The sequence below is a fragment of the Trematomus bernacchii genome, unplaced genomic scaffold, assembly GCF_902827165.1.
Source record: "Trematomus bernacchii unplaced genomic scaffold, fTreBer1.1, whole genome shotgun sequence".
NCBI lineage: Eukaryota > Metazoa > Chordata > Actinopteri > Perciformes > Nototheniidae > Trematomus > Trematomus bernacchii.
The window spans coordinates 385,928-458,016 of NW_022987575.1; the positions used below are offsets into that span (position 1 = coordinate 385,928).

The 72,089-nt window shown below is 40.9% G+C and overlaps 2 protein-coding genes across 3 annotated transcripts; one reads left to right on the top strand and one right to left on the bottom strand.

The window, feature by feature from the left end:
- The first annotated feature begins 9,236 nt into the window (after positions 1-9,236).
- On the top strand, positions 9,237-15,501 carry LOC117479699 (zinc finger protein RFP-like). The gene is made up of 3 exons (XM_034126783.1): positions 9,237-9,370; positions 10,977-11,039; positions 13,705-15,501. Exons 1-3 carry the CDS (start codon positions 9,292-9,294, stop codon positions 15,348-15,350), a joined length of 1,788 nt encoding a protein of 595 aa, XP_033982674.1. The 5' UTR covers positions 9,237-9,291; the 3' UTR covers positions 15,351-15,501.
- Positions 15,502-16,378: 877 nt separating this feature from the next.
- On the bottom strand, positions 16,379-60,256 carry LOC117479740 (neural Wiskott-Aldrich syndrome protein-like). Of its 2 annotated transcripts, XM_034126831.1 has the most exons (11): positions 59,836-60,256; positions 49,847-49,981; positions 46,802-46,888; positions 43,098-43,194; positions 39,960-39,983; positions 28,343-28,532; positions 26,586-26,628; positions 24,277-24,430; positions 21,286-21,947; positions 18,936-19,044; positions 16,379-17,660 (listed from the first exon to the last, which is right to left on the bottom strand). In XM_034126831.1, exons 1-11 carry the CDS (start codon positions 59,938-59,940, stop codon positions 17,599-17,601), a joined length of 1,668 nt encoding a protein of 555 aa, XP_033982722.1. In that variant the 5' UTR covers positions 59,941-60,256; the 3' UTR covers positions 16,379-17,598. The 2 variants fall into 2 exon arrangements, with proteins under 2 accessions (XP_033982722.1, XP_033982723.1); XM_034126832.1 differs by lacking the exon at positions 39,960-39,983.
- Between the last annotated feature and the right edge of the window lie 11,833 nt (positions 60,257-72,089).

Sequence of the window (72,089 nt, forward strand, 5' to 3'; positions counted from 1 at the left end):
TATATAAATAAAACTTGATTTGATTTGATTTGATGGTGAATTTCACAAGCTACCCAGCAGTATATCGCGTAATTTAAATCAGCTCCTCCACTTCAGCTCTCTGAAGCAGAAATAAACTATTTAAAGCATTGTGGCTGGCAACCTAAAAGTACTGCTGCTACCACATTCCATGCATCAGTCATTATAATCAAAGATTATATTAATATACAACATCATAACACCGACAGGCAAATTATGTATCATCATGTTCATCTGTATCTTCTGACTTTTAGTGTAGTATAGCTAATTGTATCCTCATTCTAATGTTGTGTTATCTAATGGCTGTAGTATGAAGGTACGAAATAAAGTTTTGCATTTTCGGTAAAAAGTGGTTTATTATCAAAAGAACTTGACAATGTAAACAATAGTCAAAAATACAATACGAAAACAATTGTATGCAATACAATAAAAAAATGTTTTGGCCACACCACATCTTTACAAATGAATGAACTGTCTGTAAGAGGTTTCAGTTTCCAGGGTATTGTCCGTTAAATACCTAAAGAAACTGTTTTCCACATCATGCAGGAAGTGTGGCAGCACATTACGTGGCAACTGCCGCAGTCTGTGTTCAAACACTTTTGAATGGGCCGCGATGTCGTCATTATGTTCACCCGTGGAAGTAAAATGTTCCAGGGTCCTGCCAATCTTGTGCATCAATATTTCTGACGCCTCACTGGCGGACTCATCCTGCATCTTCCTGCCGCGCTTCACCGGAGGCCTTGGAGTGCTTAATGGCGCGTTTCCACTACACGGCCTCGCTCGGCCCCGCTCGGTATGGCTGGGCCTCGTTAGGACTGGCTCACTTTATGGCGCATTTCCATTACAGTTTAGGAACTGGGGTAGTATCTATAGTAACGCAGTGTAGGCGGAGCCGTGACGTGATCTTCAGAGAACCCCAGAAAAACAACACAGCCGTTAGCTGTTAGCACTCAGAGCTAACAGCTCCTCATATATGTTCAGAAACTAGACAAAAGTTAAACAAGTACAAACCACAGACTGCCTGTGTCATGGTGAATACAGTCGCTGCTTTATCATTTTGAAACGTGTATTACAATTAAATCACGGTCAAATATGTCCATCTTGTTGTAGTTGTAGCCCCCTTGCCAGCGATGCTCTCTCTAGTTTAGCATACTCAGCCCGACTCAGCCTCGTTGTCTCTGGCCCTGGACCCGCGATTTTATGAGGCCAGAAAAACTGTGAATTAGGACCCGCCGGCCGGTACTAGGCCAAGTGGAAACGCAACCAAAGACGGGCCGCTGACGTCACAGCCCTCTTAAACCGTGCTCCGCGCTGTAGTGGAAACGCGCCATAAGTGACTGAGTGGACTTGGCCCCTGTCCGAGCGGTGCCGGTGTGGACTCTGTTCCACAGATGGTGGATTCTGCCAGGGGAGTGCAGGGCCTTGACTCAGCCTCAAAGAGGAAGGGCTCCCCAGGGCTCCTGGTCCAGGTTTCACTGCTGGTGCTATCAGGTGGTTCTGCAGCCACCGGAGGTTCCTTAAACATTACATTACATGTCACTTGTTAGACGCTTTTATCCAAAGCGACTTACATACTCAATACTGTGGACAATCCCCACAGGAGCAATTTGGGGTGAAGTGTCTCAGGGACACAACGACATGCTGACCGCAGTGGGGTTTGAACCTGTGATCCCGATCCCCCTGATCCGATCACCAACGCACTAACCCACGGCGCCACACGCCTTTAAATTAAAAATAAATTAAAAATTAGTTGAATTTAATACCATGGATTCTTAAAACTGTTTACTACGCATTTGTGACTGGATGTCTCCTCCCTCTGTGACGCTGCTTGGCACCATGCCAGCGCACCTGCTATTTAAGTGGAGGTGACAAATCTGCTCCCTCCCCCTCCGCTTCTCCTTTGTGGCTGCAGCCTGCATGGCGTGGCAGCGTATATTGTTTGGCGTGGCAGCTCGCGCATCACACACTCTACCAGACAGGTAAAGCATCTTGCATTCTGTCATTTATTCATGGGCACAAGCAACACCCGGCTTGACACTACTCTGTCTTAGCGCAGCTGACGCCCGGTGCTTTTGAGGAGGATTTGCTCCGCTCCCTGGTCTTGCAGTGTTGCAACTATTGGTGAGTTGCCGTTGTCTGCCGTTTTCTCACCTTCAGCTTGGTTCCTCTGGTGTATTGACTTGTCATTCATGTCACAGTGGGATTTGGCCGTGGGATTGTTGAGTCTCTCTCTCCCTTCCTTGTGGGCTCTGTGGCTGCGACTGGCCACACAGGCTGGTATGTATGAGTTCCCCCATAGATAACTTTTCATTTAATAAACTTAAAGCTCCCATGTCATGCTTTTCCGGTTATTACCCGTCCCCTTGTGTGTTATGAAGGTTTTTATGCATGTAAACGGTGTGCAGAGTCAAAACCCTCAAAGTACACCCTGTAGCGAGTAAAACTCTAACACAGAAAATACCTCCCCAAAACGCCTCGTTGGAGATACGTCACTGCCCATTTGAGTCTTCCATTTAGTTCCGGGTACCGCCTGATGTCATGCGGTACCCGGAACGAAATGGACCAATCCCGAAGAGCTATGGCCACACCAGCAGCGGCGTGTTCCTCCTCCAGAGGTTCGAAGAACCGGCATTTCACAGACGAAAGCTTCCAAAACATTGCCCAGTTTGAGGCCGGATATGCACAGCTTGTTTGGACCGTTTGGAGCAGGGGAAGATCTGGGTATACAACCTGTAAGTTTGCATTGTTATTTGTGTATTTATCAAACAAGACTGTTTAAATGTGTAAACTGTGTTGGACTGCTAAGCCATTGACACAGTGCTAACTGTGCTAACTAAGTTGCTAGAGTTTCCATATATCAACTCTAATATCAGCAGATGGCCTTGCATACATGTATCTCATAGCAGGAGAATGTCTGCATTCACACACAAAATACCTATTGACAGTATACTGCGGGTGATTTGCCGGTCAGTCACGAAACGTAATTACATTATAGCTGGCGTAGCGATCTAACACACGGAGCTTGAGCTAGTTTTGGTCAGAAAAACATTTTTGTGATGCTACGTTGCTAGCGTTTAAATATATCAACTACAATGTCAGCAGATGGCCTTACATGTTTGTCATGGCAGGAGAATGTCTGCAGTCACACACGGAATACTCATACAGTATACTCCGGTTTACCGTACATTGTGACCGTACATATACTGCATGTAGCTAACGAGGCTAGCTGTATGCTAGCGCAAAACAATGTATTCATGCAAGTTACATTGTATGGTAGCAGAATACCCGTATACGATTGCAATTATAAACACGTTATTGCTAGCCTAATATGAACCACTAGCTTTTGTTCATAGTAGTTTTATTACACTGCATTATAGTTGCCTTTCCTCCAAGCTAACGTTCATATCGTGTTAGCTACCAAGGTAAACAAAGCTAGGTTAGCATATTAGCAGGCAAGCTGTTCATTACACAACTACTACTAACGAATCTAAAACAACTAAGTTTCTCTAATATTTTGTGATTTGCATTTGATTTCGTCCAGCCAGATCCTGGCGGACAATCCATGACGGGGAAGGGATTCTACTACTACTGAGGCGTCGTGCTAAAAGGCACCGCACCGCACCGGCTGTGCGCAGGCAAGAGGAGGAGGAATGGATGATATACCGTGTATATATGTATATTTATGTTCATTTTGTACATTTCTAAAAATAAAGTTTAATGGAAATACTTAGTAGGCCTATCCTTTCTTCCCTGAATTCATATATAGCAAACCATGATTTGATTTCTCATCAAACAGTAGTAGTTTATAACGGGTAAAAATAACTTACTCTTTGTTATGAGAGTAGCTCGTAGGCCACAACGGAAAGACAAGGAGACATACACGAGTTTACAAAACCACGGCACATTTATTGTGGTAAATGCAAAGATAGGTGGTTGAGAGGATCGCAGAGTTAGTCTTCCTGCAGCCGCTTTGGAGAGAGACTGGGGCCGTAGTGTCCGGAGGTGTCCGTGATCGCGCTGATTACCCTCTTCAGCTCCACCCCATCGTAAGACAAAGGCCCTGGGGCCGTCACACTCTTCTATAACAACAGTTAAAAATATATATGTATATAAAATATACCGCTGTACCGACGCCATGATAAGACTGATGTTACGCTGAGAGCAGCCGGGAAAAGCACTGACATGGGCGCAGCCTCTCTGGTGGTTGACTAATCAGAACGAGTGGCCGAGCTGACCAATCGGAGCACACTAGGCTCACAGGGAGGGGGGGGCAAGAGCTCCAACGAGTCGTTTAGTGGAGAAAGTGAATACTGCTGAATACACATGCTTGACAGAGATGCTGTATGCGAAACCAATGTGAGTTTGGAAAATTGCACAGTATAAATCTATTTTAGTATACCTCAACAATGTAATTATGATCAGTGGAAATGGCCATGACATGGGCCCTTTAAGTATTCACACGTCATTTTAAACCTCTTTCCAGGGGTGCCGTAAACATTTTCCCTTCCTGGTGGGCTCTGTGGCAGTGCCTAGCTGTAAAAGTTGGGGCGCCGTAACCACTCTCCCCACCTCTGGTCATCATCCCCCCCTCCCCCTTCCTGCTGTTTTGGCTCGGCGAGCTTTCGCACCGAGCTGTGGCGTCATGAAATTGACAGGCCCTGACTACTCCGTGTTGGACTGTCACCAGGGCCGTTTTGAGATCACGGAATAGCAAGGACACTTATTGTTTTAGTTGATTCATTTTGATTATCTGTTTGTTTTGTGCATCTAATGTTTTGAGTACATTTATAGTATTTTGTTAATTGTGTGATTTTCTTTTCTTTTGTTAACGTTTGGTTTAATTAGTTTACTCATGTTTGTTGTTTACGTTTATTTAGATTAGGTTTATTTTTATTTGTTTTCCTTTTGTTTATCTTTCTCCAACCGAGTTTTATAATCTTGCTGATTTTTAACTGTTTCTCTTGTGCCGGACAGGTGCTGTGGGCTTGAGGCGGCAAACCCAATCCCTGGTGGTGGTGTTCTTCACGTGTCCGTTTTGTTTGGTGTGCAGTCAGTGTCACGGGTGATTTTGATTTGACCCCTTCCTCCCCGTTTTGTTAATTGCCGCCTTGGTAAGCCCCAGCACTGTCCTTCTCCCTCCTCCCTGGAGAACCTTTAGGAAATTATATTGTTTATTATTAGAAATGTAATTATGTATAAATAAAATAACCATTGTGGTAATATCCTTTACACTGTCTCTGCCTGTGGTGTTCAAACGAACCTGATTGCCTTTTATTAAATTGGATAACTTTAGTTTTAGTAATTTCCTGGGGGCGAAACTCCCCCAGGTGGCGTTGTCAGCAAACAGAGCATTTTATACGAGCACCACACCGCCACACATTCATCACAAAACAATACCCTGAATGTGTGTGCCATTAGTTCGGGGTGTGGTCAAGTGTGAGAGGCACATTGTAGACAAATTGTGATGGCTCTATTCAGATGCTAAAATCATACTTCTAGACAGATTGTGGAAGATAATGGGAGAACGAGCCACCATCACGTATGAAAGGCTACATGTGAACAGAGGGGCAGAAACCGTCTTGCAAATTTACATTTCAATCTTGAACAATGAACAGCGGTACACAGTAACAAAGTACATTTACTTAAGTAATGTACTGCTCCACTCCCATTCAGTGTACTTTATACTGCGCTACATTTATTTGATAAGTTTAGTAACTTTGAAGATTCAGAACAATACAAAATATAATCAAGACATATTTTATCATGTATCATAGGTTAGGTCAGGATAACAACTTTATATGTTTCATATGGGTGTTTCCATAGATCTAGTCTCTTTATTTCCCCCTCAAAGTGCACCAGATGGATGCATTTAACTCCAAAATAAATAAAAGATCTTACCAGGGGAGCATGCCCCCGGACCCACCTAGAGGATTTGAGGTCCACCCCCAAAATATGTTCACATGGATAGGTTCCCATATGCATTTGCACATTTTTAAAAATAGTAGCCCATGTCCATATGTTTATTATTGGGTAGTAGATTTAAACTATAGGGCTATCACTATGGGCAGCACCGCTGTAAATATTGACAAATAAATCCAACAAAATGGCAGAAAAAACTGGTAGTGGCCTGGCTGGGTGCATAATTCCCGGCCTGACTTTTATTGTCCCAGTCCGGCCCTGCTATCGCCCACTTGTAGATGGACTGAATGCAAATGTGAATGTTTATCGGTATACATTTTAGGCAAGGGTCATGTAATTTACTGTGCTGGATTAGAATTGAGTGCAATTGCCATCCAGAGTGGGGGGTAGTGTTATGATATTAGGGTCATGCAGAGTGAGATGAGATCGCTGTCCCTTTAAGAGAGAGAGGGGTGTGGCGCGTGCATGTGTGTGTGTGTGTGTGTGTGAGTATGGTAGAGCGAGAGTGAGCGAGTGCGATTTGTGCCAAAGAACAGATAACTAAGCTAACTGAGCGGGGGAGAACTGACGTGTCAATGTGCGCCAATGCCTCCATCAATTTTGAATGGGTTGACGTAGAATACAGGCGACGTCACGACGACGTCAGACGTCACGGCGACGTACCATAGGTGTGCTCAAAGTATGCGCTCACTTAGCGGCGGCGTAGCTTAGAAAGCGCTATCTTAGATATGCGTGTTGATAACGTACGTGTGGATATGCGCGTGAATAACGTACGTGTGGATAAGCGCGTGAATAACGTACGTCTCGCCTCCGTTAGCATTGTATAGCATTATCCTATATTATATATTTCTAATGATTCCGCTCCTACAGTAGTTTGGAGAGTGTTCCAGGTACACTTTCTCATCGGCACAGTATTGGTATCAGAAGAGAGGGTAATAATAATTAATAATCATTAGTATGAGAATATTTGCTGGTGTTGTACTCGAGACCGGTCTCCAGACCACTTTTTAACGGTATTGGTCTTGTCTCGGAATCGACTGCATTTGGTTTCGTATTGTCTCTGTATCGGACCTATAGGACTCGAGATTTTATGTCAAGACCGGCTAAGACCATGGCTGTGGTTGGGGATGTGATGAGGGTCGGGAACCGAAATCCGGTTCCGATTTGGAACAAATAACAATTGTCCGGTACGGGGATTAATAAGAGTTGTGTCTAGCAGCTCTCTCTCTCTCTCTCTCTGCTCGGGAACAGCTGATTGCTGCACGGCGATCAGCTGTCCCTCCCTCCCTCAAGGTGTGTGTCTGTGTGTCTCTTTCACTGTCCCTCAGGTTGTGGCATGTTTCGATTGCCAGTTTGTGGCTTGTATGTCTTGTGAACGCAACGCTGGCATAATATGATGTGGCCTGCTGACATGGCCTCTAATAAAAACACAGGACTAAAATAATACGTGTTTAATTCAGCCCAGATGCGGTGACTGCAGGCCAAATCCATTAATGCGGCATATATTGAAGGTGTTCAAAGTTGCACCGGTATGAGGCGCAGTGAGAACCACGCACCTGTCAGACTGGCGAATGTGCACATTTAAATTTCAGGAGAATAATGAAGACGTGATTGGTTGTTCCACTCTCCGTTTCTCACGAGACTAGCGCGCTGCTGTTTACATTAGTGTGGACTGGACCGACTGAAACTGACGACAAGGTTAATTATTGTGGAAGGATGGACCCCCATCCTGCAACAAAAAAAGGCAGCGAAATGTGCTAAAATCAATGATTTATTCAGAACCCCCCGTATGGTATAGAATGACGAAGCAGAAAGTAAGTGAGCGAACATTATGAGCCACATTTCTTTCTATATTGTAGCCTGATGTGCACATCGACTGTCAACAAAACAGTTTCTCAGTCCAATGCTAAGTTAGTGACAGGCCCTGTGTGACTGGAGACTATAAGGCTACACAAAACCCAAACATGTCCTTAATGTTACTCAAGGCAAATATATGTAATACCGTTAGACTGCAGCTAACTGTGGGGCTACAAACCCCTCATACTGTGAGTGAATATCTTGAGATGGTTATGTTGTCTAAAGGGGAGACAATCATTATGGTATTAGGCCATGCAAATACAGGGTCAACTAAGTGATAAAATAAGTGTTGCATAATATATGTTCTTGAAGTACTCAGGTCTTGTACTTGAGTAAAAGTAGAAGTACTCAGATCTTGTACCTTGGAAAATCAGATTAATGATTGTTGATTCTGAACAATGAAAAGTGAACAATTTTGTCACGCTCCACTTCAGATTTCTTGCGAAAACAGTGACACAATCTTCATCGGCCTCGGGTGTGTATTTGTCTTTGATATAGTTCCAGATAGTTGCACTCCAGTGCAGTTTGAAGTACTTTTCTCTGGAAGTCTAACCAGCTATGAGTACAGATATACACAGTAGCCTATGAGCAGTATGAACAGTATTAACAGTGTGTATGAATATGCTAAGATATAGAAAGTATGAAAACGGTAAGCAGTGCAAGTATAGTAAAAAAGATATAGATATTAATTTCATGATAACGTGAAACTATTTTTCTTTTTGTATTACTTTTAATATAGTATATTTTAATATTGTTTTAATATTGTCTGCTTATCTGTATTATTGTGTTGCATTGTTGGAGAAGCCTGTGATCTAAGATTTTCAACGACATAATTACTCTGTAGCTATGTTAGTTTGACAATAAAGAACCTTGAACCTTGAAGTCTATTTTCGACGCGACGCGAGGCATTGCATAGCGCCGGGCAGGAAGTGGACCGGTCAGAGCATCCAGTCAATCCCCAAAATAAACTAATTTGCAGACCCTATCCCTCCGTAGTCTTTCAAGGAGGAGAAATGCCAGCGTTCTCCTCCGGTTTACAGGCACTGTGCAAATTATATATGTAGAATAATTATGATGATGAATGCATTTTTTTACCACTAAAATACAGCAACACATCTTTGATTCATGTCGTTTATAACTGGAATATTACAATTATTATTAACTTTGTCTGCACAAAGTAGCCTGTCCAGGAAATATGCCCAAATCAACAAAAACTGCCGGCACGCAAGATGCTCTGCTTCTGAAACGCTTCTGAAACGCGCACGGTGCGTTATGACGCTGGAGGAGGTCGGACCAAAACCGCGGCGCAACCGTGACGCGGCGCAGACGGACCCAATGGAATCCCGGGGTAAAAGTGATGAAAGTGGGGGATGGTCGCTTATCAGGCACCCACGGACCGCGGCTCACAGCCAAAGTGACGCGGCAGCTCCAGCTGAAAGTGTCGGAGGTCGCAAAGATCGCAACGATCGCAACAACAAGAGGCAAAATAGTATCATTATGAAGAGGTCCAAGCCTTCAGATGCAACGGGAAGGAAACGGAAAAAAGAACAGGAGGAAACGAGAGCCAAATACAGAGGTACGTCGGCTTGTGTAAAAATAAAATCAGTATGTACTGCAGGGGTAGACATTTGATTTGTAGCTAGCTAGTTAAGGAGGTAGCCATGATACAGCTTTGATGCCATGCTAGCCGCGAGCCTGTGATACAGAAAGAATGATAAATACAAATTATTTTAGGTTTTTAGTTATTTGTTATTATTCATATATAATCCAGCAGCTTCTTCTCAACAACACAGCAGAACCTCTGCAAACACTGGTGAGTGCACTACAGAGACACAACGCCTCAGTAAACATGAGACAAAGAACCGGAACAGCAGTTAGCCCAGGCCTGCTAACAGCTAACTAGCCTAGCTCAGATTGTTTGGTCTCTTTTTGTGTCGTCTGTAAGGGCACGACATTTACATTGTACAACTTATTTATCTGTTATACACTTTGGTCAGCAGCCGTTCACTTATAACCCTTTCTTTCTCAACTTCTCTGTAGTTACTGCTGTCTGTCTTTTTAAAGCAGTGTTGTCAAAGTGTCATATAATCATTCATCATCATATATATGTCTTATACTCTGATTGCCTTTTACTCTTTTAAATTGTTTTCTTAGTCTCATACGTGTTTTAAAAGATCTATATATGTATATATATATATGTTTAGCAGTGACGTGCGGTGAGGTTCATGGCTGGTGAGGCACTGACTCTTTCAGAGTCAGATTTACAAATATTATATTTTGACCTTAATCGAAATAATCGGTTATTTTCAAAAGCTTTTTTAGTCTGATGCTTCGATTCATTTTAAACAGACCGTTCAACAAAAGGATACCCAAAATCTAAATATTGGATTGTTCTTTCTTAGTAAGATCCCATGTTCATTACAATTGTGGTCTTACCTACGACGCTGAAGTTGGCTTCCGATTCAGAGCTTCCGATTCGGCAGTTTAAGGGAAATTTAATTTACAGCGCTGAGCGAACAATCCTCCGCGTTTGAACCTCTTAAATCGCTGCATAGCCGATTTATTTGGACTGGATTATCCCAGAGAGGCTAAACATTCTTTATAACACGGTTTCAGATTTGTGAAACCTTAATTCTATTTGTGAAAATACAAAAAAGGGAGATTTCAGTGCTTTTTTCGCATTGTCTTGTCTTCCCTGTGCTCCATGTCTGTTCGTCGTCGTTTCTCGTCTATGATACCTGTTAGTCTCTTTGCTCTTGTCCATGCTACCTGTCACGCTACATGTTTGTTCCTGAGGTTTTTTGTCCTGATCCTTCCTCGTACTCCCCCGGTTTTGGTATGTTAAGTTGTTCCTTGTTTTCTTTTGTCATTCAGCTTTGGGAAATAAAGCTCGCTTTTTGTTACCTGTCCTTTTAGTCCTTTTAGTCCTTTTACTGCATTTGGGTCCTATTTTTCCCCTACCCTGACACGGAGTCTGCTTCAAATTAACTTATTATCCTCACAGGATCATTTTATTAAAGTTCAAGCAAAACGTACTAAAGCATTCTAACTGTTTATGCTTTAACAGCAATTAATAAATGATCCAGCTTTGCTTTTGGCCAACTGTTTTTGTTGTTCTGCTTTATGATTGTAATGCATGACTGTGCCAACATGTGTCTCCTCCTCCCTGCTCTTGTTTGTAGGCTGCACCTGCTTTTCAGGAGACCAGGTCTCGCAATTATGTTCTTTCTGCCAGTGCATCAGCGGTAAGAGTCCATCACAAACTGCAGGGTCTGTCACCCAGCAGGAGCTAGGCTAACATGCTAACAGGCACAGAGCCTTATAACACCACATACTCCAAAAGACAGATGATAGCTCACATCAGGGCACAGAGCTGCTGCAGCCTCACCTGACCCAGCAGCTCGTTGGCTAAAGCTATTGAATGTTGTGTTGGAAGCATCCTGAGGCCACAGTGGCTTCAGAACATGTATATAGTCTATCTTAAAAAACATCTTGAATTTATTTGTAGAAAGTTAGTTTGTTATTTAACAGGTATGGAGACTTTTTTTTGTTTCATACATTTTCAAAAATACATTGTTAGAATTTCTAAAAAGTAGTCTTACTCAAACCACTAAAATAATGTAAATAAAGCAAAAGGCTCCTGAAATCCTTTCACATGTACTCACCAGTGTAACGCTGCCTTGCTGGGGTCCCAGTATATTTAAACTGCATGGGATGACGGCTACTAATGAGCACTGCACATGATATATATATTTGGAATGCTTTATTGATTGAAGTGGGGGCTGCATTTTGAATTCTTAAACAAGTTATGCTTATCAGACTGTGGCATGACCTTTGCAACACAAATATAATAAAGTGAGCATGTTTAGCAAGTTTTGATATTGTTGAATGCTGTTTATACTTTTTTTGACATAGAAAAACTATGATTACTAATGTACATATAGCTTTACACTGGTATGATCTGGAACTGTGACAGGCTCTGAAAGACTCCAATCCACTTCCGTAGTTGCACTTATGAAGGGAAACAATGGCCTTAATGAGTCCAACTGGTCACAAAAACCAAACATTTTTAGATTTTTAGATCAGGACCTGGTCTAATGTGGCCAGGATGCAAAAAAGCACTGAAATCTCTCTTTTTTTGTATTTTCACAAATAGAATTTAAGGTTTCACAAATCTGAAACTGTTATAAAGAATGTTTAGCCTCTCTGGGATAATCCAGTCCAAATAAATCGGCTATGCATCGATTTAAGAGGTTCAAACACGGAGGATTGTTCGCTCAGCGCTGTAATTAACTTTCCCCTTAACTGCCGAATCGGAAGCTCTGAATCGGAAGCCAACTTCAGCGTCGTGTCTTACCTTGACTTGAAGATGAAGTCCATGCTATCCTTCTGGACAACAATCTCCATTACTTTTTTGTAAAAGTCCTCCTTATCTCCCTCTAGTTTCAAAACAAAAGTCTAGTTTGTTGTTTGCGTCTACCGTCTCTGCGTAGAATAACAGTAGCAACAAGAACCTGTGGGCTCACGTGCGCCCCCTTCAGAGGTTATGGCTGCCTCTCCTGGGGCTTTTTTCATTGCCGTTGTATGATGAGACCAGCGGGCCTAAATATCATATATACGTGAAATAAGTTATTTAGAGACTATGGATGGCGAGGATAAATGTAATAAACGGATCTACAAACATTACATTGGTGACATACAGTGAGATGGGAACAGGCATGCGCTTAGTGCCCGCTTTCCAGCCAGTTTCTGTGGGGTGACGCATTCTGAAGTGAGGCAGATGTCATCTGTGCCTCACCTTACCCCACAGTAACTGGCTTGAACGCGCTCACAAAATAAGTGCCCGTCCTACATTAGTGCCCGCGCTCCAGCAAGTTACTGTGGGCTTACGTGAGGCAGAGCTCGTCCCTGCCTCACTCCTCATCGCTCCCATGTAGTTGTAGCGGAGCTCGGCAAATTTGCTGATTTTGACTATAAAAAGCGATTGGAATCATACAGAAATCACACTTACAACACAGATCAGTGGAGACATTTTATTATTATTACTATTTAGTTTTTCTTTAGTTGTTTTTCCGTGACATTGGAGTATGACAGGTGAGGCTCTGCCTCCCCTGACTGCACGTCGCTGATGTTTAGGTTTTACATTTCAGAGGGCAAAAGGTGGATTTGCAAATGGCTAAGGACTGGGAGGTTTTATGGTGTGGTGGTGGGAATGTTTAGATAATGTCTAACAGAATTTATGGGTAGGATTAGACCCTCTTTATCCTCTGAGGATGAAGTTGCTCTGTTCCTGCATTTTAGATCGTATTTTACTTTGTTAAATACAACAAAAGACAAACTTTCTACATGACTCATTTATCAGTTTCTCTGAAGGGAATTAGAATTTCTACCACAAGCAGCAAAGCTGATAATTGACAATGTTTCAACATCAGGTATAAACTCAAAACCTCAGGAATTCCTCTCAGGGAGATTTTTTAAGAAGCGCTATTATTCTTTTAGGGTTTTTCCCTTTCCTGTAGTGTTCTATAGGTTTCTGTGCATGTAAATGGTCTGCAGAGGCTAACATCCATGTGGTCCTTCTCTTTGAATAACTAACAAGCAGCTAATAGCCACATGCTTCAGTCTTTTAAGTGACTGGTAGATCAGAGGGATCAGAGGCTATGATTACATATATTCTGATGGATTAGGCTTTTCAAATAATATAATTGAGTTGTGGTCATGTGTTGTTTATGGGTCACAGAGTTATAGCAGGACATTTAATCACACTGTAAAATGATCTACATGTTTAACACATTAAGGATAGTATTTAACTTTTAAAGCAAGCCGTGAACTTTAGTGTCAGCTTTTTACATCCACTATGCATACCGTATTCTCTACTACATTTAGTTAAAACCTTGTTTGTTCTTACAGACATGTCTGCTGCCAGCTGTCTGCTGACTGAAGATCAGTTTCTGTGCTCCATCTGTCTGGATGTGTTCACTGATCCAGTCAGCACATCATGTGGACACAACTTCTGTAAAGCCTGCATCTCTGAACACTGGGATACTAAAGTCCCGAGTCAGTGTCCCAACTGCAAAGAGGTATTCAACATAAAGCCTGAGCTGCTGGTCAACACTTTCATCTCTGAGATGGCTGCTCAGTTCAGACAGTCAGCTCAACAGAAAGCCAGCAGCAGCCGCTCAGAGCAACACGTTGTCAAACCAGGAGAAGTTCCCTGTGACGTCTGCACTGGAACCAGACTGAAGGCCCTGAAGTCCTGCCTGGTGTGTCTGGAATCCTACTGTGAGACTCACCTGGAGCCTCACCTGACAAGGGCAGGCCTGAAGAAACATCAGCTGATCGACCCTGAGGAGAACCTGGAAGGCAGGATGTGTGTGAAGCACGATAAACTGCTGGAGCTGTTCTGTAAGACCGACCAGGTGTGTGTCTGCATGCTCTGCACTGTTTCAGACCACAAGACACATGATGTTGTTCCTCTGAAAGAAGGATATGAAGGAAAGAAGGCTGAGCTGGGGAAGACAGAGGCTGAAATTCAGCAGATGATCCAGAAGAGACGACTGAAGATTCAGGAGATGAATGGCTCAGTGGAGCTCAGTAAGGAAGGAGCAGACAGAGAGATAGCAGATGGTGTTCAGGTCTTCACCGCTCTGAAGGAGTCTGCTGAGAGAAGCCAGGCCGAGGTCATCGACACGATCAAAGAGAAGCAGAGAGAGAAAGAGGAACAGGCTGAAGGCTTCATCAAAGAGCTGGAACAGGAAATCTCTGAGCTGAAGAAGAGAAGCTCTGAGGTGGAGCAGCTCTCACGCTCTGAAGGTCAGCTCCACCTCCTCCAAAGCTTCACGTCCCTGAACGCTGCTCCACCCACCAAGAACTGGACAGAAGTCAGGGTCCGTCCACCTTCATGTGAGGGGACTGTGGTGAGAGCTGGGACTCAGCTGGAGACGCTCAGTAAACAGATGAAGAAGCTGCTCTCTGAGGTGGAGCTGAAGAGGGTCCAGCAGTATGAGGTGGAGGTGACTCTTGATCCTGATACAGCACATCCCAGACTCATCCTGTCTGATGATGGAAAACAAGTTAAACTTGGTGATGTGAGAAAGAATCTCCCAGACAATCCGGAGAGATTTGATTTGTGTTCTTGTGTCTTAGCAAAGCAGAGTTTCTCTACAGGAAGATTTTATTGCGAGGTTCAGGTTAAAGAGAAGACTCAGTGGTATTTAGGAGTGGCCAGAGAGTCGATCAACAGGAAGGGAAGCATCACACTGTCTCCTCAGAATGGTAACTGGCTGATAGTGTTGAGGAATGGAAATAAGTACCAAGCTTGTGCTGGTCCTGCAGTCCGTCTCTCTCTGAAGTCTCAGCCTCAGAAGGTGGGGGTGTTTGTGGATTATGAGGAGGGTCTGGTCTCCTTTTATGATGTTGATGCTGCAGCTCTGATCTACTCCTTCACTGGCTGCTGCTTCAAAGAGAAACTCTACCCATTATTTAGTACTTGTGCTAACTATGGTGGTAAAAACTCTGCCCCTCTGATCATCTCTCCTGTCAATCACACCGAGTAGAACAACCATTTGATCTTTCACACCGGCTTCGCTATCATTTCATGTGATAAATGTATGTCTTTTGGGGGGATGCCCCCTCTATACATTGTTATACCAGATTTCTTTATAAAAAATACATTCTTTTATTTTCTGTTAATGTTTTTCTTTGATGTGTCACATTGTTTTCTTTTAAGAAATAAAAATACATTCTGATTAAACTTTATTGTATTTATTTGGAATCAAGTAAAAAAAGCAGTTCATGTGTTTATGACATCTGATTTAAAAACCCCATCAGCTATTCTCAGAGAACTCAAATACCCTTTTAAATCTGAGATGGTAGGTAGTGTATGATCATGTCGCTGTGTATAATAACTGGACAGTCTGCTGAAACAGTTTACAGGAACAAAGGAGCACAATGAGATCTCAGTGTAATTAGTGATAGTATCTAGATTGTCTTTAATGCGTTTTTTGCCTGTTTTTTAGTTTCAACCTCATTCTGAAATCACAAACTTCATGGAGACCCTATTATGCTTTTTGGGTTTTGCCTTCCCTGCAGTGTGTTGTATAGGTTTTTGTTGCAAAGGCTACACTCTCCCACAAACTACTATAAACTATCAGAGGATCTGTACCCAGCAAACTACTGAAAAAAAGACATACTCAAGAACGTCTGGTCTACTAGTGATACAGAGCAGACCACAGAATGTTCCAAATTGACCAATCAGCATCGAGTATTCAACTAGACCTGTAGTCATGTTGTGTTAAGCTTCCCTGCAACTACCTACTGTTTCCTCATGGTTTTAAACAGCCGACACTCATTGAAAATAATTAATGCTGACTTTAATGGGGGCCAGTTCTGGGTCGATACCTGTGTAAAATGTCTCTTTACAGAAACATAAAATGAATGTTGATTTTAGCACCAAACTGGATTCAAGGACTCTTCATCCCCTCTGAAGTAGAACCACTTTAACAAATAACAAGACACACATTTCTCTGTAAATATTAACATTTATTTAAGTATACAATTTAGTATTTTCATTGCCCTCCCCCCTCCCAACCCTTTTCACAGGCTCACTGTCAGTATCTCGGCTTTCGATGCAGCTTTCAGCCTCGCTGGAGGACGGTAAAAACTCGAACAGTTAAAACGAGCGTCGGCTATTTCTTTTTTCCGTTTACACACGGAGGATCTCAGGCATCGCCGAACCACAAGCTGCTTGCAAATGCCACATTTGGTTTATTTATTATTTGCTTTTTTTTTTTTTTTTAAATGATTCTCCATGAGGAGGCATGTACAGTCGCATTGCATAAAATGATAGTTTGTTAACTGGAGGGAAGAGGATGAATTATATCCATCTTTTTTTTTCTCTGCATGACGTGATATTTGAAATAGGGACCAGAGCGTTGGAGATGTTTCCTCCTGCAGGAAATAACGGAAAGATGCCACAACAAAAACAACCAACCAGACCATAAGAACAAAACTTCCATCATTTCACAAATGAGTGTGTGTGTGTGTGTGTGTGTGTGTGTGTATAGACATGTTTTTGTATCAAGCCAAAGAAAATGTTTGTAGTCCCATTTAAACACGATATCGCAAAACCTTTTTAAAAAATGTCCATCTTCACTGTAACCTGCTTGAAACTAAATACAAATAAACTCAACAAACACACACTTGAAGAAAAAAAACACAAAACTGAGCTATCATATAAACTGTGTGCAAATAAACGGCTTTGACTTCATAACAAAAAAACACGTGAGGCGACTGAGCCATTTTGGTCAAAAAAGGATTCATGAAAAAAAGAACACGACTAAACTAAACTTCATTAGGAGACGCGACAGAAGAAGCACGGTAAGAAAATAGTGTTATCTCGCATTTTAACACAAAGAGGATCCTGCCTGTTTGCTCGTCTCCTTTTCAGTTTCTCAGAAGAGGAATGGAAACAAGAAAAACAATATTTCCCAAGGAGCGATGAAGCCTCGGTTCAGACTGCTGTCAGGGAGCAGCGGGTTTATAGCGTCGATCATGAAATGTGCTGATGGCGGCGTTTAGTGCTTTCTAAGGAGTCTTTAACGATGGGAATGTGAGACAGATCTAACAGATGAGGTATTGCACAGATTCATTCTTATAATCGTTAAAAAAAGAGCAAAAAAGGCAAAATAATAAATATACAGCCAATTCTTACAACATTTACATTACAGTTTTAGTCTGATGCTGGAAGGGTTTTTTAGAAGATATTTTAGTGTCAGCGGTCGGTGCAGAGGACAGATTTCTTCACTAGTCGTCCCACTCGTCGTCGTCTTCGAAGTCCTCGTCTTCGTCGTCATCCTCGTCTTCGTCTGGGGAAACAAAACGGTGTTAAAGGGCGTGGAAATACAGGCGAATGAAACACTTTGTAATTCGCTTATTAGCTTTCGTGCTGAGAGTTAGACCCCGTTTACACGAGGACGATACAGGTTGTATCCGCATAGTTTCTCTTGCGTATAGCCCTTTTGTTTACACGAGGCCGTAACAAAACGATAGAAACGGACCCCGCAAACGATAACGGGTCCCAAGGTGGATAGACGGCTCCGTGTGTACGCCTCTATACGATCATTTTCTGATAACGAGGAAATAGCCCCTCCTCCCTCTCCTGCTCAGAGATCAGCTGCTGGGCTGTCAGAAGAGGCGGAGGAAAAGAGAGGCTCCGTTTATTATTCTTATATTATTATATAGAGTCGTTATCAATTTGTTTTAAAGCTCAATAAATAACAAAGAAGACCTCTGACCGGCACTTTACAAATTTTGACCGGCGAAAACAAATGTTAACGGAAACTCTGCCGCATGGTCCCCTCGTCCCTTGGAAGAGGCGGAGAGGTGGGTGTTTTTCATCTGCTGGTGGACTACCGGAGAGATTTACAGCAGGAGAACACGCCGTCCACCGTGGAGAATAAACAGAAGGGCAACCATGCTCCGGGGTCTTCTTCGCTGCTTTTGGTGTATTTTGTGGTGGCAGCAGCGCCACTTACAGGCCCGGCATATGTACTACAGCGTTTCCAGCGTTTCCAGCGGTCTCGTGTGAACGGACACGTTAATTGAGCCGAATGCGTGTGAACGGAAGACTTTTTTGAAAACGCATACGGTTCGTAAACGCAAACGCTCCTGTGTAAATGGGGTCTTAGAAGAGACCAGAGGTGGGAGAAGTACTCAGATCTTGTACTTGAGTTAAAGTAGAAGTACCAGAGTGTAGGAAATATTCTGTACAAGTAAAAGTCCTGCATTCAAAATATAGTTAAAGTACCAAAAGTAAAAGTAGTCATTGTGCTGATTGGTCCATTGTTGTTTACACTTAGAATGTTGTTTCTGTATGGATTTGACAAACGTATAAGTTCCTGAATTATCATGTGGTGTATTTTGGGAAAAGGTATACAGCCAAATCAGAACCATGGACTTAGTGATAACATGCTAGAGAAGAGGGAATTTAGTTTTAGATCTGAACAAAAGTGAATGTTCTGAGTTCATAGATTAAACTCAGAATTCTCAGATTTTCAGAAAAAATGTCATTTTTCTTTTCTCAGAATTCTCACAATTAATCCATAGTTCTGACTCAAAAACCTGACAGCTAAAGCTTTTACCTGAGGAATGGATGGCTTTGCTCCTCTTCTGCATCACCTCCATCAGAGCACCCACGATGCCGGCGCTGGGAGCCGCTGACAGAGGGCCGGACTCGGGCTGATCGGGAACCTGCAGACACACAAAGAACCAGAGACGTTTATCACAGGAACAATCTGAGGCTCTTTTGATCACAGGATATCACATCAGAAGCAGAGAACTTTACTTATCCTGGGGGAAACTCCGGATAAGTCAAATAAAAGTACATAATATAAGCATTTCACTGCCAACAGACTTTGACTGAATGAGTCGTAAAAACACTGTAAATGAGCATTTTAATACTCCCTGCCGTCTGGAAGTCAATGGGTTTTTGAAAGTGTTTTTGGTTAGACCCCTGAAATAATGTCTGTAAATTGCATTTGTTTTTCTTGTCAAATAATTTCCACCACCTAGTTTCCATCTACATTAGCATCACTTCTGTCACATGCTTTTATCATATGGCAATTCTTATGTTGTTGTCAGTGGCGAGCCGTAAGGCCTAGAGGGCCCTCTTTCAATATTTGTTTAGTTATATTTTTCATTAGTTTTACCAAAATAACTTGATTTAAAATAACATTTCCAAAGAAATAAATCCTTAAGAATCTGCCTGTTCAGTTTCTGTTGGAATGTGAATGGTTAAATGAAAGAAGCTCCTTGAGCCGACTCTGCGAGTTACTGTGAATAGAGGAGCTGATTGGTGGTCCTGCTGTAAATTCACAGAGGGCCCGCTATAGTAACTCAATGAGAGAGTAATGTCAAAAATGACAGTACAATTGACCAATCATATCTTCCCTCTAAATGGGTGGGCTTTATTTTTGCGGACTTTATGACAAGTTCCGCCCGCTGTGAAGTTTATGCATGTGGTGCAGTGACGCGTCCTAAAACCCGGAAGTAAGTTGCGCTCGGGTTCCCTCGACAAAAAAGCAATGGGATTTCTCCAAAGGGTTTTGGAAAATAGCTCGAAATAAGGTCTGTGGAAAACGAACCTGTTAGATAAATGCACGTTTTGTTCAGCCGGGTAATCTCCACTTGTCTACCCTACTTTTATAATTTTCTAATCATAAATCTAATCGATAGATTTATGATTAGCATAAGTTCGTTCATGATGGCTCATGTCAGTGATAGTGATGACATCGTTGCGAAATTATTAACAGAGTCATTTTCAAATTGAGTTACAATGATAAACTGGAGTGGCAAAGGATCAGCTGCATGACCCCACCATCAAGTACTTCATCAGAGGGCCCAGGTATAAAAGTTTTGATAATTTTTATGCTATGACGTTTGTATTTTGTTTTTCTCTTTGCTTTTGTTTGCTTTTACAGCCCTTTGAAGTCATGTGACCGTGCTGTAGTTCCTTTATAGCCCAACATTAGCCACCTTTAGCTTAGCGGTGGTGACGTGAAGTCATGTGACCGTGCTGTAGTTCCTTTATAGCCCAACATTAGCCACCTTTAGCTTAGCGGTGGTGACGTGAAGTCATGTGACCGTGCTGTAGTTCCTTTATAGCCCAACATTAGCCACCTTTAGCTTAGCGGTGGTGACGTGAAGTCATGTAACCGTGCTGTAGTTCCTTTATAGCCCAACATTAGCCACCTTTAGCTTAGCGGTGGTGACGTGAAGTAGTTCCTTTATAGCCCAACATTAGCCACCTTTAGCTTAGCGGTGGTGACGTGAAGTCATGCGACAGTGCTGTAGTTCCTTTATAGCCCAACATTAGCCACCTTTAGCTTAGCGGTGGTGACGTGAAGTCATGTGACCGTGCTGTAGTTCCTTTATAGGCCAACATTAGCCACCTTTAGCTTAGCGGTGGTGACGTGAAGCCATGTGACCGTGCTGTAGTTCCTTTATAGCCCAACATTAGCCACCTTTAGCTTAGCTGTGGTGACGTGAAGTCATGTGACCGTGCTGTAGTTCCTTTATAGGCCAACATTAGCCACCTTTAGCTTAGCGGTGGTGACGTGAAGCCATGTGACCGTGCTGTAGTTCCTTTATAGCCCAACATTAGCCACCTTTAGCTTAGCTGTGGTGACGTGAAGTCATGTGACCGTGCTGTCGTTCCTTTATAGCCTAATGTTAGCTTTTTACTTCAGAAATCATAAAGTGGTGTTTATATGTGGAGATTATCCTGCTGAACAAAACATGTAAATATCAAAAAAGTTTGTTTGACACAGAGATCATTTTCTTCTATAACCCAAAATCACATGGAGAAATCCTATTGGATTTTTTTGTAGGGAACCAGGGAGATGCTACCACTCTATTAGTTATGTAGGTATGAAAGGATTTTGGAAACACATTGCTTTGTCGTTATATATTAATGAGGGAGGTTAGTCTTACGTTCTTGAGCTTCAACCCCTGTCGGATCTGGTCCAGCAGGGCATCCCTCCCCACTCCCGTTGCCGGCGCTCGGTTGTTCTGCTCCACCTTCTTCAGCTGCGTTCCTCCTCGGATCTGGTCCAAAAGCGCCGTCTTCTCTCCGGGGGATTTAGGGGAGTCTCCTCCTCCTCCCGAAACACCTCCGTCCAACTCTGGAGGGGGAGGAGGGCCTGGAGGTGGAGGTGGAGGAGGAGGAGGAGGGGGAGGTTGTGATGGAGAAAAACCGCCATTTCCACCTCCAACTGGAGACTGCTGGGACATTGGGGGAGGAGGAAGGGGCGGGGCTTGTGGGGAGGAAGAGGAGTGAGAGGAAGGTGGGGGAGGAGGAGGAGGTTGTTGTTGTTGTTGATGGTGGTGATGATGGGGAGGAGGAGGGGGTTGATGATGACCTCCTCTATTGGGGGGAGGAGGAGGAGGCGGAGCTCCAAGAGTTCCCGGTCTGGTGGGAGGCGGAGGGGGAGGAGCTGAGGCCGGGGCTCTGGACGGAGGGGGAGGAGGAGGGGCACCACGACCCCCTCTGGACGGGGGGGGAGGGGGAGGGGGAGGAGCCGAGGAGTTGTGATGATGAGGAGGAGGAGGAGGAGGAGGGGGGCCGCCGCCACGAGAGGGAGGGGGAGGGGGAGCTGTGGGGGAGAAAAGAGAGAAAAATACCGTTAACCTTCAGTGTTTCTACATGTCATTTAACCACAGGGTGTCACATATACTTCAATAACATGGATCAGGGATGGGCAAATGGCGGACCGGGGGCCGCATGAGGCGTAATTAATAAAACTTTTTTTACTTGTAGTACTGATACTACGTGATTTTGTTCGGCAGCCAAATACCGCAAAAGAATCTGTGACACGTTTGTGTGTATTGTGTTTGCTTCCCGGAGAAACACTCACGAGAAACACCGGCTGTTGTTATTCCTGCTGTGACGTCAAGTTACTCCGTTCTCCGCTTGTAATTATGCCGTTACAAGCTTCAAAGTTGTATTTATCGTGTGATGTTGGCAATAAAAGTTTCATATTCTGAACGCCAAGTCTTTGTTTATTTAAAATCAAACAAAACACTCGAACCGCGAGAAACTAGTTTTTTACACAAATCCACTTTTATTTTGAAATGAGCCGTTGCGACTTCCGACTGATTTCGATAGAGTGGGTAACATATGAGCACAGCGCTCTGTGGATGTCAGCATGAGCAAGAGAAAGGTATCTGAGGAACATCGTGTTTTCCAAGAAAAGTGGGAGAAAGAATATCTTTTCACTGAATTCAGGGGTAAACCACAATGTTGAATATGTTTGCAGACCGTTGCTGTAATGAAATTTAGCAACTTCAGCCGCCACTACTACTAATTTGTGTATGTGTGTGTGTTCCAAGTGAATCTGCGGCCCCCTGGTGGCCAGAACATAAATTATGTGGCCCCCACCACCATCCAAGTTGCCCATCCCTGCCATAGATATTAAAAAAGGGGTCCTGTTCTGCTTTTACCTTTCCTTTAGTGTGTTTTACAGGTTTTAGTGCATGTAAATGGTCTGCAAAGGCTAATATCCCTGTGTTCCCTGCAGAAGGAGTTTCTCTCCCCCACATGCATTCCTCTCTCTGCTTCCTCACTGAAATCAGCATGAACATAATAAGTGTTTTTTCCTCTTCAACCCACTATTATAAATCTGATCTTAAATATTATTTTTATGGTTTTAAGTTTGCCTCTTCATTCAATCTGATATTGCATATAACCTTGAGCCATTGAATGATAACAAAATCAGGCTTGTTTTTAGCATCAGAGCTAATTAGCCAGCGGTCTTGAGTCTAATGGCGCTTTTCCACTGCAGGGCCTCGCTCGGCTTAGTACGGTATGGCTAGGCCTTGTTAGGCCCTGTTAGGCCAGGCTCACGTTATGCTGCGTTTCCATTACAGTTTAGTAGCTGGGGCAGTAACTATAGTAACGCAGTGTAGGCGGAGCCGTGACGTCATCTTCAATGAGAACCACAAAACCAACATCAGCCGCTAGCCGTTAGCACTCAGAGCTCACAGCTCCTCATATCTGTTCAGAAACTAGACAAAAGTTAAACAAGTACAAACCACAGACTGCCTGTGTCATGGCGAGTACAGTCGCTGGTTTATTTATGTCTGTAGGCCGTTGTTGTGAGTGTGGACGGTCGGAGCATATACTGCGTTAGCTTAGCCAATCTCCATTCAGAAAACACGCATTTTAAAAGGTTTTTCGCCTGCCTTCTGTCTGCAGACTTGTCAAAGCATTAATTCATGGTTTTTACTAACTGGTATCAGCAAGTTGTTACTTCGGCATCATTTTGAAACGTGTATTACAATTAAATCACGGTAAAATGTGTTAATTTTGTTGTAGTTGACAGCGATTCTCTCACTAGTTTAGCATATTCAGCCCGGTTGTTGGCCCGGAAAGAACCTCGATTTTGGAGAGCCAGAAAAACTGTGAAAAAGCACCCGCTAGCCGGAACTACGCCAAGTGGAAACGCAACCAAAAACGGGCCGGGCACGGCACGCTTAAACCGCGCTGTAGTGGAAATGCGCCGTAAAACTCAACTTTTTTTACCACATATTTAAGGGGTTTTATCATCATTTCATTATTACTCAAGATCAGTCTGACACATCAAAGGGCTCCTCTGAGAGTGTGTATGAGTGTGTGTGTGTATGTCTGTGTGAGTGAGTGAGTGAGTGAGTGAGTTGTCTGTGTGTGTGTGTGTGTGTGTGTGTGTGTGTGTGAGTGAGTGAGTTGTCTGTGTGTGTCTGAAGGCAAAGCGAGTTACAATATACTTTATAAGCAAATATTTTGGCAGCATGTCTCAAGCCTTGGGAAATCCCCAAATATTCTGGATAACACAAGTTATCAGGAGTTTTACACATGCAAATTGCATTGCTGTGACTGTGCAAGAATCTGAGACAAAAGTGTGTGTGTGTGTGTGTGTGTGTGTGTGTGTGTGTGTGTGTCCTCACCCTGCCTCCTCAGCTCGTTCTTCACGGCCTCCACTCCTCCCTTCTTCTCGATGAAGTCGTAGATGACCTTGGACGTCTCTCTGTCCTTCAGCTGAGCCTCGGAGATGCCGCACATGTCGAACAGGTTCTTCAGCTCCGGGTCCAGGTTGTTCAGCTGCAACACACACACCAATTAAAAAAAACACACACAAACACAAAACACACTGGTAACATCTACTGATACAAGCATGTAGTTGGTCTCGTCACTGACGAGTATTTGTGTATAAAAGTTTGCTAAATTAATTGTGAGCTTTTATGAAAAGACGGGAAAAAGAAAGCCGACCACGAGTAAAGAGCTTTATGACTTTAAAAGGAACAATTCGTCCAGACACTGGTGTAATGTTGACTTAGTTTACCTTCTTAGTTTTGAGTTTTAACCTGTGAACAGTTGCTGATTTGCACTAAACCACCGCTTCCACTTTAACTAGATGGATTGATGTATACTTTATTGATCCTGATTTGGGAAATGAGTTTCGTTACAGAAGCAGAAGTGTGTTCGGACATTAAAATACAAATACTTAAAAAGTCTAATAGAGAATTGACAATTAAAAATAAAATAATATTAAAGTGGACCTATCATGCTATATTTGAATAATATAGTGTAGGACCATAAGGAATATTTATACTTTTTTTTTTTCAAAATACCAAACAGATCATGCATTTTAGCCATGCCTCATTTTGCTCAATTTGCACTCTGTTTTTGCAAGGGTTGATTCAGTGAGAACAGCACCACCTACAGGCCTGGCATATGTACTACAGCGTCTCCAGCGCTTTCGAACGGCAATGGCCGTGGCTGTCTCCTCCTGATTGGTGGAGTTGGCCCAATAGCCGTAGCGCCACCGTCCTGACGTCAGGACAGTGTTCAAATCTGGATCAGTTTTTATCAGATCCGTTGCAGCCCCTTTTTTAGAGATTTGGGTATGGAGGAAAATAGAGAGGGTTGTGTTTTCTGACACTTGGTGAGTTCCCTGGAACAACGGGGACACATATTCATGTAGAAAAGACGTACAAAAGTGCATTTTGCATGATAGGTCCCCTTTAAATAAATATAAACAATTACAAAAACCTACGGTTTCCTGGCTGCTATCACACTACCTTACACATGCTCTTAATATTTGATGCATGCCTCTGTAAATGTTTTTTTTATGGCGAGACATATTTTAAAACAAATAAAATTAGAAGAATTATGTTCACCTCTGGTATCATCCTGCAAATTATCTAAAAGATCTCAACCTGACATTTTAATACAGAACACAGCAACATCTTCTCTGATCTTCTTTTTTTGTAAAATCGTTTTTTATTATTTATTTTAGTTATTTGACCAATGTTCTTCTTCTTTTTGTAGGGCCACTACTGCATGAAAGGAAGTACAGAGTGGATCAAGCCCCAGTTACTAGCAAGTTATTATGTGGCCCTTGCTTTTTGTTATTCAACAAGTCTTTATTCCTTCTTAACTTTGGGGGTTTTAGATTAGTTTTGTCTGACGGTTCGTCAAATGAAGAAGATCTCGACTGGTTTCCTGTTTAGTCCAGCACTTAGTAAGGATCTTTTTAAACCTCTCTGTTTCAACTGATAACAAATACACCTCGACTCCTCACAGTCCCAGTGCTGCTGTGCCCTCTGGTGGCCAACAGGTGCAACTACACCCTGCTTTACACCTGACCGCACTCAGCTACTCTCCATTCAAATCAAACTGCAGATCTGCATGATCTCCTCCAAAGAAAACATTCACACCTCTTGCTCCTGTCACGCTGCAATGCATTCTGGGACTGACATGTTCTCAGGAGCATGAAGGACAAACGGAGACGATAACGAGGCAGCTATGGAAAGCAGTCGTCAGTTGAAAAATGAGACAGCCTCCGTTTACAACTACAGATATTTATCAATCATTAAATGAGAACTCTGATGAAAACAACCTGTTTATTTCCAACTGGACGCACATCATCACATCATAAATACTCGTAAGATTACAACGGTCTAATTCCTGTACCACAGCTATTCATGGAATAAGGACTTGTTGGAGAATTTGGAAGAATAAAGGGCTTTCAGTGCTTTTATATTTAAATATCTCCATGCATTCATTCCTTCAGTGTTCAGTGAACTCTGTGTCCACTTTCTGAGACACAGTGACACGTTTTTGAATATGAGCAGGAAGCAAAAAGAGCCTATTGTGTGATTTCATCATGCAGCCGCCACACAGGTCGCTATTGTGTTCCCGTGTGTGTGTGTGTGTGTGTGTGTGTGTGTGTGTGTGTGTGTGTGTGACTTACATCAAATCCCGTGTTTGGATCCCAGCCCACGTGACCGATGTGCCTGCAGAAGACGGGACAGATATGCAGATATGTGGTGAGATCACACGCATAAATATACAGAAGCATGTTTAGCATGCTCAATAAGGAGCCCACACACACAAACTTCAGTAAGAGTGACATCAGTCAGATATACAGAGGGTCATTGAGAAGCTCTCAGACCACAATGCAACATGTTTGCAACATGTTTCTCACACACACACACACACACACACACACACACACACACACACACACACACACACACACACACACACACACACACACACACACACACACACACACACACACACACCACACACACACACACACACACACACACACACACACACACACACCCACACACACCACACACACACACACACACACACACACACACACACACACACACACACACACACACACACACACACACACACACACACACACACACACACACACACACACACACACACACACACACACACACACACACACACGGGGGTTTTGTAGCTTCAGTGAGAAATATTTGTGGATTTCCCAAGGCTTGAGACATGCTGCCAAAATATTTGCTTATATTGTAAGGTAATATTTTCTCTAATGAGAAATTAAGCAAAACATTTGACTGCAAGGATTTTCCTTTCGGTTGAAATGAAAACAAACATAATACACAATACTCCCAAAAAACTACTACGAATAAAGGTTGATGCATAATGAATAATATAGGATTACTATTGCCATATTTTATTGGCTATTTGTATATTTTTTAGTAATGTATAAATAATTATAGCAAAAAAACAAACAGAAAACCAAATTAAAATAACTTTTTTGGAGCTTGTTTAAAATGGCAAAAGTCAAAGCTTAAAACATCGGGGTTAGACTTGCTAACAAACATTTCCCAAATCATCCCATGGCTTTTCCGTTTTAAAACACTTATTTATCACGTTGAACTAGCCATTAGTGTCACTAGAGCTTAACCTGTTGCGTTTGGAGTTTGAGCCACACGAGGACTAAAAAGGTATTGTAAGTGTTAGGGAATAATTTGCTTAGGTATTCAACCTTCGACACAGTTCATCATGTTCTTCTCTCACTGTCTCCTTTCTCATGACATAGTTCTACGGCCTTGGGGTATTGCTGCTATCTCTCTTAAGGACGAGCAGCTTGGGCGCATTGTTGTTGCCAGTCTATGACAGAGCACAAGCCGCCATGAGGTAGTTTACTGTTCAGGGACGAAGGTTCTCTGGCGCACATTCTTTCCTATGGACGAGAGCTCTAGTTAGATTCAGGGTCCATATTGCTTTAGTCTCACTGATGAAGAATGTTGATGATTACACTCTGAACTAGTTAAAACCTTGAGCTGCAGAAAGAGTTCCCCCACATAAAAAATGACTTGAAAGTTATATGAATAATCAATGAGTTGCTTAAGTAATATTTAAATGAATAACTCCAACAATTGCCTGGTTTAGTTTCTCCAACGTGAGGACTTTCTGCTTTCCTTTGTTCGATAATATCTGGGTTTTAGAGTTTGAGCCATACTGGGGACTAAAAACACTATTGTAAGTAAACATAGAAAATGATTGGAGGTGAAACAAATAATCAATGATTTCTTGAGTGATTATTCAATTAAAAACTCCAACAAATGCCTGGTTTAGCTTCTCCAACGTGAGGACTTTCTGCTTTCCTTTGTATTCGATTATATCTCTGGGTTTTGGACAGACTTTTGGAGACAGGAGACTCACTGGAAGTTGCTCGGCGTGCCGATGTCCGCCTTGGTCAGCTTCTTCTTCTTGCTGGCTTTGGCCTTCTTGTCCTTCCGGTGGAGCATGTTGTTCAGGTGGTACGGCTGCTGCTGGCTGTGAGAGTTGTGGAAGCGGCTGTTGTTGATCTCCGGGTTCTTGATGTCCACAGTGGCAATGTGCAGCGCTGGACCTGAAAACAGAGAGACGTACATGAGCTGGCGTCCATTTAAAAACAACACTTCTACACAGCGAATATTAAAGGTCACCTATTACGCAAAATCCACTTTTTCTACATCAACATGTGTCCCCTCTTCTTCATGTCTCTTCTACATCAGCATGTGTCCCCTCTTCTTCATGTCTCTTCTACATCAACATGTGTCCCCTCTTCTTCATGTCTCTTCTACATCACCATGTGTCCCCTCTTCTTCATGTCTCTTCTACATCAACATGTGTCCCCTCTTCTTCATGTCTCTTCTACATCAACATGTGTCCCCTCTTCTTCACGTCTCTTCTACATCAGCATGTGTCCCCTCTTCTTCATGTCTCTTCTACATCAACATGTGTCCCCTCTTCTTCATGTCTCTTCTACATCAACATGTGTCCCCTCTTCTTCATGTCTCTTCTACATCAACATGTGTCCCCTCTCTTCACGTCTCTTCTACATCAGCATGTGTCCCCTCTTCTTCATGTCTCTTCTACATCAACATGTGTCCCCTCTTCTTCATGTCTCCTCTACATCAACATGTGTCCCCCTCTTCTTCATGTCTCTTCTACATCACATGTGTCCCCTCTTCTTCATGTCTCTCTACATCAACATGTTGTCCCCTCTTCTTCAATGTCTCTTTCTACATCAACATGTGTCCCCCTCTTCTTCATGTCTCTTCTACATCAACATGTGTCCCCTCTTCTTCAGTGTCTCTTCTACATCAACATGTGTCCCATCTTCTTCATGTCTCTTCTACATCAACATGTGTCCCCCTCTTTCTTCATGTCTCTTCTACAATCAACATGTGTCCCCTCTTCTTCATGTCTCGTCTACATCAACATGTGTCCCTCTTCTTCATGTCTCTTCTACATCAACATGTGTCCCCTCTTCTTCATGTCTCTTCTACATCAACATGTGTCCCCTCTTCTCAGTCTCTTCTACATCAACATGTGTCCCCTCTTCTTCATGTCTCTTCTACATCAACATGTGTCCCCTCTTCTTCACGTCTCTTCTACATCAACATGTGTCCCCTCTTCTTCACGTCTCTTCTACATCAACATGTGTCCCCTCTTCTTCACGTCTCTTCTACATCAACATGTTTCCCCTCTTCTTCACGTCTCTTCTACATCAACATGTGTCCCCTCTTCTTCACGTCTCTTCTACATCAACATGTGTCCCCTCTTCTTCACGTCTCTTCTACATCAACATGTGTCCCCTCTTCTTCACGTCTCTTCTACATCAACATGTGTCCCTTCTTCTTCACGTCTCTTCTACATCAACATGTGTCCCCTCTTCTTCACGTCTCTTCTACATCAACATGTTTCCCCTCTTCCTCACGTCTCTTCTACATCAACATGTGTCCCCTCTTCTTCACGTCTCTTCTACATCAACATGTGTCCCCTCTTCTTCACGTCTCTTCTACATCAACATGTGTCCACTCTTCTTCATGTCTCTTCTACATCAACATGTGTCCCCTCTTCTTCATGTCTCTTCTACATCACCATGTGTCCCCTCTTCTTCATGTCTCTTCTACATCAACATGTGTCCCCTCTTCTTCATGTCTCTTCTACATCAACATGTGTCCCCTCTTCTTCATGTCTCTTCTTACATCAACATGTGTCCCCTCTTCTTCATGTCTCTTCTACATCAACATGTGTCCCCTCTTCTTCATGTCTCTTCTACATCACCATGTGTCCCCTCTTCTTCATGTCTCTTCTACATCAACATGTGTCCCCTCTTCTTCATGTCTCTTCTACATCAACATGTGTCCCCTCTTCTTCATGTCTCTTCTACATCACCATGTGTCCCCTCTTATTCATGTCTCTTCTACATCACCATGTGTCCCCTCTTCTTCATGTCTCTTCTACATCAACATGTGTCCCCTCTTCTTCATGTCTCTTCTTCATCAACATGTGTCCCCTCTTCTTCATGTCTCTTCTTCATCAACATGTGTCCCCTCTTCTTCATGTCTCTTCTACATCAACATGTGTCCCCTCTTCTTCATGTCTCTTCTACATCAACATGTGTCCCCTCTTCTTCATGTCTCTTCTACATCAACATGTGTCCCCTCTTCTTCATGTCTCTTCTACATCAACATGTGTCCCCTCTTCTTCATGTCTCTTCTACATCAACATGTGTCCCCTCTTCTTCATGTCTCTTCTACATCAACATGTGTCCCCTCTTCTTCATGTCTCTTCTACATCAACATGTGTCCCCTCTTCTTCATGTCTCTTCTACATCAACATGTGTCCCCTCTTCTTCATGTCTCTTCTACATCAACATGTGTCCCCTCTTCTTCATGTCTCTTCTAACATCAACATGTGTCCCCCTCTTCTTCATGTCTCTTCTACATCAACATGTGTCCCCTCTTCTTCGTGTCTCTTCTTCATCAACATGTGTCCCCTCTCTTCATGTCTCTTCTACATCAACATGTGTCCCCTCTTCTTCATGTCTCTTCTTCATCAACATGTGTCCCCTCTGTGTAAAGAGACTCTGAAAGTTTCAGGAACAAAGATTCTCTCTCTTTTTGTCCTGATCCATTTTTATAAAAACCTGTCTGAAAATGAGCTGATCAGATTTTGGCCACTTTATGATGTCATAACGATGTTTTGTCTTGTGTAACCATTAGCCAATCAGCAACCAAGGTAACCCCCCTCCTTTATTGAGTGTGATCAAGAAGCAAGTATTGATGTTAAACGACAGAAGTAAAATCATTAAAAAAGATGTATGGTTAAAACGTGGCTGAAAACATGTAGAAAGAATAGAAAAGTCAAGTTAAAGGTGGGGTAGGTAATTTTGAGAAACCGGCTCGAGATACACTTTTTGTTATATTCCATGGAATGCAAATTCAAATTCTAGCGATCTCGAGCTGGTTTCTCAAATTACCTACCCCACCTTTAAATATGTTTGTAAAGTAATTATTAATGTTTTGTACTTAAGCTTGTTATTTTGCTACCAAAAATGTTTTTGTGCGGGGAGGGGTGAAGAAATATTCAAAAGGCGGTTATAGAAACACAGTTATTGGGTTTGCTGGCAGGTTTTTACTGCAGTATTGTAACCTAACTGACTCTTGTGTTGTCACAATATGTCTTCAGTAACCCCTGCTACCTGAGGGATCAATATGTCCGTCGTTAACCCTCACACTGAGCCTTCATTATCCATCTCCTCTAATATCCAAAAGGTCAAGTGTCAGTCTTTCCTCTCCCGTCGGTTTGATAGAATTCCTCGAGTCCTGGAATTCCTCCTAATCTCAACACAAACCTCGGCAGCATCTGACAGAAATCACTAATCCACAGCTAATCACAGTCTAAATCCCCCGACTCCCCATGAATGCTGGAAGTCTACGACCAGGAAAACTGTCTCGCCTCAAACCCTCAAACCCCAAGAACCAGGAGGTGAGGTGCTGATCATGGGAGGAGTTTGGGTATAGAGTACTGAGAAAGATGAGAAGACTAAAGATATTTGGCCTCTTTGATAAAATGATGGTATTGAAGGTAAACGTATTTATACTTCTCAACAGAGATGGTAAGTAACTAAGTGCATTTACTCAAGTACAATTTAGAGATACTTGTACTTTAGTATTTCCATGTTATGCTACTGTGTACTTCTACTCCACTTCAATTCAGAGGTACATGGTGTACTTCTACCCCACTACATGTATTTAATACCTTTAGTTACTTCACAGATGTGGATGAATGATGTGAAATATAATCAAGTGTTAAATCAGACTTTAGTTCCACCTGGAGTAAATTCACAAGCTACCCTGCAGTATACAAAGTCATTCAAACTAGCTGCACCTTTACCAGCTTTGAGAACACTTTCATGATCAATCATTATAAAACATATCATATATAATATTCTGAAATGGACCAATCTGCACAATGACTACTTTTACTGTCGCTACTTGAACTATATTTTGATGATAATACTTTTCTACTTTTACTTGAGGAACCTTTTGAATGCAGGACTTTTACTGTAACAGAGTATTCCTACACTCTGGTACTTTTACTAAAGTACAAGGTCTGAGTACTTCTACTTTTACTCAAGTACAAGGTCTGAGTACTTCTACTTTTACTCAAGTACAAGGTCTGAGTACTTCTACTTTTACTCAAGTACAAGGTCTGAGTACTTCTACTTTTACTCAAGTACAAGATCAGAGTACTTCTACTTTTACTAAAGTACAAGGTCTGAGTACTTCTACTTTTACTCAAGTACAAGATCTGAGTACTTCTACTTTTACTCAAGTACAAGATCAGAGTACTTCTACTTTTACTCAAGTACAAGACCTGAGTATTTCTACTTTTACTCAAGTACAAGACCTGAGTACTTCTACTTTTACTCAAGTACAAGATCTGAGTACTTCTACTTTTACTCAAGTACAAGATCAGAGTACTTCTACTTTTACTCAAGTACAAGACCTGAGTATTTCTACTTTTACTCAAGTACAAGACCTGAGTACTTCTACTTTTACTCAAGTACAAGACCTGAGTACTTCTACTTTTACTCAAGTACAAGGTCTGAGTACTTCTACTTTTACTCAAGTACAAGACCTGAGTACTTCTACTTTTACTCAAGTACCAGATGAGCTCCTGCAAAGACTCCATGAGGAAAGCTAAACTCGCCAATAAAACTCTGGTTTCTTCTCCAAAACAAACCTGACAGCATTAACTTCCTACTTGGCTGGAAACAACTCAGAGTATATATTGAAGCCATCACCAATAAAGAGCATATATGAAGAAGATGTAAGAGGTCACATCAGGTAACGAGAGACTCGGAGGCCTCAACCTTCCCAAACAAAGACAATTATCCCTGAAGTACCAACGCACAAGAAGCTGCTTCACTAGACCAGTTCTCGTCATTCCTGTTCTCACAATGAGGACACGAACAAAACAACAGGAAGGCAAACTTTGTTCATTGACTAAATCGAGTTACGGCCTAGAAAAGATGCGTGCAGAACTCTTCCAATATCTCCAGCCTCCATGAGGAAAGCTGCTAAACTCGCCAATTCAATTCTTGGATTTATTCCAAAACAAACCTGACAGCATGAACTTACAACTTCCCTTCCTACTTGGCTGGAAACAGCTCAGAGTATATATCGAAGCTTTTGTCAATAAAGAGCATATGTGAAGAAGATGTAAGAGTTCACATCAGGTAACGGGAGATTCGGAGGGCTCAACATTCCAAACAAAGTAGGAGGACAAGAAGAAAACAAGTGAAGGTGAACTTTGTTTGAATTGTATTCAGGATAAACATGTTGATGCTTCTCAAAGTAATGTTGGAAACGTCGGTATCATTCTGCAGATTTCTCTAAACACTGTTTCTTGTTTTGCCAAGAAAAACTTGAGTTCCTGCCAAGAACACGTGCGATCAAACTCTTTGAGAGACTGGAGTGTAACTTGATAGACTCCATAAGGAAAGCAGCGAAACTCTGCTTTCTTTTCCAAGAGAAACACGACAGAATCGATTTACAACTTTCCTTCCTACTTGGCTCGACACGGCGAAGAGTATATATTCAAACCATCGTCAATGAAGAGCATCTGTGAAGAAGCTGCGATGGATTTAAGAGTTCACATCAGGGAGCGAGAGATTCAGAGGCAAACTATACAAGGAAAAGCAACATTTGTTTCATGAAAAAAGTTTCTATTGAAGCAAAAAGAGTCTATACTTCTCAAAGTAAGGTATCCAACATCTTCCATTTGTATCAGTACTGACATCTAGGTATCATTTAGCAAAACATATTACATTACTTTACATTTAGCTGACACTTTTATCCAAAGCGACTTACAATAAGTGCATTCGACCAGGAAGATACAAACTTGAAGAATATATATATATATATATATACACACACTTCCACTAAATGCAGTTTCTTGTTTGCCTAGAAAACTTAACTCGCTGCCAAACACATGAGCACTGCTTTTGACAGACTCCATAAGGAAAACTGGCAAACCGGCCAAAACAAACCTTGGTTCTTCTCCAAAACAAACCTTAAACCCACTCTTCCTACTCTGCTTGATACAGTAAAGAGTTTATATTCAAGTCCTCGTCAATAAAGAGCATCTGTGAAGAAGATTTAAGAGGTCACATCAGGTAACGAGAGACTCGGAGGCCTCAATATTCCCAAACAAAGAAGATTATCCCTGAAGTACCAACACAAGCAGCTGCTACACTAGACCAGTTCTTGTCATTCCTGTTCTCACAATGAGGACAAGAACAAAACAACTTTGTTCATTGACAAACTAGGGTTGCGGACAAAAAAACATGCGCCGATCAAACTCTTTGAATCCAGACTCCATGAGGAAAGCTGCTAAACTCACCAATACAACTCTGGTTTCTTCTCCAAAACAAACCTGACAGCATCAACTTACAACTTCCCTTCCTACTTGGCTGGAAACAGCTCAGAGTATATATTCAAGCCATTGTCAATGAACATCAAGTGAAGACGCTGAGGCTGGATTTAAGAGTTCACATCAGGTAACGAGAGATTCGGCGGCCTCAACATTCCCAAACAAAGTAGAAGGTCAAGAAGAAAACAAGTGAAGGCGAACTTTGTTCAACGTTTAAATTGTATTCAGGAAAAACATGTTGATGCTTCCCAAAGTAATGTCCGAAACGTCGGCATCATTCTGCAGATTTCACTAAACACTGTTTCTTGTTTCGCCAAGAAAAACTTGAGTTCCTGCCAAGAACACGTGCGATCAAACTCTTTGAGAGACTGGAGTGTAACTTGATAGACTCCATAAGGAAAGCAGCGAAACTCAACATAAAACTCTTAGATCTTTTGCAAAACAAACCTGACAGCATTAACTTACAACTACCTTTCCTAATTGACTGGATACAGAAAAGAGTATATATTCAAGCCCTCATCAATAAAGATCAAGTGGAGAAGCTGAGGCTGGATTTAAGAGTTCACATCAGGTAACAAGAGACTCCGAGGCCTCAACATTCCCAAACAATGTAACCCTGAAGCTGCTTCACTAGACCAGTTCTTGTCATTCCTGTTCTCACAATGAGGACAAGAACAATAGAGAAACTGAGACCCACATTCAGAGAAAATCCACAGCAGCATCGCCCCTCTGTTGGTCTCATGCTTCACAACTGAAATGTCAGAGTGAATGTGGAGAAAGCCCGATCGCAGGGAGAACATTTTGGAGCTCATGAAAGAGACGACTGATTCGTTTCGGTGTATGTTAATCCTGCTCTCTGTCGCCTCACTGTTTGCCCACAGTCAGAGGGCTTAATGAAAGATAACAGTCTGTTCAGAGGAGAATAATTAAAACTCTGATGCACTGCGACCAAAACTCACAACTGTGTTTGCCTAGACCTCATGAACAAACACACTAAGATAGGCTTCACGTTGTAGCTGCCTCCCCAAAAGCAAAGACACTCTTCGTACAAAATTCACTGATGTTGTCCACCGTGCAACTGGCTACTGAAGGGACTGATACACATTTATTGTCAACTTGCATATTTTACCAGCGTTTGGTACAGGAAAACATTCCTGCCCACTGCAATAACACTGTACAACAAATCACCTCTGGCTGGAAGAGAACTCTCTGCTCCATAGTTTCTCTTGAAATAAAACCACGTTGTACATTTTACTCACACATAATCTGTTTCATATTTAATACTCCATATTCCATATATTTTGAATATATATATATATATTTGTATATATATATATATATATAATATCTGCATGTATATTTTCTATTTCGACATGTATATTTTATATTTTATTTTATTTTATTTCTATTCTTGTATATTTTGTAGTTTTGTTTTGTTGTAAAATGCCTTTTATGCTGCTGTAACAAAAACAATTTCCCAATTTGGGATCAATAAAGTACGATCTATCTATCTATCTATCAATAGAGTGGCGAAGTCCCTCCCACTTACTTCCGGGGTATGGGACCTTATTTCGGAAAAATAATGCATTGAAGTCAATGGGGAGAGAAAACTTATCTTTCGATCCCGTTTGAATTGTGCCATGAATTACACATATGATGTTTGTCAATCTTAAAAAATCATTTCCATGTCAAAGTCACAGTTTGTCGTAAAACTGTTGAAATATAAGACTATGAAAAATACGTAACTAGAAAGACTACAAATCCCAGAGTCGCATAAGTGATGTCACAATTGTTTTCCTCCACTAAGAGATAGCTAAGATCAGCGCCATATAGATATAATCTATCTATATGGCGCTGGCTAAGATAAAATAACTTTAACAAGATGCCTGTGTGCTTAGTACCACGTTGTTATCATACCAGCAATGGGTCTTGCTCGTTCTTTTGCTTCCCGTCTGATGAAAGGACCAGGAGTGGCTTGATCAAGTTAGCTACCTAGCTAGTAGCTAGCACGATAGTTAGCATTACAGCCTTGTCATTTTTATTAGCCTTAACATGAAGTAACATTAAGTAACCCAAAATGTTAAACAGTAGAGTAGTAGTCATATTTCGTGAACCCTTTGAATAGTACTGTCACCGGTGTGATCATTCTATAATACACCATTTAATTCCGGGGGAGAAATGCTAACGCTAACGTTAGCCTCGGCGATCTTCTCTACTTCATGCTATCTGCACAAATGGTTGACATTAAACATTAAAACGACCAGGCAGTTCAGAGAGAATCAAAGGAAGGCAGGCAGGCAGCTTTGCATGACATTCTTCAGGACGTGTTTCATTGTAGTGATAGTGAGGGTAGTCAATCATTTGTTGACAAGACAGTAGTGACGGCCATCTTGGTGACGTGTGTTGTTGACCAGAGATGTAGTTCATTGAGCGTTTCACACAAACAAATGTGTTACTTCACAGTTTTACGACACATTTTTTTTTTTTTTACTTGCAAAATTATCTTTTAAATTGACAAACATCATATGTGTAATTCGTGGCACAATTCAAACGGGATCGAAAGATAATCTTTCTCTCTCCATTGACTTCAATACATAATTTTTCCGAAATAAGGTCCCATGGGGCTCAACCGGAAGGGGAGGGACTTCGCCACTCTATTCAACACACTGGTGCTTGGCTATAGTGCTGTGAAGGGATTCGGTCCTTCCTACATCCAGGAAACGGTTCAACTATACACTTCAGCACTTTGCTCTGCATCGGCCAATCGGCTTGCTGCTCCCTAAAGGTTATGATGAACCCAGGTAACCGTCAACAAAGACACACCTGCTTGCCATCCTGGTTTAAAAATGGTAGGCGACCCATTGATTTCAGCACAGCAGGAAGTTTAGACATCTTCCAAGCCGTTTATCTTGTACAGAAGATACGTTTTAGTCTATTTGAAACTAATGCACCAGCCCTAAAAATGGTTTGATTTATTATAAGCTACTGTATCTGTATTTTTCTTGCCGTTCTGAGCTTGTATCTCTATGTTTAATGCACTTAGAGTAAGCATATTGGATGAAAGCAACTGCTGATGACATGTCATGTAAATGGAGCTTATTCTCTTCCCCAGGTTTTGACAAATACAAATTGTAGTCCCGCTAACTTAACTTTAGACCACATCCACATTAAACCTGCAAAAAAATGTTCTGGCCTTACGTCCACAAGGAGGTGTCAAAAACAAATGGTGTGAGCTTTGTATAAACCGCCTACAAATTGGATAGATCTTAAAATATCAGCCTTGTTTGGTGTGGAAAGGAACACTTTTGAAATGGCTGAGCTTTATAAAATATTGCATCTACATCATACTATCAATCAAAGTATATATATAACGTAAAGTATAAGGTCAATGGTTTAAAAGAATATCAGGCTGCAGGCAGTTTTAGTTGAAATATTGTGATAAAATAGTAAGTGTGTGAATTCTTCAGGTCTTTTGAGATATCCACAATCCAGCCATTCGACACATGTTGGAGACCTTACATCTATCCATTTCTTTAATTCTGTTTTTGCAAACAAAGTAATACATGCACCGTTGAGCTAATACTGGCACATCTACATGGGTGTTAGTCAAATGTAATGCTGATTCATAAACACTTTTTTATGAATATTAAAACATTTATTTAAGAAAGATGAAGCGACCAGAACAAATGTGAAGCAGCAGTAACTATGGAGATTAGAGATTAGCCTTAATGTGCAGCACGACAGGGTTTAAAGGGAACAACAACGGAGGCCATGTGGTCCACATATGGCACAGATGGGCTTCCTGCTGACAGATTAACCTGCGGCTGACTCCCTCCTATATGTGTGAGTGTGAGTCATGAAGTCTGCAAAACAGCGAGTCAGGAAACACCACGGCGCTGTCACACAGTCGCGCACAAAAACATATCTTCGGGTAAAGTGTCTGCTCCGTTTATAATCAGATTCTTGCCTCTACTTTCTACGAGCTGCTTTGTAAAACCACGGTCTGCTACTGGATATATAGACAAACGTTTAAGAGGATATAGGATGCAGTCAGGTGTTTGAGAAGAAGAATCTATACGAATAAGGGCTGCACAATTAATCAAAATGTAATTGAAAGTAATGCAAAACAAAAATCCTATTTGTTAAAAGGCTAAATATGTTAAAAACCCATTTTTAATAAAGTATTGTGGAGCTGCAGAGATACTCAGGCCTACTCATGGTATACTACAAACTCATTTGTATTAGAAATACTCACTCAGAATACAGTACACTAATGTTTGTCGCATACTGTAGGTTAAGTGAGAAGTTGTAGTATGAATAGGATTCATCAGATTTGGTACTTCCTTGTGACAAAGCAAAACTGTTTTATTGTTGAAATGAGAAAGCTGATAAAACCTTGAACGTTTACAACACTGTTAAATAAAAACAATCTGTGCGATACAGAATTCCACAATTTCATAATGTTAATACTGGCTGCTGCGTCACCACTTGTTATATGGTCATCAGGGGTGTTTCTAAAAGATATAGTATGAGTACTATGGCGCTGATCTTGTATATAAGATATATCAATTCGGAGCTCCGTAAAAACAAAACTGTCTCTGCCGTCAGACGCTCTATTTGACACCATGTTCATATTTTTGGAGTAATAATACAGTTTTTGACGAACAGAAATATCGTTTTCTGGCATCACTTTAACATTTTACGGGGAAAATCTGCATTTTGGTATGAGGGCGCACGCCGAGAGTAAAACAAGCACATTTTTTTTAATATTGCATCTGTACTTATTTGACGTGGGCTTCTTATTTAAAATGTTAGTCTTCTTGCATTTGAATATTGCATTTGGTGTCTAAATTATACCGTTTTTATCCATTTAAAAAACAGCCAAGTTTTTGACCAGTAGGTTCTTTTTTTCGTCACCACACCAAACAGACGGTACATCTGGAGATTGTCATTTAAAAATCAGCAGATGTTTTTTTTGTTAATCCAGGTCAAGATGACGGAGCAGACCAGAGGCCACAGCAGCTGGAGGAGAATCTGAATCATCGACATTTAGAGTTCAACGTACCATTTTTAGGGTCACCTCTCTTCTCTGCAAAAAGAGAAATTAACACGATTATAGTTTCAGAATATCAACACGTAAAATGGAAGATATTTAGAGTTTTTTTTAAAAGGTGAGAGAAGAGGGTTTCAGAAAGTGTGCGCAGGTTTAGTTTTGTGGCAGTTCAAGCAAGACGAGTTTTAAAGATTCAAAGCCCACAAGTGTTGAAGCTTTCAGAGGAAAACATGCTGCCTTATGTAGAGAGGGGTGCAGGAATGAGTCCTAAAACCAGGACATTAGTCAGCATTTTAGCACTTCCTGTTCCATCATCTCGAAGTCAATGATATGTTTGAATATGTTTTGGGTCCTGGAATAAGGTCTGTGGTTAACACAAGATGAAGAGATTATTGTTCTACGACATAAAATAAATCAGTAAATACCCTTTTGGTGGATTTAAAAACGGCGGTTCCTAACAAGTGTCTAAATGAGACGACTGAACGTCATCATGTTCATACATTAGCCGCTTTTAGCTTAGCGGCGGTGTCGTGACGTCATGTGACCGTGCTGTAGTTCCTTTATAGCCCAACATTAGCCACCTTTAGCTTAGCAGTGGAGACGTGAAGTCATGTGACCATGCTGTAGTTCCTTTATAGCCCAACATTAGCCACCTTAGCTTAGCGGTGGAGACGTGAAGTCATGTGACCGTGCTGTAGTTCCTTTATAGCCCAACATTAGCCACCTTTAGCTTAGCGGTGGTGAAGTGAAGTCATGTGACCGTGCTTGTAGTTCCTTTATAGCCCAACATTAGCCACCTTTTTGCTTAGCGGTGGTGACGTGAAGTCATGTGACCGTGCATGTAGTTCCTTTATAGCCCAACATTAGCCTCCTTTAGCTTAGCGGTGGTGACGTGAAGTCATGTGACCGTGCTGTAGTTCCTTTATAGCCCAACATTAGCCACCTTAGCTTAGCGGTGGTGACGTGAAGTCATGTGACCGCGCTGTAGTTCCTTGTATAGCCCAACATTAGCACACCTTTAGCTTAGCGGTGGTGACGTGAAGTCATGTGACCGTGCTGTAGTTCCTTTATAGCCCAACATTTAGCCTCCTTTAGCTTAGCGGTGGTTGACGTGAAGTCCTGTGACCGTGCTGTAGTTCCTTTATAGCCCAACATTAGCCACCTTTAGCTTAGCGGTGGTGACGTGAAGTCATGTGACCGCGCTGTAGTTCCTTTATAGCCCAACATTAGCCACCTTTAGCTTAGCGGTGGTGACGTGAAGTCATGTGACCATGCTGTAGTTCCTTTATAGCCCAACATTAGCCACCTTTAGCTTAGCGGTGGTGACGTGAAGTCATGTGACCGTGCTGTAGTTCCTTTATAGCCTAACGTTAGATTTTTACTTCAAAAAGCATAACGTGGTGTTGATATGTGGAGATTATCCTGCTGAACTAAACGTGTAAGCATCATAAACGTTTGTTTGACACAGTTTATTTTCTGTAATTTAAAATCCAATGGAAAAATCGTATTGGCTTTTTGTAGAGTGAACCTGGTAGATGCTATTGCTTAGTCGAAAAATAAATATATAAATATACATCATCCCTGCACCACTCTATTTGATGTAAACAGTCAGAAAAAGAGTTCAGGAAGTCTTGAGCGGAAGGGAAGCAAAAGCTTTGAAAGCTCAGTTGTGTCTCAAAAAAGCTCCAGGTCCGTTTGACCCTCAGTCATCATCACAGTTTGAACGCTGCACTTCAAAAAGGCCGACATGCTGAGAGGAGCCTCGCTGCAGAGAACAGAGCAGAGACTGACAGCTTTACCACAGAGAGACAAACACAACCAGGTTACAGCAGCAGAGAGGAGGAGGAAACTGTCCCAAACTCAACACGTCCTCATCTTCAGATACGTCTCAATCAACTTGCAATATTTTGGTGTTAATATGAACGCAATGCACATAGCTTAATACCCCCCAACAAACACTGCGCCAACAACAACCAGAAGCTGCATATCTTTGCATGAACCGATAAGAAACTAAGATTTGTTTACAACCAGGGTCCTTAATTCACAAACTAAGATACCTCAGCTTCTGATAAAAGTATTTTTTTGTGATATTCATTCACTACAACCTCAGTATAACTCTCTAATCGAAGAGGAACTCAACAATATATTGGTGTGTATGATAAACGGAATATATTCGAATAAGAGACCAAAGATTAATGCACTCAGTAAATCATTTTTTCTTAATTTAAGAACAGTCTCAAGACCAAAACATTTCTTCAGACCAAGAGTCCGACAGCACTTGGGATTATAATTGAATCTCCTTCTTCCTCTATACACCTATTTAAAAAATGCACTCAAATATAATACAGTGGCAGCAATCAATAAACCCTCCATGTTTACTGTTGTCGGCACAGATTCACTCCTGTTGAGAAACCTCTTGGTGGATGAAGTACACAGATCTTGTATTTAAAGGGGACCTATCATGCAAAATGCACTTTTGTACGTCTTTTATACATGAATATGTGTCCCCGGTGTTCCAGGGAACTCACCAAGTGTCAGAAAACACAACCCTCTCTATTTTCCTCCATACCCAAATCTCTAAAAAAGGGGGCTGCAACGGATCTGATAAAAACTGATCCAGATTTGAACACTGTCCTGACGTCAGGACGGTGGCGCTACGGCTATTGGGCCAACTCCACCAATCAGGAGGAGACAGCCACGGACATTGCCGTTCGAAAGCGCTGGAGACGCTGTAGTACATATGCCAGGCCTGTAGGTGGTGCTGTTCTCACTGAATCTGCCCTTGCTAAAACAGATCTAAAAAATGTCAAATTGAGCGAAATGAGGCATGGCTAAAATGCATGATCTGTTTGGTATTTTGAAAAAAAAAAAGTATAAATATGCCTTATATAGGTATGGTGCTATACTATATTATTAACATATAGCATGATAGGTCCACTTTAAGTAAAAGTATAAATACTCTGTTACAAGTAAAAGTCCTGGATATGAAGTGTTACTTAAGTAGAAAGTACTGGACTTGAATGAGGCGGACGGGTTTGGGACGGAGGCTGAAGTTTTGTTAGCAGAAGAGGAGGAGAGAGTTCTGAAGCCCAGGAGTGAGAGGTGAAAGGTCACACAGAGGAAGAGGAAGAGGACGTCAGTATAACGTACCGGTTTTGCGCTGCCGTCGGTTCAGCAGGTCGTTGATGGCCGCTCTGAATCTTTTGGCCTCTTCTTCACTGGCGAAGTTCAGACCGATCTGACAGTTCTGAGGGGAAGAAAAAACACACATCATTCAAATAAAAACATCTTACTTTGAATAAAGAGTACTTAACAGAGGAGATTATAGAGTCTAAAGTCTGCACGACTTCAATAAGGATGTGTTGATTAGAGATTAAGCATTGTTGAATTCAAAAGATGGCATTACATTAAGAAAAACGTATTTAACCTGTTAAGCCCTGAGCCTGTTTTTCAGGCACGACATGCCCAGAACAAATGACTATATCTTCACTTCTAAAAGGGTTGAATTAATAATCTTTTTTCTCAAAGTAATGATAAACCTGTGAGTTGGATGTAGAAGAGTCAGAATCAATATAGATGTTTTTTATTTAAGTAAATTCAGATTGAACATAGTAAAAATATGTAAATTATAGTTTCCGTCCAAAAGATAAACCATTACTTATAGTGAAAACTACCCTTGAATGATGGGATAGTAGACTAAAAGCTTTAGGAATCCAAACTATAACATATAATAAGTACCCTGTATCAAGATTGATGCAAAACAAGTGACATTTGACCTTTTTAAGAGAGGTTTAGCAAAAAGAAACCACTTCTGGGGTCATTTGGGTGGATTTGACCTATCTCTGGAACCCATTGGTCGATTTTGATGATTGACACCTCTTTTGAACCGTTAGAGCCAATAGAATCGAGGGGAAGTTCCTAAAATCCATCTAAACTTTACCCATTGGTGAATGAGTGATGCGTAGCCAGAATGTCCAAAACCGGAAGCTGGGTTGTAGCTCTCGTAGCTCTAATAGCAGCTATATATGAAATCTCCATTATTGACATAAATATGAAGATGGATTATCAGTAATCATTTCAGACACATTGGATTAACCTTCAGCAGCGTTTTATGCGTTTTAATGCCATTGAACACAACTTTTGATCAGAAAACAGCAAAGGTAAGAAAATGTCCCGTTTTTGCTCCGTAAAGCTACGTCGTGTGATGTCTGGTTTTGCTTCCCCTGCCGCGAGTTCTGATCGCTCAGTGATGATCGCTCAGTGATGATACTAATACCTGTAGAATCTGTGGAATCTCAGCTTGCTAATTGATATCTTGTTTGTGCAGATCCGATAAGTAATAAAGTATTTCTACCGTGAGTTCTGTGCTAAGTGTGTTTTTTGGCTCAGGGCTCATTTAGACGCTTCTTGTGAGACTTGTGTTTTGTTTCGGTTAAAAAATGGTTCGTATCGTCAGTTAGCTGAGTTTCTTCCCGTTAAGTGGGTACGACACATTAATAGGTTGTTAAATGTTAAGAAGCCCTGAGACACAGTTTTGTGAAAAAAGAGCCTGCAGCCCCCGCTCCGGGCTTAACAGGTTAATTATTTCTCAAAATATTGCTGATTTCTGGCTTTACCTGAAATACATTCAGCACAGACTTCTATAGCACAAGGCTTCCTGCAGTGCTATAGGACAGTGCTTCTCAAACCTTTTTCAGTAATGTACCCCCTTTGAAACATTTTCTCAGCCAAGTACCCCCTGACCGACCCCGAACATTTTTGATCGAAAAAGCCTATATAAATAATTACAATATAGTGATGTTCCCTCAGTGTGTGATTTATTAACTCCTTCGTGCATGCATTACAACAAACGAAGGATATTTTCATCTTCATGCATGAAAAAAAATAACATAACGACATTTTTATAAAACAGATCTTTCCAAGGAGTTTTTCAATTGAAGTAATATGTTTAACAAACCAATGAACAAAATTATATATTGTGAAAAACTATAAAATACAATACACACATTTGACATGTTTATATGAGGACCCCCTTGGTGGTTCTAGGAATATTTTATATAAAATGGTGTTTTTCTATTTAACTTATTGTACTAAGATTATTTTTGTAATCATGCATGGTATTTTTTAAATTAACCTTTTTTTTAATTTAATTTTTTAAATCTCACGTACCCCCTGCAGTACCCCAAAGTACCCCCAGGGGTCCGCGTACCCCTATTTGAGAATCACTGCTATAGACCCTCGAGTTAAATAACACCTCAAACACATTGATGCTTTCACAAAATAATTAAACAATGAGCATTTTGGTAAATAATCGTCAGAAATGAGGATTTTATGAATAAGTGGGTAGACATGTCTGGTAAATTCAGAAACACACAGACATCACTTTACCATAGTTTAGTCTGTAAATCGAGGAAAAGGCAATACTAATGGTCCGTTCTAGAATATTCGCATCGCTCTAATTGTGTGAGTTTCACCGCGGCTTGAAGTTATTTTTATGGCGTCATTCAAACAGACGCGCCACGCCTTTGACACGCTGTTGATGTTGTTTGCGCGTCCAAGCAAAATAGTTTTGTTTCTTTCTGCACTTAATAGAGAACCGCAGTGACGCGTCCTAAAACCCGGAAGTAAACTCCTTCCGGTTCCTTCGTCAAAAAAACAATGCAATTTCTCCATAGGATTATGGAAAATAGCTGGAAATAAGGTCTGTGGTTGAGACACATTTAAGAGACGGATCACGTTTTGTTCAGCCGGATAATCTCCACATGTCTACACTACTTTTATAATTTTCTAATCGTAAATCTAGTCGCCAGAAGCAAAATGCTAACGTTATGCTATAAACTAACTACAGCAGGATCGCTGCTTCTACGTCACGCCAACTTAAGATCCATATTCAAACATACAGATTCTAAATGGTACGAGTTGAAGCGTTTGTTTGAACAGTCTGCAGGAGGCAGGTACTTGCTTTCAAGCAGAACAGAGCGAACAAACTTAGAAGAGTGTTTACGTGTTCGGCGTAATGACGTACAACGGCCTCGACAACTTCTGTAGTCCTATTCAGCCACTTGGTAACAACCATCGTTTTTCAGACACGTCAACTCTTCAGAAATCACCAGCGGGGTCACTGCTGATGGATTTAATGTCGTAGAACAAAACGTGATCTGTCTCTTCAATTTGTGTCAACCACAGACCTTACTTCCAGATATTTTCCAAAACCCTATGGAGAAATTGCATTGCTTTTTGACGAAGGAACCGGACGTGGTAAAAATGCTAACTTACTTCCGGGTTTTAGGACGCGTCACTGCGGTTCTCTATTATGGAAGATATTACAACTATTGCTGCTTTGAACCTCCTGTGGAAGTCCTGTAAACGCAGCTGTGTCTGGGATCACGATATCATCCAGCGTCGCACACAGTTTGGTGAATTTCATCGTCTTATCCAGCAGATTTGCGTCTATCCGCGTCTTTACATTGACTTTACATGTAATCGCGACGCGCCAAACAAATCACATTCCGGTGTGAACGCACCATTAGGATATTATGAAATTGAAAAGGTAAGACGATATATAGTCTCGTATCACAATATTGCTATAATATTGAGCCATAGACTGTGGTGATTTTTGTGAGGTGAAATAACTTAACTACATTTTAAAGTGGAGTCTCTTCCTGAAGCTGCTTCACTTTACTGTCTATTATAACAGGCAGAGAGAGAGAGAGAGAGAGAGAGAGAGAGAGAGAGAGAGAGAGAGAGAGAGAGAGAGAGAGAGAGAGAGCAGGGCTTCATGTGAACATTTAACTGGGTTTAATAAGGTGTGATAATGGCAGAGTGTGTTTCCTGATGCCTCGGCACACACTCACGTCTCCTGTGAACGAGATGAAGTAGGATCTGGAGCTGCTGATGGAGAAGTTGTGGTACAGCTCCTGCTCGAACATCGTTTTCCCTTCCTGCAGAAACACAGAGAGAGAGACGTTTAGAGGGATTACAAGTGTGAGTCAGCAGATTTGCATGCACTGAACACACACACACAAGTCTTACTGCTCGTTTAAAAAGCAAACGGGGAGTTTTTAGATTGATTTGTGTCAGTTTATTTATTGGAGAATCAATGCTCTGGTTTGAGTCAGCTTTTTTTTTGTTTGTGCAAAAAACAAGAACATTCAGCAAATATATTTTAACTTATAATATAAATGTTTGTTGTGCAATGTTATTTTCTTTTTCCGTTTGTGCTAGAAACAACAAAATTCAGCAAACATTTATTTAGTCTTTATATATATATATATATATATATATATTGTAGTACTGTGTGCAGATTTTTACATAGCTCCGTATAATAATATACATATTTTTATCTTATTATAAATCTTATCTTATCTGACCTTTTTTTTTTTACTTACAATTCTAATGTTTACTTAAAGGGGACCTATCATGCAAAATGCACTTTTGTACGTCTTGTATACATGAATATGTGTCCCCGGTGTTCCAGGGAACTCACCAAGTGTCAGAAAACACAACCCTCTCTATTTTCCTCCATACCCAAATCTCTAAAAAAGGGGCTGCAACGGATCTGATAAAAACTGATCCAGATTTGAACACTGTCCTGACGTCAGGACGGTGGCGCTACGGCTATTGGGCCAACTCCACCAATCAGGAGGAGACAGCCACGGCCATTGCCGTTCGAAAGCGCTGGAGACGCTGTAGTACATATGCCAGGCCTCTAGATGGTGCTGTTCTCACAGAATCTGCCCTTGCTAAAACAGAGCTATAAATTGTCAAATTGAGCAAAATGAGGCATGATCTGTTTGGTATTTTGAAAAAAAAAAAAGTATAAATATGCCTTATATAGGTATGGTCCTACACTATATTATTCAAATATAGCATGATAGGTCCACTTTAAAAAATTTTAAATAATATTTGATCTTTGCCTTTTAAATTTACTCTAAAATGAAGCATTGGAATGTAATTTACCCAGGAACAAATATTCATTCTATAATAAATCATCCATACTTTCCAATCGTCTGTTTTTCGTGACAGTAGAGCTCATTAACATAACACACTAGTTAGAAACTCCAAAAATATTGCATGTATATTAACCTTTAAGTATGCCATTGCTTAACCTGTTAAGCACCTAGCCTGTTTTTCATGTTTCAGGCTCGAAAATGACATGCCCAAAACAAATGACTACAAGTTAACTTCTAAAAGGGTTATATGAATAATTTATTTGATCAAAGCAAGGTTACATCTGTGAGTTGGATGTAGAAGTGTCAGAATCAATATAAATGTTTTTTATTTTAAAGAAAATTCAGATTTTACATTGTAAAAAACTGTAAATGATAGTGTCCATCCAAAAATTATTTTTTACAGATAGTGAAAACTACCCTTGGATGATGGGTTAGTAGACTTAAAGCTTTAGGAATCCAAAGTAGAACATATAATAAGTACCCTGTATCAAGATTGATGCAAAACAAGTGACATTTGACCTTTTTAGAGAGGTTTAGCCAAAACCACCCCACCTCTGAGGTGATTTGGGTGAAAATGTTTTTTTTTCTATATCTCTGGCTTCCCTTGCTCGATTTTGATGGTTGACACCTCTTTCTGACCGTTAGAGCCAATAGAATCGAAGGGGGAGGCCCACATACACACTCATTGTGAAGAGAAAAGGTGGGGGTTTCGCGACTCGAAATCTAGGTTAGAGTGGAGCGAACTTTTCTTCTGGAATTTGGAAACTAAAAAGCAGTTTTATTGCTTATGGATTATCAGAAATAATTTCAAAGAAGGCACAGATACATTGGATTAACTGCAGGATTAACTGCAGGATCGTTTTTTTATCGTTTTAACGCCATTGAAGACCAGTTTTGACCAAGGTAAGCCATGTTAGCGTTTCTAGCTACTTAGCTCCACATGTTATGATGTACGCTTTCGTTTATAGCGTCGCAAATGTTTATCACTGAGTGTTGAGGTGGGCACCAAACGATTCTGTGTCTCCAGGACACCAAAAACGAGTGGTTGGCTGTGCATCTAGGATAAGTAATAAGGGAGTTATTGTGAGTTTAAGTGCCGTTTTAGGTTAATTTTTTCCGCTCGTGGCTAATTCAGAGGCTGAGTGTTAGCATTGTGGGTTTTTTTTTGGAAAAAAAAATTAAAAAGATCAGTTAGCTGAGTTTCTTCCCGTTACATGGATATAAAACATTCATAGTTTATTAAATATTAACATTCCTTAGACGTTGTTTCCTGCAAATAACGTGTTTTTTCCGCCCGGTACCGGGCGAGGCCGTGCGTAACAGGTTAAGAGATAATACAGAGACTCTGGGACGGTTTCATCCCACAGGCCATAAGACCATTAAACACATGAACCTTTTAAAGAACATCCATAACATTCATCCGTTTGCATTTTGCTAATTATTTATCCAATATATCATTCCATTTACTTGATAGACTCTTCTTGAACTATTTCAATTTTATTTGTATTCACTTGATCATCTCAAAACATTCTCTTGCACTATTGTATCTGTTTTATTTGTGATCATGTTGCACTGTTGGAGGAGCCTGTGAAATCGTAGAAATAGATTTGGACAAATTATTTACGTTTTGCAGAAATCTTTGACCTCTTCTCAGAAAATATTTATTTTATCCTACACACCCATTGATTTTATAGTTGCTCTTTGATTGAAGAGTCAAACCAAGGTTGTAGGGAAATTACATTATTCTATTATATATGTTGCATTGTTGGAGGAGCTCAGGTCAGAAGAATGTCATTGCCATATCTACACTGTAACTAATGTGCACATGACAATAAAGCCTTGACACTTGAACTTGAAAGAGAGAGTTAGTTACTATAAAACAAAAGGGTATAGCTATTGATTTGTACCCAGCCCTAGGTTTCCTCCACAGGACGTGTTTCCGCTCACCTTGATGTCGAACACTCGGATGTAGTAGGATCTCTGCGGGTTGTCTTTCACCAGACAGGCGACTCCGCAGCATTTCTTCACCCAGCAGCAGCTCCGGTCTGCACCGTAAACCTGAACCACCGACGAACACAGAGACTGAGGACAGAGGAGAGAGGACAGAGGAGAGAGGACAGAGGAGACAGAGGACAGAGAGGTGAATATCAGCAGCTGCAACATTCAGTACAAATAATACATGTAATAGATGCCGACTATTCCCTTCAAACCGTATCCACTTCTGTTTTTGCCCATCTCTCATGTTCTACTTTAAAGAGTCCTCTCCTGCTGATGTTCAGGTGTATATCAGTATGTAGTGTCTCTACTTTAAAGAGTCCTCTCCTGCTGATGTTCAGGTGTATATCAGTATGTAGTGTCTCTACTTTAAAGAGTCCTCTCCTGTTGATGTTCAGGTGTATATCAGTATGTAGTGTCTCTACTTTAAAGAGTCCTCTCCTGCTGATGTTCAGGTGTATATCAGTATGTAGTGTCTCTACTTTAAAGAGTCCTCTCCTGCTGATGTTCAGGTGTATATCAGTATGTAGTGTCTCTACTTTAAAGAGTCCTCTCCTGCTGATGTTCAGGTGTATATCAGTATATATTGTCTCTACTTTAAAGAGTCCTCTCCTGCTGATGTTCAGGTGTATATCAGTATGTAGTGTCTCTACTTTAAAGAGTCCTCTCCTGCTGATGTTCAGGTGTATATCAGTATGTAGTGTCTCTACTTTAAAGAGTCCTCTCCTGCTGATGTTCAGGTGTATATCAGTATGTAGTGTCTCTACTTTAAAGAGTCCTCTCCTGCTGATGTTCAGGTGTATATCAGTATGTAGTGTCTCTACTTTAAAGAGTCCTCTCCTGCTGATGTTCAGGTGTATATCAGTATGTAGTGTCTCTACTTTAAAGAGTCCTCTCCTGCTGATGTTCAGGTGTATATCAGTATGTAGTTGCTCTACTTTAAAGAGTTCTCTCCTGCTGATGTTCAGGTGTATATCAGTATGTAGTGTCTCTACTTTAAAGAGTCCTCTCCTGCTGATGTTCAGGTGTATATCAGTATGTAGTGTCTCTACTTTAAAGAGTCCTCTCCTGCTGATGTTCAGGTGTATATCAGTATGTAGTGTCTCTACTTTAAAGAGTCCTCTCCTGCTGATGTTCAGGGGTATATCAGTATGTAGTGGCTCTACTTTAAAGAGTCCCTCTCCTGCTGATGGTCAGGTGTATATCAGTATGTAGTGTCTCTACTTTAAAGAGTCCTCTCCTGCTGATGTTCAGGTGTATATCAGTATGTAGTGTCTCTACTTTAAAGAGTCCTCTCCTGCTGATGTTCAGGTGTATATCAGTATGTAGTGTCTCTACTTTAAAGAGTCCTCTCCTGCTGATGTTCAGGTGTATATCAGTATGTAGTGTCTCTACTTTAAAGAGTCCTCTCCTGCTGATGTTCAGGTGTATATCAGTATGTAGTGTCTCTACTTTAAAGAGTCCTCTCCTGCTGATGTTCAGGTGTATATCAGTATGTTAGTGTCCTCTACTTTAAAGAGTCCTCTCCTGCTGATGTTCAGGTGTATATCAGTATGTAGTGGCTCTACTTTAAAGAGTCCTCTCCTGCTGATGTTCAGGTGTATATCAGTATGTAGTGTCTCTACTTTAAAGAGTCCTCTCCTGCTGATGTTCAGGTGTATATCAGTATGTAGTGTCTCTACTTTAAAGAGTCCTCTCCTGCTGATGTTCAGGTGTATATCAGTATGTAGTGTCTCTACTTTAAAGAGTCCTCTCCTGCTGATGTTCAGGTGTATATCAGTATGTAGTGTCTCTACTTTAAAGAGTCCTCTCCTGCTGATGTTCAGGTGTATATCAGTATGTAGTGGCTCTACTTTAAAGAGTCCTCTCCTGCTGATGTTCAGGTGTATATCAGTATGTAGTGTCTCTACTTTAAAGAGTCCTCTCCTGCTGATGTTCAGGTGTATATCAGTATGTAGTGTCTCTACTTTAAAGAGTCCTCTCCTGCTGATGTTCAGGTGTATATCAGTATGTAGTGTCTCTACTTTAAAGAGTCCTCTCCTGCTGATGTTCAGGTGTATATCAGTATGTAGTGTCTCTTCTTTAAAGAGTCCTCTCCTGCTGATGTTCAGGTGTATATCAGTATGTAGTGTCTCTACTTTACAGAGTCCCTCTCCTGCTGATGTTCAGGTGTATATCAGTATGTAGTGGCTCTACTTTAAAGAGTCCTCTCCTGCTGATGTTCAGGTGTATATCAGTATGTAGTGTCTCTTCTTTAAAGAGTCCTCTCCTGCTGATGTTCAGGTGTATATCAGTATGTAGTGTCTCTACTTTAAAGAGTCCTCTCCTGCTGATGTTCAGGTGTATATCAGTATGTAGTGTCTCTACTTTAAAGAGTCCTCTCCTGCTGATGTTCAGGTGTATATCAGTATGTAGTGTCTCTACTTTAAAGAGTCCTCTCCTGCTGATGTTCAGGTGTATATCAGTATGTAGTGTCTCTCCTGTGACATGTCTCCATGCTTTAATGTTCAAAAAGCTCTTTATTTTTCTCATACTGCCTGTGCTGCAGCACCTCTTTTCACCCTCTGTCTGAAACCAGAGCCCAGTCTGCTCCGATTAGTTAGCTGGCCGGCTCTGTTGTGATTGGTCAACCACTTAGTGATGTCCCGCCCCTTTGTCTATCACATACGATGTGTTGGAGCGCTATTTTGCCTTTAACAAATATTGTCCTTCCTGCATATTGGATATTATCAGCGTCCATACCGCAATTTTGATAGAATTCCAACACATTGTGCCGCCTCACTGCTCCTCACTGCTCCTCACTTCTCCTCACTTCTCCTCACTTCTCCTCACTTCTCCTCACTGATGTGTTAAAAGCCTCCAAGCTGCACGCGTGTCAAAAAGCCGGAACATGGAGGAAAATGAGGAAGAGGAAATCCAAAGGATGCAAAACCTTTAAGCAGCGATAAGCACAACGTTCAGCAAACACCTGCGTAACCAGGTGAGAGACAAAGAGCAGGGCGACACACCGACACCTTTTCAGATCAGATTACAGGACACAATTGCAAATATCTCAACAACGGATTCACACATTTGCGCAACAAAAAAACCGTGTGATATTATTCAGGTGCACTCACTGGGCTTTGTGTTTGAAACTAAAAGCTGCATTAGTCTGATCCAAACAGAAGAAGGGTTCGTTAGAGACGGGTTAAAAAAGAGAATCAACAGCATTAGAGACAAAGCCAACCTGAGTTTAGGAGATAATCACAAAGCGTGTTGGATACTCAAACAGCTTCTGAAACTTCCCCCTTCAACACTTGTCTGAGTTTTATTTGTATTGAGTGATATAGTGCAGACACACGCAGCGTCACGAACACACAAGAGAGAAGGGAGTATCTAAAAGAAAAAACTAAACAAATGACAAAATACTAACGGAGTCCAGAACATTTTTTGTGTGTGTGTGTGTGTGTGTGTGTGTGTGTGTGTGTGTGTGTGTGTGTGTGTGTGTGTGTGTGTGTGTGTGTGTGTGTGTGTGTGTGTGTGTGTGTGTGTGAGAGAGAGAGAAGCTGCGTACTAAAAGGTGAAGCTATGAATATTATATAGCTTTCCTAACAGGTGAAGAGTTTTTCTCTTGATGTTGTGATATATGTCGTGGCATGATGTGTGTTGGTTTCTTTTGTTATCCACATGACTGATGATCACTTATCAATAACTACTTTTTTTTTTGGAACATTTCAATAAAGCACCAACTGCAGAACCTGCAGCTTTGGTCAAAAATATTGTATTATTGATTTTTACTGAAGAACTGGATTTGTGATTCGCTATGTCTGCTGTTAGGAAAATGACACTTGAGAAATAAGCAGGTTTATGAGGAAGAAAGTATGTTGCACGTAGGAGCTTTTTATACCTTTTACCCATGGGATATTTAACATAGTGGTCTAGAGGCATGAGTTAATCGTGTTTGTGAAGCATGTTAAACTTGTGTATGTTTAAATAATACATAATCTAAGCACAAGTCATTATGAAAATATGTTCAATAAATTGTAATAACTGGTATACTCCTTATCGCCATACCAAACATCCTAAACTTTGCAGCCAATACAGGTACATGAACACCCTTAAATTAAATCTGATCGGCCTCTCTTTACTTCACAGTTTGATATAAAGTCTGTCACGTCTCCTCTGTGTTCAGCCTTCACTTGTGCAGGACAGGAAACAGAATCCAGCTGCTGTCCTCTGCTTTGTGGTTTTTGAGGTTTCTGCAGAAGTCGCACTTTGTTAAATCCTCTGCCAGGATTTCTCCCTCTGCAGCAGAAAGTAGACCCGGGCGCCGAGGGGAGGAGGAAATGCCTCTGCGCCGGTTTCCTCCTCTCCTCCTGTGATTTACGAGTGCAGGAAGCTCTGTTCCCCGTGAAATCAGCGCTCAGCATCACACAGGAAAGGTCAAAGGCCGGACGTTAAAAAGGCTCATTTAGGCTCTGTAAATCCTCCCTGTGGGGAAAGTATGCTGTCATAAAACTCAGACTGAAACACTGCGGGTTACACCAGCTAGCACGTTAGCATTAGAATCATTGACCCAAAGGACAACTACATCACTGATGGTGATTTCCAAATTATTCAACAGCTTTTTGATCAGATAATGAATGGTTTGATTAATAGTTTTAGGACTAGCTTAAATAAATTATTGGTTTAAAGGACAGAGACTATCAACAAAAACACATGTTGGTATTTTCCATTTGCTTTCTCTCTGTTTTATCTTAGATATCTTTTTCTTATTCATGCAACCTACTTGAACTATTATGTCTTTTGTACTGCAATATTTTGTCATTTTCTTTTTATATTAAAGGTAGGGTAGGTAAGTTTGAGAAACCGGCTCGAGATCGCTAGAATTTGAAAATACACAACCGGAGAAAATCTGCCACTTCCTTACAGAGCCCCTCCTCCAACACACACGAACGCGCACATGACCAATGAGGGCACGAGATAAGTTTGTGCACAGATGGAAGTCTGACAGGCAGGTAGGCCATCCAGTTACTTTAGCCAGGCCGGCTAAAATGATTGGTCGTACTTTTTACAGTATTACGGCTTCCACAGATGATTTATTGTCAAAGCACTTAAGATATTCATTGCCATCTGGATGTTAAGAGCATTCCAGGGAATATAACAAAAAGTGTATCTCGAGCCGGTTTCTCAAACTTACCTACCCCACCTTTAAGTACAGCGCATGTTGCATTGTTGGATAAGCCTGGACTCTTTGATTTATAATTCCAAAATCACAGTGCAGCTATTGTGCATCTTATGAATACCGCTTTTTTTAAATCATTGAATCTTTTATACCATTGAAAGCTGAACCTCTGGATGATTGTCGGACCTAGTAAGACTTTTTGGATGGACTTTGGGAACTCTTAAGACTAAACAAAGACAATAATCCTTAGTTGTAGCGCACATTTTTATAAAAATCAACTTGTAAAGACTTTAAATTGGCTCTAGAAGGCTGACATAATGGCATATCCCATTTAATAATTGAAACAAACGAAAGGAAAATCAACATTTATTGACTTTTTGCTGAATGCCGTTGGAGCCGGAACTTCTTTTACTAACATCGTCTTTGATTATGCATTCAACAACAAGATTAGCCAATCTGAGATGATTTGAGTTATTTGTGCCTAATATTCATTTATACATTTGTGTTTTGCACCAGTCTATTGATATATATATATTTTTTAAATATCTGACTTTTCAATATAACAAATCTAACATGAAATCTTCTCGGGCACCTTGAAAGACACCAAACAGAAACGCTGGACACATCGTTTGTCCTCTGGAGTCGATTTTCTCCGACCTCGTGTTTCATGAATACAATGACTCAGCATCGGACTGCAGATTCTCTCAAAGTGTCCTTCAAAGCACCGGGAGACGACGACGAAGCAATTTCACCACGAGGTTCAATCAGTAGCTGTTCTGCAGGTTTCAATTTCCCGAATAACTACTTTAATGACATTCAAACCGTTCAAACTTTGCATAAAGCAACAACCAGACAGCAGCGACACAACACAAGCTGACATTGACCAACAACCAACACTAGCTTAGAAGTCTCCTTCATATCCAACTTCAACAACATGAACACACAACTTTGTTTGGTGGCTTCATCAACAACGAGCCACTGAACAAACTGGGAGAGCTGCATCCCTTTCATCAGTTAGCGTGTTAGCTGCAGCACATTAACATCATGTCAACAGAAATGCAAATATCACTTGGTAGTTGGACTGATGTTGCACAAAGTACAATTTGGGAATATTGCTCTAGTCCATATGATAGATTGATTAAGTCTTACTCTTTGAATAGCACTACACTTTCTGCAGATGTCATGTGGGCTACAGCACAAGTTGGTTCCACAATAGACCAAAAAACACACTTCCTACACGTTTCTATCCTAAAATAAATGTTGAATCATATCATCTTCTGTGTGCATGTTCGCCAACTCCACCGTACGAGTTAGTTTGTCCATCCCTGTTATCTTCACACCAGCAGTTGTTGAGAAAATGTTCAAAAAACAACTTTATACCACCATAAATCCCAACTATCAAATTCAGCGCTGCCCTTAAACTTCTCGTGTAATCTGCCTCCGGATAAATGCCCCCGCAGAGTCGTTCAAAGAGCAGAGGGGCTCGGCACAAATCCAGATTAGCAAATTAGCCTCAGAACTCCAGGAACCTTAAATCTAATATTTTCTAAAATGGTGTTTTTTTATATTTCAAAAAAAGGTCACCTTGCATTCCTGAACACTAAATACCAAATGTCATATCCCAGATTTCATTCAGACGCAATTCTGTTTGACCATATTTATCTTTACTTACAGATTTCTAACTTTCTACTGTGAAATACCCCCCGAACAACTCCCATCTGTGTGTTTGTGTGGAAAAGAGATGAAGTCTGAACACAGGTTAACCTTAATACTGCTCCTTAACTGAAACTAACTGCAGTGATCAAAACAATACAGTTAAATTACACTTTAGAAATGTACTGGTAACACCTAGAGCAGGGGTCGGCAACCCCTGGCACGCGTGCCACCATTGGCACGCAGCACCGTAACCAGTGGCACACTAGGAATAAGTGGAATATGTGTGCAAAATATTTATTTTTAATATATTATTTTCGGATCCTGAACGAGACCGCCGCCAGCAGGTGCCTCTGTGCAGTCAGCCCTGCTCCTCCCCCCCCCCTCGTTGATAATTCACGATCGTCGGCACGCTGATAAAAAAAATGTTTTTTTTTAATGGCACTTCATATCAAAAAGGTTGCCGACCCCTGACCTAGAGGTTGTCCTGAGTGCAATATCACTTTTAAGATACATTTTTTGATCATTTTGGTGAAGACATTGTAAAAAAACTGGTGATCTTAATGCTTGTTATGCGAGTTGAATGGTCTATTTAAATCCTAAATTATAAGAAAGTAAACGGTCAACACCTAGTCAAATTCCTCTGAAGTGTACCTACCTGGTAATAAACCTGTTTCTGACTCGGATTCTGATGTGAAAATATCACAAACCTATATATTGTATTTTGATTAATTGTGCAGCCCTAGTACAACCACAAACAAAGTGACAGAGGAATGCAATTACTGAGCACTTAAAATAATAAATAATCCCCGTTTTAATGTTATAAATGGTTTTAGGAGATCACATTACAAACAAGCGGCAGCCTTCAGTACCGGTTACATGTTGTTAATGTTCAATGTAAGACAGAGGTTCCCTAAGCTTGCACTGGTCAGTACTGCTGGTTTTATTTTGTATTTATAAATGCTTATACAGTTAAGAAATAAGGCTAATTTCCTTATTAACATGTTTCCTTATACAACATGTTAAATGTATCTATACAAGCTAAGTTAAATATGTCCAAACAGAAGGAGTCATAGGAGTTCGCCAAGATAAAATACATTCTAAGTTTGTAAACAAACATTATTTAAAATGAGGAATTATGAAGTGAAGCTCTTTTTAAATTAATCTAAGATATGAACTAAGGGCTGCAAAATTAATCAGGGTTTTATTGCATTATAGAATAGAGAAATGTTCAAAAGGAAGGAAGCCCAATATTAGTTTGATGCTAAATGTGTTCAAATAAAAATGTAATCAAGTATTGTGGCGCTGCAGAGAAATCCTGGCCTTCTTATCATATTCTACAGACGACATGTAAAATAAATGACTTTACAAAAAACCATAATCATTTTATATGTATGATGCAAACATTTTTATCTTTCCATCCAATACCTTAAATCTTATCGCAAAATAATCGCAATGAGGTTTTCTTTCCCCAAATCGTGCAGCTCTAATACCCAAAAATGTAATCCACTGTTCAACAAAGTCTCCAGGTAGATGCATCCGGTGCTCAGTGCATATCTTGCGGACTAGTTTTAGTTTAATTGACTGCCGTGACCTCTGAGCTCAGGTGCCTCTGTGCAGTCAGCCCTGCAGCCCGGCTCCAGTTCAGCCAGCTGACATTTAAAACCTGCAGAGCAGCAAACATCTCATTACATCACCTCAATAAAGATAAGATCGACCTGCAGACTGATATCGTTTGAGTCCTTATCAGAGACGATTAAAAGCATCTTACATTAGATTGGTTAGTGGCTGAGATAAGCGGCAATGAAGTGTAAAAATTGGCAGCAATGAGAACAGTTGGTTGAATCTGATAAGTGTTAGGGACAGAAGCTTCACCATCCTCGGTTAAATGGTAGAAATGCTGCAACTCAACATCCCCCTGCTGCAGGAACATTTTACAGATAACATTTGTGAACTTTTAACTTCAAACCTCCTGTTCTGGAAAGTCAGGGTTGTGCAAAATATCAATATTATATCAATATCATCATATGAGACTAGATATCGTCTTAGATTTCTGATACCGTAATATAGTTTAAAGGCTGCATTACAGTTTAGTTTCTGATATTAGCATCCTCCTCTATTGGACTTAAAGAGTTGTTAACACAAACCATCACACAGCTGATTATTTACTTCCACTATGACAACTTCTAGTGACCTAAAACTAACATAAAGTTACTAAGATGATGTGTGTGGTGTTCCACCTGGCGCCCTATTGGGGACTCAAGTCATTTAAGATGTTGAATTTTGTGTTAAAAAAATGGCACATTATAAAAAACACAATGCACAAGATGTCAATGGAAATACATATTTTAACAGAAACAACAAGTTATTTATGATTCAAGGTATCACATGTTGAGTAATTGATATACAAATTATATGTGTCTTGCTGAAATATCTTTCTAAGGCAGTGTCTGTAACTGGATCAAACTCAATTGAGGGATGAGTTGATGAGTATTATAATAATCAGTTAATCATAAAGTGTCTGTTGTGCAAAAATAGCAAGAAACGGTTTTCAGCATTTAGAATTTTCTATGTTTATATCTTAGTTAAATCAACTTCTTCACACCATTTTCAGGTATTGGTTGATGTAAATAATAAATAAATATTTTATATAAAATACTTTAATATTATCTAAGGGTTCATATGATTAATGATATGTCAGGGTTTTCATTTTAATACAGAAAGGGTCTAACTCTGGACAAAAACCAGCCTGAATACAACCAAATTAAAAGTGATAGAGGCTTTAAAGTTAGTACTCTTTTTCAAGGGAACCTAACACAATCATTGTGCATTTAAACTAAGGGTATGCAACAGAAACAAAAGCACAAACCAAATAAAGATGAGGTGTCCATATTTGTTTTCCATGTGTAAAACAGTAAAAACGCCAAGGAGTTCTGCAGGGTCACCGAAGTGTTGCAACACCGGGCCCCCGTTTAGCACGGAACACCGGTGTGGTAACATGACTCTCCTGCTTCATTTGAACCGAGGATGCAGAGGCACATGCTGGCGTTTCTTTAAAAGCTTTTGGTGCATGTATCTGCGCAGTATGTGCACCTGCAGGAGGTAAACAAACAGGGAAACTTACGGCGCATTTCCTGCCCAGGTAGCCGAACAGGCACTCGTTCTCCTGCGGGGTCAGGAGGATGGAGCCGATGTTCGCAGCCCTGCGGGCCGGAGGGTGGCTGTTCATGGCTCCTAATGTCTTCACGTTAACCCCCGAAGAGATGCACTGATCCCCGGACGGATTCACCAAACAGTAATTACACAAAATCCATGCGCGGTGCTCCGGTTGCTGTGGCCTGCAACCGGATCATCTCCTCTGCTGCAGGAGGAGGACCAGCTGGGGGGTTTCCAGAAGTGCTCCTGCTTCACAAGGAAACTGAACTTATCCGTGTTTGTGTTGAGGAAGAAATTAAGCAATTCCCGTGTGTCTGTTGGCGGATAAAAGCTCAACTTTCATTCGGAAACTCCGGCGGCTGCAGCAGCAAAGATGCGTACATCCAACATGGCAGAAGGGCGGAGCAGACCATTATAAAGACGGGCGAGAGGGGTGTCAGTTTGGACAAACTTGATAACTGTCCACTGTTAAATCGTAAAACACCAAGCCCAAACAGAGTATGATATAATTCAAAATGTATCATAAATTAAACATGTGTATTAAGTGAGATGTTGGTACATTTAGAAGCAGAAATGTTGTTGCTAAGAGAGAATGGTTCGGTCCGTTGTGGCAGCAGGAATGCAGCTCTGCGGAGGGAAGGGGAGGGGCTTGTGACGTAGAAAGGGGGAGGGGCCAGATGGTGGACGTACAAGAATGAAAATAAGACGCTCATAAATAATTAATAAAATGTTGAACATTGTGTACCTCCTTTAGCACAAGTGAAGTAATACAATACTCCACTGTTTATATTTGAATATACATGTTATATGTTGTAGTACAATGTGCATGTTATTACTCTATCTTGTAATACATGTATATATTTTTATTTTATTACGTTTTATGTATTTATTTTGCACCTTCTTATTTGAATTTTTTGTTATGTTTTTATATACGTATTTTAATGTATTTATCCTATTTTATTTCATTCTAATATAGAGCAACAATACTGAATTTCGACATATATGTATACAAACAAATATACCAGTTGTGATGATAGTACAAAGGCAGTGTTATGGTAATGTGCAAAACCAGTATTATCAGAAACAGCAATCCTTTATTGGTCCAACAGTGGGGAAATTGTACATTGTTAAAGCAAAGAGCACAGTGCAGATAAAAGGCTAAATGAGTATACATTTATTTTAAAAATAATAGAAGGTTTTATGTCAATTGTATGGTTTCGTGTGGAGGATTATGTGGAGTCATACTCGACTGACCTTAGGTTTGGGGGAATTGTAATGGTGATACTCATATCAAATCTGTGTGGTGGCGGGTGCTATTACTTGATCTTTCTCTGTCTGTAAAATGAGACCTGTACAATAAAAAACATTCTGTATATCTGTCATTTCTTCTGCATTTTGTGCAAGTTCAATCACAGTTCAGCTCCTTCAGGTTGTCTTGAATACAAAACAGAGGAACAATAGTTGAAGAGGTCATATCATTCAATTCAATTCAAGGCTTTAGAAATGGCAATGAAACACTTAAGTCCCAGTGTGTGGGAGAACACAGGGATTTGAGCCTTTGCAGACCATTTACATGCACACAATTCTTTAGAATGCACTACAGGAAAGAGAAAAACCCTAAAAAGCAGAATAGTGCCTCTTTAAATCCATTCCTTCTCTCCAGAGGATAACTCCTTTACATTAAAAGAACTCAACGACCTTTCCTCATGGCGCCATCCTCAACACAGTCTTTACATTCTTATCTTCAGTGGTCGTAACGCTGAGATAAATCACCAGGAAGTTGCTGCTCTCCTACACGTTCAGATGGTTTCTGTAACGAACACTGCAGCCTCTATGGGACAGCAGCAGGACGTCACTCGTGTCACAATGCATGTTCTGTGCTGTGAATGGTCCTTTAACTCCTCTTGTGTGGCCTCTTCTCAGTGTTTCATACAGCAGCTGGTCTACAGATTAGTTTTGGTGTTAATGCCGCTGACGGTCTTTAACCCTGCAGCAGGCGACATTTATCCATCTGCCACCACAATCCTATACTGCTAGTTGTATTTGTTGTGATAAAGCAGAGTCAGGACTTTAAAAAAAAAAAGCTAATTGGGGTTAATTTATCACTTAAAGTCAGAACAGAGCTGCAACATGTTTCTCCAATGTGGTGATTATACTTAATGGGACACAACAAAAGCAGCATTTGAGTGTAAACCAGTGGGGTTTAAAGTGGACCTATCATGCTATATTTGAATAATATCGTGTAGGACCATACCTATATAAGGCATATTTATACTTTTTTTTTTCAGATCATGCATTTTAGCCATGCCTCATTTTGCTCAATTTGACAATTTCTAGCTCTGTTTTAGCAAGGGCAGATTCAGTGAGAACAGCACCACCTACAGGCCTGGCATATGTACTACAGCGTCTCCAGCGCTTTCGAACGGCAATGGCCGTGGCTGTCTCCTCCTGATTGGTGGAGTTGGCCCAATAGCCGTAGCGCCACCGTCCTGACGTCAGGACAGTGTTCAAATCTGGATCAGTTTTTATCAGATCCGTTGCAGCCCCTTTTTTAGAGATTTGGGTATGGAGGAAAATAGAGAGGGTTGTGTTTTCTGACACTTGGTGAGTTCCCTGGAACACCGGGGACACATATTCATGTAGAAAAGACGTACAAAAGTGCATTTTGCATGATAGGTCCCCTTTAACTGAGAGAGAGAAGGACAGTTCAAATATCCAAAGGCTTTATTGTCATACGCACAATACCGTGTTTTGGGACTGAAAACTGAAGTCCCAAGATTCTCCAACATACAATATACTTAACACATAAAAAGATATAAAATAATGCAATAGACATGATGGTGCAAATAAGATGCAGGAATAAGTCAAATATTTGCCGTGCAGTACATGCAGGAATTAAGGTGGTATGGTCAATTTTATATATTATATTGTATGTATATTTTTTCATTACTGCACATATTTTATTCCAATTATATTTCTACGATTTCAATCATATTCAATGTAAATACTGCTATATTTAACTATATTTTTAACTGTTTTTTAATGTTATTATAGTTTTCTTAAAATAGTTTTCTATCTGTGTTTTATGTTTGCACCACAACACCGAGTCAAATTCCTCGTATGTGTTGACGTACCTGGAAATAAACCTGTGTCTGATTCTGATTCTATCCTCAGGTCAAAATATAACCTTAGTAAAAGTTCCAAAGTATTGCCATTTAAATGTACTTAAAGTGTTTGTGATTTTTTTGCAATTTTAAAAGAATAACCTCATATTTCTTTGCTTAAATGTAGTAAAAGGTGTAGAGTTATTCTTGTCATGTGTTGAGAGCAATTTAATCCCTCTGCATATCCATGTATTTCAGAGATGCACCACTAGATGGAGACACTCTGCTGTCCTACATCTCAACTCTACACAGCTCGGACAAAACATACGTGACATTACAAAATGTAAAACATAAAACTACTCATTCAATATGTTTCCAAACTCTCTCTGCAGCACACTTTCCTTCTGGTCATGATTACATTATTGTTGATGCGTCACTGTTGATAAAACCTTTTAAGGTCGAAGACGTCATCATTAATTTACAACTCACTTCCCCCCCTGCTGCTGGATTTGATTTGATGAATTACCTTAACACTTAAGAAATTGTTCATAAGAGAAAAAAGCCAAAGTACTCTCTTTTTCTCTTTCTAACCTAAAACCTCTGGGGTGCTTTTCCAATGGAGAAACTGGGAGGAAGTGCACTGACTGATGACTGAGTGAACCCAAAATGGAGAATACTGCACTTAATGCTGAAGATGAAAGCAACTGGAAAATTACCATGCATGGTTAAATGATGCATTTGACCTATATGCATCCCCATATTCAGCACACATCACACACAAACATGCACAAAATAAAATAAAAACACAATTAAGATGTATGTTTCTTTAAAGGTCACCTATCATGCTATTTTTAGGCAATAGCATAGGTCTCAGATAAATACAAATATATAAAAAACATGTCTATGAAGTGTTTTGCTCAAAATACCAAACAGATCACCCATTCTAGCCATGCCTCATATCCCTCTATTTCACTTCCTGTTTCTAAAGTGCTGATTCTGATTCTGATTTTTGACAAATATTTGTATTGGTATTTCGTTTTTTCAGCACAAGACATTGCACAAGTATATATCCCAACAAAGAAGAAGCAAACATATAATCAAAGAAAATACAAGAAAGAAAGTAAGAACAAAATATATATACATACATAACACACACATATATACACACATATACAGATGTAGACAGTAAACATACATAGAGGATTAACTATAATGTAAGTGGACATCTGATAAATATGAAAAGTAACTATTGAAACAGGATATCACAGTAAAAAGTTGAGCATTTGTATGAACATGTTAAATATATTTACATAAGTGTGCAGATGTGCGTGCAGGTTGAGTGTTGGAATCGCTCCATGGGACTATTCATGATGACATTTGCAGTTGAATAGAGGGTTTGTTGAATCCATCAGATAATGAAAAGCTTCAAACAGATGTAAAGGGCATCTCCTCTCTCTTTGCTCTCAGAGTAATCTAATCAACACGGCTGCAGAACGGCATGATGGGAGTCATCAAGTCTGTCTGTGTCGTTTCCTGTCCGCAAGTTCAATCACAGATCAGACAATCTGACGAGCACGGGCACTTTGCACGATGATATCTCAGGGTTGTGATTTCCATTCTGCGCACGGTTACAAATGAAATGAGTGCACCACTATGAAGATTTACTGCTGAGATTAAACAATATTGTGTCTTCCTGCTCTCTATGACTGCTGCCTTTAAACATGGACATTTTAAACAGCTATATTAGACTTGTGTTAGTGGATGACATACTTCTTTTCCAGCATAATCCAATCGTAAAAAGTCTAGTCTTAATTACTTTATCCAATATATGTATGGCAAGTAAAAAGTACCCTTTGTGCTGACTTTGACTAATACAGAAATTAAAGTACATTTCCTTATATTCCACCCGGGCATCAACCATCACATTCACCAAGCAGTTGCCTGAAAAGCTTCATTCCAGTATAACTTAGGCAGGGGTGAAGTTCAAACCCAAAAAAGAAGAGACCATCAAAGGCCTTGTTCGCATAAACAAGACCTTGAAACTGTGGTGCCTGCAGTTTGGATTGATCCTCCGTCTGATGTGGCCTCCACAGTCTACGAGGTTCCCATCACCGATGTTGAGAAGCTGGAAAGAGACCTGTCATTGCCAACATCAAGAGATGGCTTGGACGACCTCGTTGCCTCAGCAGTATCGGCTTATATATCCGGCTTTACCGAATACAAAATGCACCGAGGTGGGAACGGTGATGACCCTGACCGCGTCTTAGGGCGCTTTAAAGGTCCCCTATTATGCTTTTTGATGTCTTTTATACATAAACATGTGTCCCCGGTGTGTCAGGAGACTCACAAAGTGTCAGAAAACAAAACCCTCTCTCTTTTCCTCCGTACCCAAATCTCTAAAAACGGAGGAACAACGGAGCTGATCCAGATTTGCGTCCGATATGACGTAATATCAGAAATGTGGGCGGGCTTTACACCCACGGCCCTATCAGAAAAGTTGCAATCAGAAACAATGCGCGACGTGTTTTTGAAGTAATATGGTCTTTGTTTACATTAGCAAGCATCGCTAACACTCAGAGCTAACCTGTACTGGAGAGAGTATGTGTAAAGGTACTAAAAAAGCATGTGAGCTCCATACTGTTTCAGAAGTAATGCTTGATGTGGTTTGGAACATAATATGGCGTTTAATCACGGCAGCATTTAGCTGAGTTTCTGCCGGTATAATTCTCCCGCATGAGCTCTCGCCTTAGAATCAGCACTTTAGTAACAGGGCTGAAATAGAGGGGTATGAGGCTGCAATGGGTGATCTGTTTGGTATTTTGAGCAAAACACTTCATAGACATGTTTTGTATATATCTGAGACCTATAATATATGCCTAAAAATAGTATAATAGGAGACCTTTAATACAATCATCTGTGCCAAAGAAAGGTGTCTCAATGTGGGAAAACCTGGAGCATCGTAATCACCTGCAGGGATCTTTGGGATCTGGAACGAGGCTTATGAGCTCATAGGCTCAACTCACAACCACTGGGTTTTATCCACAACCTTGTGGTGTTGTACAATGCAGTATAAATGCTGATCGTTGATATACAACACCTTCCTGCAGGTGTGAGGGAGGTCAGGAAGCTTGCATGTGAGCGTGTTCAATGTAAATACTCTGGAATGATGATAAAGCTTTATGGAAACCACCCGTACTCTTGTTCCTCCAGCTCCAGTACTAACATCTCTCCGCTCTGCTCAGCATTTACAATATTTCTGCAGCTGACAGGAACTGCTTTAACCCCAAAGCTTATCATGAAACCGAGCTTCTTGTCGACAGCTAAGACATACCTTTGGCTGTTACACAAGTCAGGAAACCAGAGTCAGGAAACCAAAGTCAGGAAACCAAAGTCAAGCATCTTTCTTCATCAAACCTGAAGAAGTCATCACTCCCTCATCATCCACTTGTGCAAGAACACCTTGAACGTATGGATTAATTCTCAAAAGAGTCATTTCAGAGAACTAGTGGTAAACACCGATTGTCTTACATTATAATTTTGTTTTAGGCAAATTGAAAAGAGCAATTTACAGTAAGTCGTTGCAATCCGTCTTACATACAGTTTACTTATTCCCTACTGGCAAGGGTAAACGTGTTTTTATAATGTCTCTATTTATTCACTACAAGAGCCATTGTATAACTTGCACTATTTTGCTTCCTTATATCTTTGTATTCCAGTTATATTGTATGATGCACTGTCAGAGGAGCATGCGACTCCAGAATGTCATTGCCAACAACTGAAATTATTGCATATGACAATAAAGCCTTTGAATCTTTGACCTTAAGCCCCCCCCCCCCCCCTGTTGACAAGTTACTAGCGGTATTTACTTGCGATACCGAGGTGGGCCGGCGGTACCAAAGTGGGCCGGTTGAGAGTCCCGGGCTGATTTTTAGTCCCAATCCACTTCCTTTTTGTTTGAATGAGTAATCTTTGAGACACTAAACACAACCTAAGACACAAATGATAACAAACATTGTATTTTATTTAGAGCTTAGAACTTCAAGAGACGAATTTCAATCCGCAGCCGTTTCTGAAAGTCCTCTAGGAACTTGTACGAATCACTACAGAACTTTCTTCCTTTGCCCTTATATGTATAAGTCGCTAGAGGCTAAGGTAAACTCACCACTTTGACACGTTTCAATTAAAAGAGTCCGTACTGAAGTTATAGCTTAACGACGTTAAATAACTCAAATAAACAACGCAAAACTTAAAGAGGACCAAATGGTCACTCTCTGTGTCATACTAATTACTGGCAAACAACAGGTGGACTAAATACAAACAAACCACACCCATGTGACAAACGCCGGAAGTGATAGTTAAATACAAATGTGTGCAATCTAAAATAACAACAACAATGGGAATAATTGCCTCGGGCTAAATAAGCATTTTGGCCCCTACATGTACATAGGGAACACCTGGGTATTTTTGCCCTTCTGCACTTTCAGTCGTTTCTCTTGAAAGAATGTACTCTGATTGTATCTCCAGTTTGTGTACGATACTCCACGCTGCTGAGGCTCAGGTGGTATTGCGTGCCAGACTGTTAGTAAATCTGATATAAAGTCAACTCTGGTGTTGTGGGTCCGCCTGTTTGTGCAGCGGTGAACTGATGATTCGGGACATTTCTGCAGCGCTGATGCAGAGCAGAGGCTGTACCGACAGTCTGTAATATAATCATGTTTTCTCAGCTGGAAGGAGACGGATGGGTGTGAAACATTTGGAGCGACACACCTTTCCCAGGGTCACGAAGGTATCAGGAATCAAAGCAGTAAACCAACTCATACTTTTTCCTCTGTAGTTCGTCTGGGAATCTAAGGAATTTATATAATATCATATATTCAACAGATGGTTGTATTAATTGGACATTTTTAAATAAGGGGTTTGAAACAGGCTTTCTATCCTTATATTTAAAAATAAAATCTACATACAGGCATTGGGCAAGAGTTTCTGTGCACTACTGGGATCTCAAGCAGTATTGGAGCTCATCATTAACACAAGGGGATACATGGACACCTCTTAATCAAGTTGTTTATTACCAAATGGTCAAGAAATAGTGGCAAAAATATGATTTCAAAGACATTTCTAGTTACCGAAGATTGAATCCTAATGACTGGTAAATATGGGTAACATTTCTACCCTAACAACTACTTGATTATTGTTAATGTGTTACCTTCATGTCCCCTCATACTGTACTATCTTTGGGGACCCCTTCACTTTTCCAGTAGCGCCATCATCAGGTCAAAATGTCAATATAACCAAGCCATGGCAACATATCACCCCCACCCTCATCCACCTCCACTGGCTGCCGGTCAAGTCCCGGATTCAGTACAAAACACTCCTCCTCACGTACAAGCATGGGCGTAATTTCCACTGGGGACAGGGGGGACATGTCGCCCCCACTTTTCAAAATCCCATTTGTGTCCCCCCCACTTTTTTTAAAAAAGAAATTTAAAAAAAATGTACGCAAGCGGTCATCGTCACGGAGGAGCGTCTGTGTGTGTGTGTGGCACGAGCAAATCTTGTGAGAGAGAGATAGAAAGAGAGAGAGACAGAGAGACAGAGAGAGAGAGACATAGAGAGTTACGGGGGTTGTTGTTAGCATTTGGTGCTAGCTCGGAGCTAATGGAGATTAGTAGCTGTTTCAACAATAAGGAGAGGGAGAGCTCTTTCCTGTCGGACTTTGAGAGACTGAGAGAGATGAGAGAGAGGAAATAGAGAGAGGACAGAGAGAGAGACAGAGAGAGAGAGACATAGAGAGGAGAGACAGATGAGAGAGAGAGCAGATGCAGAGAGCGCGAGAGGAGAGAGCTGAGAGAGAGAGAGAGAGAGAGAGAGAAGGAGACAGGCAGACATGAGGGAGCCGAGAGAAATAGAGAGAGAGAGAGAGTACAGAGAGAGAGAGGAGAGAGAAGATGACTGAGAGAGTTACGTGGGTTGTTGTTAGCATCTGGTGCTAGCTCGGAGCTAACGGAGATTAGAAGCTGTTTCAACAATAAGGAGAGGGAGAGTCCTCTCCTGTCGGACTGAGGCGCCGTTTACACGAGGAGAAAACTGCTTGTATCTGCATAGTTTCGCGTGCGTATAGCCCTATTATTTACACGAGGCCGATAGAAACTGACCCCACAAACAATAACGGGTCCCAAGGTGGATAGATTTGCAAACGAAACGCTCTGGGGGGTCAACCGAGTCCGTGTAATCACCTCGATACGAATATTTCCTGAAAAAATAACGATAGCCCCGCCTCTCCCCACCTCTCCTGCTCACTGCTGTATCAACTATCAAAAATAGCTGTGTTAATTAAACGCACAAGGGGTTCTTGAATGAAATAATATTATAAAAGGCAAACCAGAATTGTTAACGCCCAATATACTCCTTAAACAAAATAAACAGAGTCAGATTTCATGCATTGATCCATTATATTGACAAAGGTGCATCTCACCCGGTGTTTGTAGAGAATATCTCTCTTTCTGAGCCGTCCTCTCCACGGAGTTGTTTTCTTTCGTGTTTCTTGGTCGGGATGCAATATCCACAGATTGGTTTCTTTCAGTTTCAGTTTCAGTTTCGGGGCTTAAACAGAAGGGTAGCCATGGCAACATTGCAGCGGGGCTGCTCGGTTGCTCTTCTTCGCGGCTTTTGGTGTATTTTGGCGGAAGTTACAGCGCCACTTACAGTCCCAGCATATGTACTACAGCGTTTCCAGCGGCCTCGTTTAAACAGACACGTTAAATGAAACAAATGCATGTGAACGGAATACTTTTTTGAATACGCATACTGTGCATAAACGCAAACGGTCCCGTGTGAGCGGGGCCTGAGAGAGATCACGTCAGCTCAGGGAGGTAAAGGACTCTCTGAGTGATTAGGTTGTAAACTTTAGTCTAGTTATCTCAGTAGGTCTCAAACGGTTTGGTCATCTATGTAAACAAATATTTCCATCTATGTAATATATAGTTGTATATAAAATAAGTTAAGAAATCCTTCCAATGTGTACTATAGGTCAGTACAAAAATAAAAAGGGGAGTTTGAAAGGGGAGTGATTAGTCAAATATGCATAAATAAAAAGAAAAAATGCAGACTAGGTAAAATAAAGATATAGAGAGGAGTTTATCAATGATTTGTTATTGGTTGTGAGCATATTCTAATGGCTTTTTGATTATTGAAATATATACAGTTCTGTTTCATATGAGTGTTGAGAACTGTATCCATAAATCTCTTAATGTTGCCCTCAAAGTGCACCAGATTGATGCATTCAACTTCAATTTAAAGAAACAAATCTTCCCGGGGTGCATGCCCCCGGACCCCCCTAGAGGATGTCAGGTAATCACAAATAAAACAGGTTCACATGGATAGGATACTAGATTAGTGTGCACACTCATTATATACACTACACATCTTTCTTGGATTTGTTAACACTATAGTCCCTAATATATTTGTAGAAAGGCAGGAAATGGAATTAAATTGAGAAAATATTTCATTGCGGAGGACCCCCTGTTTTGTGTCCCCCCCACTTCTCAAACCAAAGGTACACCCTTGCGTACAAGTCCCTCCATACCCTCACCCCCCAGTACTTAACAGACCTCCTCCATCCCTACACCCCTTCTCGGAGTCTGCGGTCCTCCGACACGGGCCTGCTCTCCATCCCCCGCTCTCGCCTCCGAACTGTTGGTGACAGGGCGTTCAGTGTTGCGGCCCCCACCCTCTGGAATGCACTTCCTGCCGAGATCCGTCATTCTGCCTCCCTGGACATCTTCAAATCATCTCTAAGAACACACCTGTTCACCCTGGCCTTCGGGCCCGAGCCCTTTCCTGGTCACCCGGCTTCCTTTATTGTGTTGTTTGCCCACCATGTACAGCGACCTTGGGTCCCTTGAAAGGCGCTATATAAATATCATTTATTATTATTATTATTATTATTATTATTATTATTATTATTAATATGAATACTTGATTTTTTTGTCAAATACCAAGAAAACTAAACATCCCCACCTGCTTCAAATCTACTTCGTTTTTGGTGCACCTGCTAACATGCTAACAAGCTACATGGTAAACATTATATCTGCTAAACATCCACGTGTTAGCATTGTTTTTTCAGTATGTAGCCACGCTAGCATCAGCATTTAACGCATGCTGTACCTAAGAATGTATTTAGACTTAGGTCATTTTAATTTGTTCGCAACGTAAAGGCTGGTGTTCTGCTCGTACGTTTTGAGCTTCACTTTTTGTAAACTTTTTTGTTACATACATTTCTAGACTATATCAAATTAGCGAGGAATTGTGGTCAACAGAAAGTCTTTACACCCTATCATTTGCTCCTGTCTGTTAACTGTCCATCTGCCCTTTGTCCAGTTAATGAGAGTCCTGTTGGGCTCATATGAGGAGGGGCCAAACGAACAATAGTGGGGCATCTCTTGTCCCGTTACATCCTGAAAGAAAGGGGACAGAGAGACAATTCAGAAGCTCATCTGATGGACGACTTTGGTATCTAAAACATTAGGGACGAGGAAATAAACCAGCAAGAGGCCTCGATGCACAGAGCAGGTAGCAGGGACGGAAAGGTACGTTATCCTATTCTTAAAACTGTCAATATTTAAATAATATTTCTTCTAAATGAATGTTGTTTTTTAATGAATCAATCTGGTGTAAATACTTATATTTAGTATCCTTTTGTAATGCTAAATTGTTCTTATTTTTTATTATCCATTTATATTTCTTTTTCTAACTACTTTTGCAACTTATTTTCTTAGATTGTTTATGTTCGCACCACCCGATATAAAAAAGCTAATTCCTTGTATCTGTAAACGTACCTGATGGCAATGAACTTGATTCTGATTCTGATAAGGAGTGGAATTGATCCTGGTTTGTGTCACAGGTTTATTTAGGTAAGTTGATGCTAATACTAAAAAATAATGTAATGGTTTAGTTGACTCACTTGCACTGGAAACAATGCTGCTCCATAACAAGTAAAAAAATAATGAAAACAAGTTGTTTCCACTTGAACTAAGTACAAATATCTGCCAATAGAACAAGTGAAAATGTGCTTGGTAAGATTTCTTGAAATAAGAAGGGATGTTTAGATAAATCAGAT

Bases quoted from the DNA above. Each gene is read 5' to 3' on its own strand.
- LOC117479699 (XM_034126783.1), top strand. From the start codon at position 9,292: ATGAAGAGGTCCAAGCCTTCAGATGCAACGGGAAGGAAACGGAAAAAA. The intron at 9,371-10,976 runs GTACGTCGGCTT...TCTTGTTTGTAG, and splicing joins AACGAGAGCCAAATACAGAG to GCTGCACCTGCTTTTCAGGA. The intron at 11,040-13,704 runs GTAAGAGTCCAT...TTGTTCTTACAG, and splicing joins TTTCTGCCAGTGCATCAGCG to ACATGTCTGCTGCCAGCTGT.
- LOC117479740 (XM_034126831.1), bottom strand. From the start codon at position 59,940: ATGAACAGCCACCCTCCGGCCCGCAGGGCTGCGAACATCGGCTCCATC. The intron at 49,982-59,835 runs GTAAGTTTCCCT...CTCTGTCCTCAG, and splicing joins ACCTGGGCAGGAAATGCGCC to TCTCTGTGTTCGTCGGTGGT. The intron at 26,629-28,342 runs GTGAGTCTCCTG...CGTCTTCTGCAG, and splicing joins GGCACGCCGAGCAACTTCCA to GCACATCGGTCACGTGGGCT.